Source organism: Sylvia atricapilla, chromosome 13 (assembly GCF_009819655.1).
Source record: "Sylvia atricapilla isolate bSylAtr1 chromosome 13, bSylAtr1.pri, whole genome shotgun sequence".
Taxonomy (NCBI): domain Eukaryota; kingdom Metazoa; phylum Chordata; class Aves; order Passeriformes; family Sylviidae; genus Sylvia; species Sylvia atricapilla.
The window spans coordinates 6,139,625-6,210,412 of record NC_089152.1 but is presented as its reverse complement, the minus strand read 5'-3'; the positions used below and the strand labels follow the sequence as shown (position 1 = coordinate 6,210,412).

Genomic DNA, 70,788 nt, shown 5'->3' with positions numbered 1-70,788 from the left:
TAAAGGAGTTGCAGCTACAGGGGGTGGGAGCAGAATTCCAAGATTCTACTGCCCTGCCACTGGTACCTCAATGCCACACACTGACAGTCAGCTGAGATGAATCACAGCAGTCTGGGTTCAGTGCAGAGTTAGCAGGCACCAATACCTCTTAGCAGGCTGCAGAATCACCTCCCTGTTGCAGGATCAGGGTGTTGGTTCCTCCACAGTGAGCAAACCATGCTCTGCTAGAGCAAGGATTTATGGAAAAGTGTCAGGGAAACGAAGAAAGAGCAGGGAGGCAGAATGAGCTGTTTGCGTCCTTCAAGTGAAGCAGAGGATTGCCTGTGAAGATGAACTTTAATTTAAACCACAGGGAAGAAGAGTGTTAATGCAACACCCACCTCATGCAGCTTTTCCAATAAGGGTTATAATACAACAAAAGCAGCTGAAGAGGCTTTCCTCATAGAATCTTCTAACTCAGTTAGTAAAGCCAGGAAAGCAAAATTCTTCTGGAGATCTTTCATGTCCTTAATTTGCTGAATCCAAACATTTACATGCATCTTCTATAACCACTGCTGTTTAAATAGAGAGCTCTCCTCAAGTGGGAAGGGTGAGTGTGATGTAGTGTTATGGAAGCTATTAGTACATACCAGAAGCCTCAAGAATTCTTCAGCATTTCTATCCAGGATGTGCTAAGATGGCAATACTTGCATGGTGAATGTGTTTTTACTGTGTGTTTTTATGATGTTTTCATTATATGCTTTTATTATGTGGTTATAAGCTGCTAGAATGGAAACAGGAGCTATAAAGTTTGATTGATTGTTATATTCCCATATATAAACGGAGATTATTTTTTTCCACTAGAATCTATGAATGACAGACAAGTTTGATTGAGATGCAAGTCCAAGCATTAAGTCCACTCCTGGAGTAATCAAATCCAGCTCCTCAAATCAAGTCAATGCTGATGGAACCATAGAATATGCTGAGTTGGGAGGAACCCACAGGGATCATCAAAGTCCTGGCCCTGCACAGGATAAGCCAAATGATGCTTCTGAGCCTTCCTCAAGTCATCAGACCCTCAGTTTTCCAGAGCTGGAGAGGTAGCAGGGACACTTGGTGCTCTGTGTGTCCCCACACATCTCCAGGAGCTCAGGCCACCAGGGTTCTGAAATCCCCGAGGCTGTAGCAGGAGCTAAATTCAGAAACCAAAAAGGATGTTGCAGGCTTTTGTTTAAGATCCTATTTCTGATGAGGTTTAATTTAGACAATAGAGTCAAGAGCTCTGAAGTCACACTGTGTTCTCATTTAGGGCTTAATATTTTGTGATGTGCACCGTCTGATGAATGCTACCAAAGACCTCGTGTTCCCCCTGTTCTCTCCATGCAGAGTGAAGCTCCTGCTGTGCTGCTCCAGGTCTCAGTGGGGCCTGCCCTATCCTGGTGGAATCAGGGTCCACTCCAGTGGGAAGTGGAGGAGAACCACTTTGATAACACGGATTTGTGGTGGCCACAGTGATGGGCTCTTCCCCAGGGCTGCAGGAGCTCAGCACCAGGCAGCATCAGGGAGTGCAGAGCAAACCCTTGTGCAGTCCCCTCGTGTGATACTGTACTTTATGAACCTTCCAGAGCAGGCATCTGTCAGGCCAATGAACACTGAAACTGGTTTCAGCTGACACACATTCTGCTTTTTTTCTGCCGTACTGGAGGCCTATTCCCTGCAATGCTGCTTTTGTTGTTCACCTACCCTGGAGACAGCAGCTCACTGTGAAATACCTCTCAGGCACCTCATCCCAGACAGAGCCTTTTCTCTTACAGACCTGAGAGGGCTGTCAGCACCCAAAATTCCCTGCAGAGGCCTTTGAAGTTGCTGGCCAGCCCAAGAGCAAGGCTTGGAGAGGTGTTTGCTGGGAGAGGAAACACCCTGGCTTTCAAGGAAGCAAACCCGAGAATCTCCTTGTCATTTATTTATGGGAAGAAACAAGGGAAATCTTTCATGTTCCTCCGAATAAACCTCTCCCCTGGCTTGACTCAAATAATTCAAAAACCTTGCCAGGATTGGAAGCATTTCCCCATCCTCTGTAGATTTTGTGCTTTGTACTCTTGCTCACTAAATATATGCGGGCACATATACACCACTTACTGCAGCATGCAGGCTCATGATCTTTGCATGGCTTCTTCCCCTCTAGGACTGCCATAAATAAATCACTAGGTCAGGGAGGCTGTTACATGCCTGTAGTCTCTCTCCCCCGCACAGGCTCTTTTTCTCTCTCCTTCCCCCTCCTGCATTTGTACAGAGCACTTCAACCTGCGAGGAGTGTTCCATGCACCCCCCTCCCACGGGGGCTCTGTGCTAGGTGTGATCTGGCAGCAGATCATTCATATTCCTCACCACACAGGACACTAATGATCCCAGATCAGAGCAAAAAAATCACATTTTGGCACAAGCTGCACTCAAGTTTTCCCTCCCAGGGAAGGTGCTCACTGAGCTGACAAATCAGATTCCCACAGAGGCAGGTTTTCGAGCGTGTGGTGCTGCAGGGCCAGGAGCAGGTACTCAAAAATTCACTTTTGGAACCCAGAAGGGAAGTATGATCTTGAAAATACCCTGTCCTGGCTGCTTTGAATGCGATTGGAATGTTTGCAATTCCTTAAGAGTTTTTTTTGGATCAGTGTAGGTGATTTTTCCTTGGTGTTGGCCACCAAAAGGTGAGCTGTAGCCAAGAAGGTCCGTTCTTGCTCCACAGGAGGACCTAACCTGTGGGCCATGCTCCCCCTTCACCTTTCTGGCTAGAGCTGCTCAGGGGAAATCCTTTTGCCCTGCTCTACTCCTTCAAAATTCCCTTTATTTCAAGGCCTAAGCAATTCCCTCGGCAGCTCTGCCCACCACAAAGGACACGAAGGATGAGAAATATTAGTAGAAAAGAGAAGGGAAAAAAGAGCATTTATTATTGATGGGGGGCAGAACGACAGTCACCGTAGTTACAGAAATCAAGTGCCTTTCTAGAGCTGAAATGAGGCTTCACATTAAAGGCCTTTTGCACAGCAGTTTTTTAGCTGTTAGCAAGAGGTGGAGAGAAGAAAAAAGTTACATTCTTAATGTTACCCTTTTAGGTTTTGTCATCTTTGCTAAATGGAACATATTGTCAGATCTCGTGTTTTCCTGGCAGAAAAGTTCTCATTTGCAAAGGACCATGTGTGCATGTGAATTTTTTTTGTTCCTTTTCTTTTTTTGGTTGTTTTAATTGCTGTTGTAACCTGTACATTTTGCAAATATTTCAATCAAAAATTTCCAAAGCACCCTAAGAGGGAGAGGAAAAAGCAAGAGAGCCTTCCTGCAGGTTTTTCTCAGGTATGCTCATCACTAAGGTGATGGATTTTTGAGTGGTTAACAGTGCTGTCTCAGATAGCCCAAAGGAGGGTTATAAAGATTTCCCCTTCTTTATCTATTCCTGTGCTGTCACCTGCAGCCCTCTTTTTTCCACTCTGACTTCTCACAGGTGGGAACCATCTGAAATCTCAAATTATTCTTGCAAGAAACCCCCTCTCACACCTTGCAGTGCCCATACACAGCTTGTTTCTTCATCCTACGTGTGAGATTGTTAATCCAAACTAGGTAGAAATGTACCCCCTCAACATGGCTGTAGAGAGTAATTGGTTTTCTGTCAAGTATAGGACAAGACTAATCAAACCTGTCAGTCTGCAACAGGTCAAAACTAGAGTCAAATATGACCTGTGCTTCAAGGGCCATGAAACGCAGGAATACAGTGCTGGAGGTGCTGCAGAAACAACCTGAAAGAAATGCCAAGTCTTAGCAGCTTTAATTAGAGATAAAAGACAAAATTCAGAACTCGCTGAGGTCTCAGTTTGGCATCTGAACCCTGTATCTGTTTATCAGCCACTCCAAATCTACAATTATAAGTGAGAATTAAATATCAGTTTGGACTTATCTCAGGGGGATGTGTTGTTAAAATTCAATTCATTGCTGTTGCGTGCAAGAAATGTGCATCCTTCACACACACTGAGAACATGGGCATCTTCTGAGTCACTGAAAACACGGCCTTGCTGGGTTAATTATTTCTCTGTGAGGTGGGAAAAAAAGGATGAAACGTGGGTTAGGGTACAAGCAGGGAACAGGGAGCAGTCTTGTGTCATTTCTGTTCTATGACTATCAGCAAAAGGCTTCTTTGTTCCTCTGGTGACCGTGCAAGACAAACACTGTGAGTGCAGGTTTGAAGAAAAGGCTGGGACAGCTCGGGCAGTGGGGAATGCCAGCGCTGGGAGTGACATTTGGGCACTGTCACCTCCTTGGCTGCGGGGCTCCGCACAGGTCCATGGAGATGCAGCAACTATCCACGTTCTTCAGAGCTGGAACACCTTTCTTCTCCTGCCTTCTGCCCTGGGCATCACAGCAGCTTCACAGAATGAGCAAAACACACCCGGGCTCACCACACCCCCCAAAAAGAAGGACCCCCAATATGCGTGTGCAGATCAACACCCGCGCACACACAGCACTGCCACCCAGTGGCTTGCTAACCACAAAAGGGGGGCTGTAAACCTGATTTAGGGTGGGGTTTTCACCCCCAAATGCCATGAGCATGGTGTACAAATTTAATACAAACACACACCCAGCTCTGCCTTCCCGACCTGGAGGTGCCCAGCTTGGCAGGCACACAGGGCAGGGCTGTAGGAGTGAGCAAAGCTGTGCAGCTGCAGGTGGAAATATCAGTTCCTTGGCATCAGGTTCAGGTAACAGGCAATTTGCAATTATCACACATATTCTGCCTTTCCCCTTTTTTTCTCCCTTTTGCGTTTTTTGTGTGTCTGTGGTTAATTGCAAGGGGGAGGACGGCAGACCTTATCTCTCCTGACTAGTGGTGGCAAAACTGAAAAATTGTTTTCATTACCAGGTGGAAGGCTTTTCACATGCAAATTATCGATATCATTGTGAATGTGGCATTTTTATTAATCCAAACCAGCTTATCTGACCAAAAAGAAAAGAAATATCATTCTTGTTTTATATCAAACATTTTGCTCTGACAACAGCGAGTCATATTTGATGAAATATTGCATGGATCACACCATTTTTACAATTTAGTGCAGGAGAGAAGAAATAGAAAGGACTAATGGATGGGGTGGGGTCTGGGGATTTTTTGATGGATTTGGGGTTGGGATTTTTTGGTTTTGATCTTTTTATCTTTAAGACACTTCTCCTAAATGCCAGTCAAGTGATGCAAGTTCACATACGCATTTTAACCTCTTTTCTTCAACATCAAAGAAACTGATCTGGTTTTATAGATGTATTTTTATCTCTCTATTGTGTGCACTTCCCCTTCAGACACTGGGAAAATAAGGTCACGTTCCCTACCGAGTCCATCCTTTTCTATTGATTTTACTTTCTTAAAATCCTAATAGAGCTTGAAATTAATACAGTTTAATTTTCTTCTCCCTTTCTTGAGAACCAACAAAGCTTTCTTATTGCTGCTACACCAGTGTGGCTACAAAGAAGATGACAGACTTGGCATCCTCCTTCCAATGGCAAAAATCCTTGAAAAATGAAATTCAGAAGGGTTTTGGCTCTTTATCTTTGTCCCTTCCTGTGTAGAAGATGTGGAGGAGGGGATGTTTCTCTGCCCATTTCAATAGACCATGAATCACAGAAAGTTATGGATCCCTGTAATGTGGCAAAATTCAGATTCACTGACTTCAGGACAAGTCTAAATGCTTCTGCTTGGGCTGCAACTCAGTGCTCTCTGCTGAAAAAAAAAAAAAAAAAAAAAAAAAAAAAAAAAAAAAAAAAAAACCACCACCAAAAAAAACCTATTCATATTCCCCAGCCTGGGACAAACAGTGTGTCCAGTGTCTGGGAGCTCCTCCAGGAGCCAGGTGAATGCACTGCAGTAATGGACATAGCTACTTCAGGATCCAGCTGGAAAACATTTACCTAAGGGTAGATGAAGCCAGGTGAGAGGACTGGCAGCTCTGGAAGCTGCTGCGTTGTGACCAGCACCCTCCATCCATGAGCAGAGCTGCTGGGGAGGTATTCTCCAATCCCTTGCTCAGTGTGGACATCAGCAAGAGCATTTAGGAGAAGATGAAGGGCATCAAACCTACTGAATCAGCATCTTTCCTTTCTGCCAGTGAACCTACTGGGGAGGAAAAGACACTTCATGGCCCTTAGGAGTCACCTCTCTTTCGTGGGAGGGTTTTGCTGGCAAAAGCACCGAGAGGCAGGGCTGGTGTCGGCAGTGACAAGATGGAACACGACAGCCCTGGGTAACACAGGCTCCTGTGCCCCTTCCTCACATCAGAGCAGTGCTCAGCTGTATAAAACGGGCTGTAAACTTTGCTCATTTTGGCTGACAGGTACGATAAAGGTTATGTGTGCTTTATAGCATTACGAATTTGATGGAGAAATGTCCCCTGAGACCTCTCGCTGCACCAGGTCCTAGCATTTGGCACAGCGTAGCAGGGACCTCATGGGTCATCCTCCCTGCCCCTCCTGTGCTTGTTCAGGAGTCACTACCCACCTCAATGATGCACCTCACAAAGATTAAAAGCATTTTAAATATGTAGTATTTTTGCACTCTCTGTGCCTTTCATACCCACATCTTAAATTCATCACCTCTCTGCCAGTTGTTTGTAAATGTCCCCAGGTGTTTAACTCTTATTCTCTGAATCCTCTGAGCTATTGCTGGTGAGTGTGGTTATTACATATTCCTGATATTTCTCAAAGGCCAAAGGAGAATGTAAAAATGCCATTTCTTTTCTCTTCTCCTTACAAAGCAGAAAATGCAATATTGTTCTGGTGCAGTTACTTTAGCTGCAATGCTAACATTTTATATTTTTTTTAAGTGGACCTTATTGTATTTACTGCAAATGTTCCAGATACAGAATTACTTCCTCAAATTATTAGGAACTAGAAGATATAATCAGCTTTTATTCTGTTTTAGAACATATTACTCTACCACAACAGTCTATTTGCGACAGTTTGCTCTCATCTTCCTGCAACCGATCTTACAAATGAGACATAAAATTGAGGCTGTGGATGCTTATGGACCCAATCCTGAAACATTTATGCACCTGTTTAAGCTGAATCATGTAAAGATTCATGGTGAATGGAATGTGCAGAATGACTAACACTTGAGGAACTATGGCAATTGCTCCAAAGCATTCTGCTGCTCTTCAGGATAAGGAGCAATGCATGAAACTGGTGCATTATCAGGGTGCATTATCTGCTGCCCCTCCAAATCTGGCCAGGATGCTGTAAAGGATGGACTTGGAGTGAATGCAGAGTAAACTGTTCTCTCTGTAGTCAGTATTATTATATTAATTTCCTCTTATCACTGCAGTAAGACTCCTGACCGTGCAGAATTTAGCCCTCAGCAGCGCAATGAGATCTTGAGGTTTTCATCGCAGAATCACACTTGGTGGTGTTATACAGCTTTGTTAATTGATTACAAAATAATTCAGCAAGCTGCGCTGCTCCTGCATCTTCTATCCAGCTTGCTGCCTCCTCACCTCAAACCAGCTGCACTTCAAGGTCCTGGTCTCTGTGTCTAAAGCCGAATCAGCCAAAGAATGACCTTTTATTTTGACCTACATATTTCAGAGGAATAAAGCAACAGATGACACCAAGTAGAGGATTCACAGAGCTCTTTGTGTGAGCCTCTAGCAATGGAGCTCTCCAGTGAAGGGCATCAAGCTTAACTCTCAGCTCACTCTTCAAGGAGGATTTTTTTCCCCCAGTTATTTCAGTTAATAGCAGCATTTCCATTGACTTACACAGGAGCAGAGCCAAATCCCAGCGTGTCTTTTAAGAAAAGCTACTCCTCAGCAGAAGCAGCATCTCAGCAGATAGGATGCCCTTGCCCCTGAGAGTCCTTGTCCAGGCAAACCAACTCCCCACCGTGCATCGAACGACCCCCCCACTTATTCCTCAGCCTCCGTCGAGATTTCTGTTCTTGCACATTGACACTGTGATTGGCAACCGAAACACAAAGATCAGACAAAAGAGGCTGAAACACCACCTGGGATGGAGCTGAAAAAGATGCAGGAGCAGATATCTCCATCTGTATTCTCGAGGATGTGTACGAGGAGAAGCCAGCTGCGGTGTGGTGCTCCCGAATCACAGGGGACTGGCTGGCTGGTGCTCTGCCCCGCTGCATCTCGGGAAGCCCCAATGTCACACCAGCAAGGTCACCTCAAAGCCTCTTTCCTCATCCTCAGGCCAGTCACACTGCTCTGAAACTCCACAACAGGGTGGGCGAAAGGAGTCCAAGATGAATAAAACAGGAGGAGTATGAGGCTTTTCTCAGATTTACACAGAAGGTAAATTATGGGGCTACTTACGCCACCTAAAATCACTTTCTCCCCAGGGTCCTGAATATGCTTTATTATGAAAGCTGTATACTGGAGTGTAAATTTGCCATATATACTACAGTATAATTGTACCAGACTCACCTGTGTTGTATTTTTTACCTATAAATGTAATGGTGATTTGTTTGTCCCCTCTTTCTGCAAGAGTTTCAGAATCCCCAGGAAAGCACATGGGCCATAACACAATCCTTCCACCATTTAATCCAGATAAAGAGAAAAGTCTTGTGCTGAGCGTGCCTTCCCATACATGATGCTGGTGTTAGGCATCCCTGTACATATGGACAGCTTTGTCCTGGTGCAAGGCACCTCGGCAGGAATCACACAACACTGACAGTGTACCACACTGTACTTCTGAATTGATGCAAAAAGCCGTGCACAGAAGGGAAAATGGCAGCTTTCCAAGTGGCCCCAGTTAATAGCTCTGTTTTGCTTAATGGTGCCTCCCATTCAGACTAAAGATGCTGTTTTAAATATGTAAGCAATTAGTATCTCTCGCTCTCAACACATCTGTGCTGCTTCTCTCTGCTGCATTATAAATCTACCGCGTGCCTCTCCAGCTCGGCAGTGCATATATCACCAGATATTCTGATTTTCAGCAACTTTCTGGTCTGAAAGAGTTGTGCTTGGATTTGGCTCTGCCAGGCTGGCCTTGCCTAAACCCTGACACAGCCAGCCTCTCCTCTCCGGGTCTGTCACTGGACTAACAGGTAACAGGGCTATAGGGAAAGCATCTCTTGGTGGGTTTTTTTGGCGGTTCTCTGATCCAGCCAGTACTTTCGTGTTTTTCCCAGCTTTCACACACTTTTTGTGTAGAAACTGCAGTTTTTTCTCTCCACGACAAAACCCAGGGGTGCCTGTAGCCTGCAGGAGGATGTTTGCAGGGGTTGCAATGTGGTTGAGATGCAGCCAAGCATCTCAGAAGCAGAACACCTACCTTGCAGTTTTGTTCTTAAATAAATTCTGCCTGCTCAAACTCCAACGGGATCTGGAGTCATGGCAGGACCAGTGCGGTTACGACGGTCAGTATTTATAGGAGTGTAAGGAATCATTGTTGCTAAAATAGCAGCTGATAGTAATAGAACTGAGTGTGATGCTTTATTCAGCTTTATGGTTTTGGTTTTTTTAACGGAGCGTGTTCCATGCCAAAAAGCTCTGTCACCGCCCGTCCCTCGCAAGGGAGGAGAAGGTACAGCCACCGCACCGCGCGCGGGAGTTCCCCGTTCTGTGATTTTATGACAGTTTTTTGTCCTTTCGGGCAGAAGCCGCCCCGCCTGCGCGGTGCCCAGCCCTCCCCGGCCAGGACCGACCCCGCCGCACCGCGCGGTGGGCGCAGGGGAGGGGACGCCACAGCGGCGAGGAGCGCAGCCCGCTGCCGGGGGCTGGAAGGGGCTGGAAGGGGCTGTCGGGGGCTGGAAGGGGCTCGCAGGGCGCGGCGGCTCCCGGCTCCCCCGGCTCGGCCCCGGGTCGCGGCGCGGCCGCTGCGGGACGCGCGGGCCGCGGGGACGCACCGCAAACTTTAGCGGCGGGGGGCGGCGGGGCCGAGCCCGCCCCGAGCGCCCCCTCCCCGCCCCTCCGCAGCCTCCCCGCGCCGGCGGGGCGGGCCGGGGGCGCCGAGGGGCGGAGCGGCCCCGCCGGGCGGCGGCGGCGGCGGCGGCGCCGAGCCGGGACGCGGCTCCGGGCTCCGCACCCCGCGGAGCGGCGCGGAGCGGCCCAGCCCGGCCCCAGCCCCGGAGCCATGCCGCTGCCGTGCCGGGGCTGGACGCTGGCGCTGCTCACGCTGCTCGTCGGGTTCCTCATCTTCGCCGATATCTCGGAGATCGAGGAGGAGAGCGGGTAAATGCCCCCGTCCCCGCGCGGAGGAAAGGGGCGCGGAGCGGAGCGGTGCCGCGGACCGGGGAGGAGGCGGCGGCGGCGGCGGAGGAGGAGGGGGCGGGCGCCCGGACAGTTTCTTTGTCTCCGGCTCTCCCGGTTTTTGCAGTGCCCAAGTGGGAATGGAGCGCGTTGCGCTCCCGCGCAGCTCCGCGGAGCCGCCGGCAGCCCCGGGCGGGACCGACCCGCCGCCGGGCAGGAACGGGGCAGGACGGGGCACGGGGCCGGGGGACAGCCACGCCGCGCCGGGCAGGGCTGCGGGAACAGGTACCTCTTAGAGACGCGGTGGTACCGGTCCGAATAGGGATGCTGGAGCAGGTACCGGTCCCTTTAGGGATGCTGAGATACCTGTCCGGATAGGGATGCCAGGGCAGGTGCCTCCCCGTTACAGGCACTGAGGTCCCGGTCCGGGTGTGGATGCTGGAGCAGGTACCACTCCCTTCACAGACACTGAGGTACCAGTCCGGGAAGAGATAGCGGAGCTCTCATTAGAGGTGTGGAGGTCCTTTTAGAGAGGCTGAAGTACCAGTCCAGGGATGCTCTATCAGGTACAGGTCTGGGTAAGGATGCTGGAGTGGGTACCAGTCTGATTAGAAGTGTTGGATCAGATCCTGGTCTGAAGAGAGGGGATTTTAGCACGGGCAGTGCTCAGGTGCTGATGGATGGATGGAGCAGGTGCCTAAGTGGGATGTCGGTGTGAGTGGTCTGCTGGACAGGGATGCTGGGGCAAGTTACAGCCCAGGGGGCTTAGGTGCCACTGCTGGTCCAGATGGGTGTGGTGGAGAGGGCACCAGCTGATGGGAGTGATGGATAACTGACCAGTCTGTGGGTGGATAAGGGACCAGTCTGTGGGATAGGAGAGATTGAGCAGAGATCAGTTGGTTTGGGGTGATGGAGCAGAGAGCTTAGCCCACTGGTGTGTCCCTGTGGGATGTGTTAGGGGCTTCATGACCCTTACTGATCACTGTCATGGTCAGTGTTTACCTGCAAGTGCCATCTATGCCAGGGGCTGAAGCAGCCTGTCAGTTTGAGGAGCAACACCCTTCCCATCCTATGAACCCCATCTCTGAGGTCTGCGTGGAAATTCAGGGGATGAGAGGAACAAATGCAGAGAGGAAGGTTTGCATTAACTTGAGGAACTTGCTACAGCAATGTGTAAAACCAAATAATTTTAGTAATGAGGTTTGCACTCGGAGCACCCAAATGACACAAAGGTCTTTCTGTTTGGGACCAGTTAGCTTTGTCCACTGTGTTACACCAAAACAAACACCTTTATGAGATGATAAATGAAATGCAGTGATGTTTGTTTATTGTTTCATTGTTATGTTATGCTGGGTGCCACAGGCAGGAAGTGCTTAAAGGTCAGTAGCCTTGTCCAGAAACATCCAGCACCAGACTGTGGGTTACCAGGGTAGATGAATTGTTGCTCTGCAATGAGCTGGCACTATCTGTATAATAATAAAGGAAATTAAAGTCTTCTGATGCATCCTCCCCATTGGACAGGCTGCTCTGATCCCCTTGCTTTCTTCCCATCTCCTTTTCCAGCTTCTGTTCTTTCTTCTCTCTCCTCTCCTATCTGCTAGATCTACCCACTAGAACTTGCTGTGCCCTTATTGAAAATCTATTCTGTTTTGTTACTGACTTGTCCTGTTTTTCACCCTGGTTCATTAGGGATTCCCAGTATTGTGTCTTTTTTTCTCCTCTCTTTTCTGTACATTGTATGGAAATTGGCTGTTTGCTGGCTGCTTATCTCCAAACCCTGGCATCTGAGTTTGTTGCTGTAGTTCCTCCAAGGAAGTTCTGCCAAGCGGTGCGGCGGCAGGGACGGCAGCAGGGTCAGATGAGTTCTGTAGGAACAGCGAGCTGCTTGTTCCACACAGCATCAGAAATGGTAGTGCAGGAGGGAACTGGCAGAGGAGAGGAGCACCCTGCACCCAGGGGGTGAAGGAGGGTCCTGTGCCCGATGCCTTGTGGTACCAGTGATCACCAAACCTTCACAGATCAGTGCCCACATCATTGTGCTTCCCATCCGGGGATAACCAAAGCAAAGGTGGGACCCTGCTGTATTAATTATATATTATTTAGTCATGAAGTCGAGCAAACTGAACCTTTCTCTTGCTTTGTCCTCTCCCACACACTTTTCCTCATTGTATCTCTGGAGTGTTTTGGGTTTGATGAGCTCTTGCACCCCAAACACAGTAAGGGACCAAACACTGCTCACCTTGCACAGAATCCTGGCACAATGGGCTCTTCATCCCTGTGTACTGCCATGGTGCCAGGAATGGTGAGCCCCATGCTCTGACCTGGCTGAAATACATTGCTGTGGTGACATGGAAAAGCAAAGTGCCTGGTCTGCAGCAGGTCAGAGCATGAATAAAGGGTTTTCAACTGTGGGAGCCACGTAATAGCATTTTTTGTTAACAGGCCCTGTAGGTAAAGTGAACTGTGACAGCAAAAGTGCACAGCAGTGTAGAGAAGAGACCCTTCCAAAGTTTTCCAGGAGCTCTCTGTGTCCAGGAGAGAACAGCTCCTCTCCATGAGAGGTTTGGAAGATGCTGTGTATTTCCACAGCTTTCCCCCACATCAGGAATATTTGGCTGTTGTACTGTGTGGCTCAGCATCCTCCTTCACACCCCCCAGACCACCCTCAGTGGCTTTGGTCAGTGCAGCAGGGGAGGAAGGAGCTGCCCAGCTGTCTCCTGGCATGCTGCTGGCACGGGGGGGGCTGGGGAACATGGGCAGGTGCAACTCTTTTCTTCTTATTCCTTGGCATCGAGACACTCTCTAATTATTGTGAGGAGCAAACAGCTTGCCCACTTTTACACGTACCCTGCCCCCTGCCTGTGATTTGGATTGTCTTTGGAAGAACGTGCCTCGTACGGGTGGGAGTGGGGAGGAACAGATTTCTCTCCAAACACTGACAAATTTCAGAAAAAAAAACCCGCAAAACGTTCGTTAGGTAAAAAGTGAGAGAGAATATAATACTACTGGCAAAAGAACAAAAAACCCAAACCCGTGCTGTTTCTCTGGACAGTAAGTTCCCCGCATCGCAGGTGAAGGGAGGTAGGAGCCAAGGGCAGCTGGAGCTGCTCCGCCTGCCAGAGGCTTCTGAGAAAGATGTTTGTGCCTTAAGCAGTCCCATCTCACTCCTCTAGACATCCTTGTACCACCTCCCGCAGCCAGGAGATGCTGAAACAAAGAGATGTTGGGGCAAGGATGAAAATCCAGCCAGTTTCTCCCTCCTGATGCCGCACCGCCCTTGCTTAGCCCGTTCCTCCCACGCTGCAGCCAGCCCTGTGCGCGGGTTTTCCCCCTGCTACATCCTTGTCACTGTCTGCCCGTGTCACCTGCGGGTGTGGAGCTGCGGGATGGTGATGGGATGCTGGCGGGATGCTGGCAGGGACACGCTCGCCCCTCTCGCCGCCGTGTGCTGCTCCGTGAAGTATTGCTGTGACGAGTGGTCCTGGCACTTTGTTTCCGAACAGCCAGCCGGTTCCGGGCTGCTGAACTTTTCCTGCAGCCCGGTGGCGCCTGTGTTTCCATGCACCGCTCCCGCTCTTTGTTTGGCTGGCAGGGAACAAAAGACACGCTCCCGTCTGTCTTGGGGAGCGCTGATGCCATCGCAGCCATTTCTTATCCGCGCCGGGGTAGGACAGCGGGACGGAGCCGTCCCCGCCGAGGGAAACAAAGGGCTTGGATGGTTATTGCCGGGGATGAGGAAAATTCTGCTCCGCTTTAGGGGGACTGTCTTTGTTACTCTGCGCCTGCTATTGCAGTTCCGCAGGGGTCCGGCTGCGTCCTGATTGTCTGTAGAGGGAGCTGGTGACCCGCTGCCACCAGGTGACTTCTCGAATTATGTCTGAGCCATCTTAGGGAGCACTTGACACTTGGTAATGGGTTGGTCTTAATATGAGTCAACCTTTTCCGTGCTAGCCCGGACCACATGCCTTTCCATCCTGATTACAAGGGGAATGATATTCTGCTCGCTGTAAGTGACGAATACGAGTCACTGATATCGCTGGCCTGCCTGCCGGGGAGCTTGTCACTAAATTGCCACTTTTTTTTTTCCCTCGTGTGCCCTTTTCTAACGCCTGCCTTTCAAAGGCTCGGGAAGAGAGATGTTTTTTGTGTCCTTTATGGAGGCTGCTGCGCTTGCTGTGAGCGGTCTGTAGTGGGCTGTAGTGGTAACACTTCTTGTCAGGGTTAGTCCATGGGGTATAAACATCCTGCTTCCATCTTCCAGGCTGTGATTTACTGCACCTTGCCCTGAGTTAGTCTAAGACTTGCTCTCCAGCAGAAAGTTTCGCTGGAGAAAGTGCTGCATTCTACCAGCAAGCGCCTTTGTGCGCTCACACGGTGGGGTGTGCACAAGCCAACAATTATCCAGGTTGGGCTGGAGGAGGAATAGCTCCCGGCAGGACACGAGCCCACAGACATCCTGGAAGTATTCATGTAAATGGAGCCAAAGGAGACCTTTGTACTCCTTGGGTATGGCAGGGCTCTAATAAAAGCTCCGTGACACATCTGGCTGGAAAATAAAAGCAGTGTTGGAGCACTGAATTGAGTAAGAAAATACTCGGGGTAGGCTTTGATTGCAGCTCTTCTGACAAAAACCTGAGTGCGAGCAGCCGGTTTCAGGTTGGCTGCAGAGCTCCCTCTCCTCCCCATGAAACACTCCGTCACCTCCTGCAGCCCTGCAGGGGCAGGGTGGGCTGCCACAAAAACATCTCCAAAGCCCCGGGCTCCTGCCTGGAGCAGGCTGGGGGAGATGAATGCCCACAGCTTGGTTCCTTAAGCTGAGCTCTGGGGAGTGGTAGGAGCAGTGGGACCGGCAGGGAGGGCTGGGAGCAGCAGGGGGGAAAGCACTCCAGACCCCCAAGAGAGCCAGTGGAACAAAAAAAGAAAAGCCAGTGCTTCGGGATTTCCAATACATCTGTTGAAAAGTTACTCCACAGTTCAGTATTGGTTGTCAGCAGCTTGCAAGACCCTCAAGGAGGAAATTTCTGACCTTGCTGGTGAGGAGAGCTGTGGTAGGAGGCTGCAAATCACCAGCCAGCCTTTCTGGAATCTAGTATTGCTATAGCCAGGCCAGTTCATGCAAACAGAGCAATAAAGACAATAAAGCAGTTCCCAGCAGGGCTTCACATTCCCTTTTTGCCTAGGTGGGCTTTTTGTGTCTCGTCTCCAACCCTGCAAGTGCACAATTCCAGTCGGGAATGCCAAGGGAACCTCTCTGCCCCAGCAGAGAACAAGGAGTTGCGAGTGTTGGCTCATTTAGCGAAGCCTTGTTGAGCAGCTAACGGGGAGTTCAGAGATTCAGCCTCAGCAGTGCCGTGCCTGCTCCTCTGGGACCAGGGCCAGCAGTGACACAGCACATCCTGCCGCTGCCACCACCCCTCCCAGCCTCTCCCAGGCATCACCAGCCCCCCCAGCCTTCCCCAGGGGATGAACTCAAGGGGTGGGTTTTCTCTCTCATGGCAAATGGGCTTTTGGTCTTCCAGGAAAAACATTTAACAGAGGTGCCTCTTTCTTTCTTTGGGCTTTCAGGCTGTTCTAATGTTACACAAGAGGAAATGGCCTCAACTAGCACCAGAGGAGGTTTGGATTGGGTAGCAGGAAAAGTTCTTCACTGAGAGGTCTGACAAATATTGGCCCAGGCTGCCCAGGAAAGTGGTGGAGTCATGATCCCTGGAGGTATTTAAAAGATATTTAGAAGTGACTATTGGGAATATGGTTTCATGCTGGACTTGGCAGTCTTGGGTTGACTGTTGGACTCAGTGATCTTAAAGGATATTTTTAAACTATATGATTCTGTGATTCTGTAGGTATTTTGCTTTTTCATCCTCGAGAATAGCACTACTTAAATAGATCAGGCACAGTTGCTGTAAAAACCAAAGTTGTTCCAAACCAGACTTCTTCCAATTGCCTCCCACATTTGTTTTCCCTGGGCCTGGGTCATCGTCAGCAGCAAGAAATAAGCCCAAAGTAGAAAATTAGACAATAATAATTATTTTGCCGTTTCTCTGGCTTCCATCCCCAGTTGCCCCAGGAAACAAGGAAGTTCCCTGGCAAAGTAAATTCACTGGAAGTGTAGAGATTCAGGTGTCATTCAGCAAACACCACTGCAGAGCAGACAGGTGTTGGCTTCTCAGTCACTTGCAGTGCAATAGAAAAAGAAAGAAAAAGGAAAAGGAAACAAGGAGAGTATCTTTACAGCTCCTTCTCCTTCACATTTCTGCTGTAAATCCTTGTCTTGGCTGGCAGCAGCCGTGATGGTGGTGGTGGCCTTGGGAGATGCATCTTCACCAACTGCAGCAGAATTGGCTCCGACTGGGAAGTGAAAGGACTGATCCAAGGAAATGGGCACTGCTGAAACCTTCCAGAGCAGTGACAGTGCTGTGGGGTGAGAGCTCTTTCCAAACTTAAGCCCTCTTTGTGTAGGTAGCAGATGTTATTTTGAGGATGCTCATACAGAAGAACTGCCCCAGGAGGATGTCTCTGCCCAGGAGAGGTCCTCAACATCTGCATCAGCAGTGGAAGAAGAAACCACATGAGACCTTCAGTATTCCAGTATGCTGCACAGAGCACTGGGAAAAGAGATGAGGGGGGTGTAGGAGGATGAGCCCAAGGGCCCACAGCCCCATATGATAATGTTTTGTGCTGCAGGAGCCACTGGGATTTCTGGCTTCTGGGACACAGATGCTCAGGGTGACAGGTTCTGCTGCAAGCCTGATGCTCTGCTGTTTGTGCTCCCTGAGAGCTCTGCTCTGTTAGCAGAAAAAATTATCTCAGGATAAATGAATAGTGTAGACATGTCTTGTAAGCAGTGAGGGTTTTGTCTCAGCTACTTTCTAGATCTTCCCTGCACTCTTGGAGTTTTTACCTTCTCCCTTCCAGAAGGGAAAGAAGAGAAAGAAAATAAATTACACAAATACATACAAAATGCACACACTGCCCAGTCCCAAGCCCTTCACTGGATCCTTTTTGCCTGCTTCAATGTCTGTTTCTTTGCTGGCTATTTCATTAACACAGCCCCAGAGAAAGAGCTGATGCCAGGAGAGTTTTAAAGATGAAGGAGGGAATAAGGTCCTGCCAGTACACAGGATGGGGAAAGGGGATGTGTGTGAGTATTTTGTCTTTAGAGCAGTGATAGAACAAGAGCATCTTGAGGTGATTGAGTCAGGCCATGCTGACATTATGGCAAATGCACGTGGATGTGATTTGTCTCCACAGGTGTGAGAGACACTTTTCTGGCTCAGGAAAAGCTCCTGCTGGGCTGGGCCCAGAGCTCAAGGCAGGGACAGGGATTTGGTCACCCCAGTCAGAGTGATCCCCAGCAGTGTCCTGGTGACAGGCTGCCACGGGCATCTCTCCCATTGGCCTCGTGTCCATTTGTTGTGAGAGCTGTTCCTGCTGATTTGTCATGGGTTTTGTCTCGTAAGTGTTTCAGACTAATTGGCATGTTCCTTATTAAGCAGTAGACGTCTGTTTTGCAAACCCATGTGTCTTCATTCCCTCGTGTCCTCAGCAGACACTGGCAGTGGTTACACGCCGTGACTCGCAGCCAGACAGAGATGTCAGGGTCACACCCTGCTCACATTTACTCAGGAGCTGATGTGAAGCCACTGTCACTGTCACTTGGCAGGCAGGGATGCTGAGCACCCCTGACCTTCCCATCCTCTTGTGGTCCCTGGGAAGGAGGCTGCAGGATGGGTGATGTTGTGGAGGTGGGATTGGGGTGTGGGGAGAGGTGACCAAATCAACGAGAGCCTTTGCATGGGGCTGCATTTCCCATGACAAGTGCCATGAGCAACAGGAGGCCGTTGGCTGGTGCCTCACTGGTGCTTGCTGGAAGATGCTGTTCTGCCAGCCTGGCTGCCCCTCATGTAGCAGACCTGCACTCGACCCCAGCTGGACCAGGTTGTTTCTGAAAGCCATAATAGGGGCACACTTTAAATGCGATTGTGTGACTTGACAGAATTGAGCTTGGAACACTAAAAGTAGCACCTGATATTTAGGAAGTTTTTGACACTTGGGCTGCCAAGCTGTGACAATATAATCAAGTGAGATTTTTTTAAACACACTGAAGTGCGATTTCGAACATCCCATCAAGATGTATTGCAGGATCTTCTGTGCTAGCAGACAGCTGCTTTAGAAATGTCTTCCCAATTAATCCCTTGCTTGCCTGGGGAATGCGGGTGCCACAGCTACCACCCAGCAAGCACCAGTTCTCTTCACCACAGTCTCCTCCACATCCCAAGATGAGAGAGCCTCCAAAACAACTGGTGAAATGTCACAGGAATGGCCTGCAAGGGTCTGATGTCCCAGCTTCCCCCCGTGTTTAATGAAATGGGATGCAGGAAGGCGAGATGGTGCTGGAGCCTGGAGGAGCAGCGTTCCTGGAGGGGGAGCAGTGCCAGGAGAGTGCACAATGGACTGTTTGAGTGCAGGATCTCAAGGTTCAGAAATGCATCTCTGATCCCATCACTTCTCATCTAGCTTTGGCTTTTGTTTCTGATATGCAAATTGATTTACACGTGGGGCTAACCAGCCTTTACTCTTCGAATTTGTCTCTCCTGGGACAGCAGAGCATTTGATGGATGTGGGTGGATTTTGACCTAAACTCCACAGCAACCACTTGAGTGTCTAGTCAGAAGTCCACAAGGGGACTTACCAATGAAAGTGTCCTTTTTCCACATTTTCAGCCGCACTCTGATGGAAAACCAGGACAAAATCTCCAAGGAATCCAGGTCGAATTCTGGGCTCAGTTTCTTCTCACTTTTGGGCTCCTGGGCCACCTTTGCCTGTCCACCCTGCAGGGTAGGGCTGGACAGGTTGGCATTTGGAAGCCAATTATTTCTCTTTCATAGACAACTTGGAAATGTGACAGTTTTTCCCCAAAAGCCCTGGAGTGCCTTTGCTGTCCTGCTGCTCTCAACAACCTAAAATTCAACCCCTGAATTTCAGTAAAGGGGAAGGAAGTGTTGAAGCCTATGTACTGATCCACATTTCACAGCACTGTGAGCATCAGTAGGAGCAAATCTCTAAAGTTAGGGAGGAGGAGGGCCATCTATATCCTTCATTTCCAGTGGCTGGGCAGTGTATCCTTTCCCCCAGAGGTGTTAGTTACGGTGACTGAGTCTCTGGCCACAACACAGAAACCTGCAGAGGGGCTGTGAACATCAACTCCAAGTCCTCTTCACACTTGGCTGTCTCAGGGAAAGCCCCTGGGTTGGGAGGACAGTGATTGTGGGTGGGTGGTCTCTAGCCAGGCCTGGCATCATGCTCATGTGCTCTTCAGATAGAAAATAGCAGTTCTGATCATGAGGAAAACATCAGAACAGTCCTTAAAAAGCAAATTAAATATAGGTGGTGATTTATTATTTTTTTAAAATAGATACAGGCTGCCTTAATGGGCACAGTCTGCAGCCATCTCAGGAGACTGTTGGCTGCCTCTGCTTTTGGGGCCAGTGAAACCTTTGCAAATCAATTCCCGTGGTCCTCTGGGCCCTCCCACCCAGCAAGAGCCATACCCACTATCAGCAAGTAAAGAGCAGCATTTTCAAGAGGACAGGTCTGCTAGAAGCTCACAGTGCCTGCTCCTGGCTCGTAGAATTCATTTTTTGGTGTTAAGGGCCAAGCCACTTCACCCCCAGTGTCCCAGCTGTAAAACAAGGATCATAAAATGCACCTAACATAAAAGCAGGTTGTGAAAACCTAATTAGTAGGTGTTAGTCTTTTGAACCCCTCAGGTAAAAATTGTGGCACTCTGAACTCCCTTCCTGGGGAATTCAGGTGGATAAATTCAGCCTAATAATCCCTCAAGAGACTATTATCCAACTTTTATATGGAGGAGGGAGAAGAGGAGGACTTGGGTTGCCCAAGGTCAGGAAGAGGCAGAGGTTTTGTTCCGGCAGGAATGAGCTTCACAAATGTGGTTAAATGCAGGAGGGTCGGGACGAGATGATCTCTAAAGTCCTTTTCAACCCAAATCATTCTGTGAGCTGTGAAATGGGTGGTTGGATATGGCTGAAATTTCCAGTTAGTTCCTCTTTCTCATGCCCATGTGTATCCCCTGCCACAGATGCTGGGGGGAAGCACGACTTGGAGGCAGGCATTGTAAAATACTCAGAGAAAACACGTTTTCCAGTTTGTGAGCCTGGGAATGTGGACATGTGAGATCTGCTCGTAGAGATCTGCTCACCCAACGAGGCTCTGTGACCTACTTGTTCAGTCAAAGCAGCTTTGATTCCACGTATGGAAGTGGCTCGAAGCGAGACCAAACTCACCTAGCAACAATTAAGAGAAGCATTTTAGAAGAGGGAAACGATGAAAAGGGAAGCAAAAACCCTAAACAGGCCCATTCACAGGGGGTGAATGGAAGAGTCTTTGCATACCTGATTTGTCCCAAATTATTCATCCAAGAAAATTTGGGCCTGAACCATAAGACAATTTTTCTTTTACATCCTTTGGTAATATGAATAAGTGTCACTTTATATCTGAGCACAGAACATTTTGACCTATATAATATTTTAGATCGTGGCAATGCAGCCTGAAAATCTCAGGGAAAATGAGAAAAGATGGCATAAGTCAGTAAGATGGCATTAGCACATATAGATGCAACTTATCACTGGAAAACATCCCAACAGAAGCCCAAAGAAAAATGTTTTGTAAATAATAGGATTAGGAAGCAGGTTGGCACATTGTGGAGCTGGCTATACAATGAAACTGATAACAACTAGATTAATAAGGCAATTCAGTCCAAACACAGTGTAGCACTAGAAAGCTTTTCAAAATCGATGCTATCTGTGCTATTTTAATCGAGGTTGGTCTTTGCCTTTTGAAGCAAAGAGATTTGAAACTCCAGGTCAGGAAAGTACAATAAAATGCACTGGGGTTTTTTTTGTTTGTTGGATTTTATTTTTTTTTTTTAACATGTGCTTCTTAATTAGTGTCCTCCATTTCTAAATGGTTTCTTCTTCCCAGGTGGGGGAAGTGAAGGCATACAGGGGTACTGCCTTGCCTGTGTTGGCAGTGGAGTATGGCAGACCTTGGGAAATACTGTGCTTGGCTCATTGCTGGTGTTTTGAGCAGCTGGTGTTTTCTGGCTGGGAGCTGAGGAGGATGGCTGGGCAGGGCAACACACCCCAAGGCATCCTACAGCACACCTTGCATCTCACTGTGCAAAGGGAGATTGTAGGGAAAACGTCCTGAAGTTGTAGTGTGGCACACAAAGCACCAAAGGACTGACAGTTTGGAGCATTTTAAGATCCACTAAACCAGCTCAGACATTCAGCCAAGTATCATTTCTCAGCTTTGTCTTGGAGGGAGAAACCAAGCCTGCCACAGTGTCTTTGCATCTCAGGTGTCCACAGGAGCATGGTGTCTGCTGCTGGCCAGCAGAGCAGTGATCCCAGTGCCATGGGAAGATGGTTAGCAGAGACTTGCTCTCCTCCACCAGTTTGCTGCACTCTCCATGTTCATTTATGACAGCAGAGCCCTTAGTGCCTCTCTCTGCATTGTGATATTTTTGCTTTACACAGTGTGTGAGGGGAGAAAAGTAACCCCTGACACTGTCCTTGAGCGGGGTCTCAGCTGGCAGCCAGTCCCCTTCCCCACCAAGCTGCACACAGGCAGCTGGGAGAGGTGCTCTCAACTTGTCTTCCCCACATCCAGCATCTCCAGCCCCAACACCTGCCTTAATTCCAGGAGGAGGAAACACACAGACCTGTCGCTGGAGGCATGTAAAGCCAGACTGGATAAAATGCATTTGAATAATACGTTGTGATGCTCTGAATCCTTCCTGCTGTAGCCACAAAACATGGATGAGGTAGGAGCTAACACCTAGGGAATAGTCTTCTCTACTTCCTAATTTATCTTTTTTTCCTTTCACATGTGAACCAGCATGTATTCAGGGAAAAAAGAAAAAACACCACATTTCTTTCTGTAAGCTTTGTGTGTCCTACAGCAAGTGTGAAGGAGTGTGAATCCCATTTGGAAGGCTCCTTCAGAGCAGACGTCTCTGAGCAGGTGTGTGGTTTGCACACTAATCCAGTCTGCTCCCACCCCCACTGTGAACCCCATTAATGTGCAGCCTTGTTAAATGCCAGTAGGCTCCAGGAATGAGCCAGTCCTGCTGTTCCCTTGATGCACCAAAAAATGAAATAGCTCACAGGCTCTCAGGTCTGTCAAAGGACAGAGGAGAGCGCCAGAGCAGGAATCACTCTGACTTGGCCATGGATGGTGTCTGGCAGGAGGGAGGAGAGGGAAAACCATCGTGGCATTTCCAAGGGTTTGATGTTACGTGGTGCTGAGGGCTGTGCTCAGCCTAATGAGGGGATTTATGTTGCATCCCGCAGGTCTGAAAATCCTTTTTAATGGCACCAAACACGCTCACACACACTTCTTTTTTCTCTTTCATTTTTGTCTAATGCATTTGGGATTTTTTTCAGAACTGGTAGAAATACATTCTCCTGAGATACATTTTCATTAAGGTATATATTTCTGGGTAGCAATATTTCTGCTGGAAGAGAATTTGGTTCTCTTTATGAGTGTGCTCATTGGGATATCTGTGCAATGGGAACAATAAAACAGAGCTGTGAGTACATGGTGGTTAAAATGTGTCTGAATGGGAGTCCAGCTCCCTTGAGCATCACAAGGTGGGTGAGTTGTTCTTTGTGACCCCCTTGAAAACAGCAAGCTAAATCAAGAAGGAGCTCTGCAGCCAGCTAGATGCAGACCAATACTTGTATGTATTTAAGTGAGGATTCACAGCTTGTGTGAATGGTTTGGTTTTCTGAAGGGGCTTGGTCCAATCTGTTCTTCAGTATAGCATCACAGAGGTGCTGGAAACTTTGGCTGTTCATTCCCACAGGTCTTGGTCAGACTGGTCTGGCATCTGTCCTTGTGTGGTGGTGTCAGGCCATGGGAGTGATACTGCTGTCACTTCAGGTCTGAGCTCCAACGTGGGAATGAACTGTGGTGAGCTGGCCTTGTAGCTTCAGCCAAGTTACACCAAAGGTGGGGAGAAGAGGCTTGAACATACTCACAGGGTTGGAGTGAGCTGGATTGGAGCTCTGGGTCTGGCCTTGGTCCCTGGGAGCTGGGAGAAGGTACACTATGAGGTCTCCACAAGTCATTCAATCTGCATAAAATGAGATCTTGGATGTTCACAGCTAAAAGCCCCGGTGAAGACAGTGGTGGGAACCCTGTCCAGATCATTCAGTCCCTACTTTGAAAAGGACAGGGAAAGTCCATTGGCAGCCTGGAGATGGAGGGGAGCTCCTCTGTGCACTGCTAACACCTGGCTCACAAAGAGAAGTGGAGATGTATTTAATGCAGCTGTAGGGCGCGCACGGCTGTGGCAGCAAGAGCAGGTGTCTGTGATGGCTGGTTAGATCACACAGATATTATTAATTGGGGTGGCCTGGGCCGTTCTTTGCTGGAATGGTTCCACAGGCACAGCAGGGCAGCGGTGACAAGGGATGAAAAGCCCCTCAGAGGCATCAGGACATCTCCCTTCTGGATGGGGTGGGACGCAGGCGACCTCGCTCGGAGCCCTTCAGAGCAGGAGCTCTTCACTGTTGAACAATGCTTGGCAGAAAGGAGCTGGATTTATAAATAATGCATTTCCTTTGTCTTGTAGGAGTTCTGGAGGCAGAGGTACAATCAGATCAGCTGTGAACAGCTTACATAGCAAATCTAATAGGTTTGTAAATTAGATTTTGTGTTCATTTGTTTTTGCTGTAAGGCAGCTATTAATCTGCTTCTCCTCTTTGCTGGATAGTGCTGTTCTTATTTAGCAAATGTATCTGTTCCTTTTCACTTCTGCTTTGCATTTTCTTAATCATTTCTCCCCCTCCTTTTCCCAGCTTAGTGCAATAATCATTTGCAAATAACCAAGGATCTGGAAGTTGCAGTGATTGAGAGAATGAGAAAGAGTTACTTATTGTGAAAATAAGTCAGTGATAGAGTTGCTATTTTCCATAGTTTTAAGCGCTATTAGAGGAGAGATCACTGTGTTTGGGATCAGAACTCCAGTTTTATTGCAGTGCACTCCAGTAACATCCTTCCGTGGCAGAGTCATTCCCTGGCATCCCAGCCCCATTCAGTGTCTCTCTGTGTTATTTTTACAATGATTCCCTGTCAGCCCAGCATTGCCAAGTGGCACATTTGAAAAGCTCAGTGCCAGCATGGAAGGAAGAGTGATATCATTCTGTGATGATGTCACCACCTGTGACCAAAACACAGAAAATGGACAAAACCAAAAAAGCCCAGAGTTATTCCCATGATGGCTTTACCCTACTTCCAAAATTATGATTTTTGACACCTTCAAGGTAAGCTTTCCAAGACATGAGTGATGCAGCAAAATGCAAGAAGCAAACAAATCCAACAGACTGGCAGCCTCTGGAGAGGTGCTGTACACACACACATCAGGACACTGGCAGCCAGCATTTATAAACACATTTCCTTGCTTTTTTGAAACATTATACAGTGTGAGCCACAGTGTGTCCTGGGGAGCTCTTTCCCTAGGCTGGAGATACGTTCCCTGGAGCTGGGTGTTCATCCATGAGCCTGGGCCACCACCTCTGCCCTGTCTCTCACTCTGCTCCCTCCTTGGGGTTTACATGCTTTATATAAATGCATTTATTTACAAAGCATTTCCCAGCTGGAAAAAGCCCTTTGCAGTGGAGAGGGAGATTCCCTTTAGCTGATAGTGAGTGTTTGGGCTGTGTATTTTTCAGAGTGCTCTGAAGTGTGAAGGCTTTTTTGGGTCTGCAGATACACACGAAGCTTTTTGATAAGATGCTTGGCTTTTCTTTTTGGAGGGCAGCTGGCTGGAACAAAATATTTGGAGGCTCCTTCAATTCATGCAGTTTGATTTAAATGTCACAGAAGTGCTTGGGCTGATTTGCTTCTTTGAGCAGGGATTAAATGCTGGGGTCTCTGAGTGATCTCCAGCATCTGTCTGCTGCTCATTTCTTGGTCTGGAAGAGGTGATATGGGTGCTGAAATACTTGTGCTCAATTCTAGGCAGGGAAAAAGTTTCCAGTGAGCCAGCCAGCCCCTCTTTAGTACAGGATGCTCACAGCCCAATCTCACAAGCAGCACCCAGCAGCTCAGCTGAATTAATTTCTCCATTGGGTGAAGAGAGGGTTGCTCCTCTCTGGCAAGGATTGTAATCTTCTCCAGGAGCTGAGCTGGCTCCACTTTGGGATGTTCATGCATGATCACGAGGCAACAGGGCAGGTTAGAAAAACCCCCTTGGCTAGGAAATTTCTTAGTGAATTTTGGGGGCTTTGGGGTGTCTTGTCTGCAAGTGCTCATCTGCCAGCCTGTCACTGTGTGGTTTTTTGTGCATGCCTTCCTGCAGCTCAGTGTGTGACAGTGTGTTGTCTGTGGAGCTGTGCCTGGCTGTCAGTCTGTGTTCGTGGAAGCGAGTGAGTATTTAAGGATCTCTGTCTGTCTGCTTGAGTGTAGCAGAATACGAACAGGCTTTCACTTCTTGTTTAGCTAATAACTACAATTTTGCTTTTCTGATGAAGTTTGAATTCCAGCAGCCAGGGCTGAAGACGGTGATTAGAAGTGCCATTGGGATGCTAACAGATTCTGTCTCCCTCTCCCCGAATTTCTTTTCTCCAGAGCTGAAGTAGTAATAAATGACTCCTCGTCTCCAGCTGTTGTTGACAGAAGTAATGAAAGCATTAAGCACAACATTAAACCAGCCTCATCCAAATGGAGACACAACCAGACACTCTCTTTGAAGATCAGGTACTGGTAATTACCTATAGGACAAGAGACAGATTTGGTCCTCTCCAGTGCAAGCTGGCAAATTGCCTCCGTGTATCATCTAAAGAAGTCAAGGAAGAAATAAAAAGACTTATCTCCTGCTGAGCTAGGCTTCATATCTGTAAGCAATCGTTTGGAAATGAATTCCCAGCTGAGCCAGCTGGCCTGGCAACGACAAAACAAGGAGCACTTGAGCCCCTGTTTTTCAGGCCAAGTGGAATTTGTGTGTGCAGGTGACGGGTCACAGAGGGAAGGAGACCTTATCTGGGTGACCTCAGGGCCCCTCACTGATGGTGGGCTGACTGTGGCAGCCTGCCCCGGGCAGGGATGAGTGGAGAGGGAGCAGGCATTGAGATGGAAATATCCTTTTGTAAGCTGTGCCTGGAGAGCACGGTCAGATGGACTGGCCAGAGGGTGAGGGCAGCCAGGAGGCAAGAGCTCATCTTACATCTGACCCAGGTTCTCTCTGTACCCCACCTGAGAGAGCTGTATTTTCTTCCCTGTGCTCAGGAAACAGATCTTGAAGTTCCTGGATGCGGAGAAGGACATTTCAGTGCTGAAGGGGACGCTGAAGCCGGGGGACATCATCCACTACGTGTTTGACAGGGACAGCACCATGAACGTCTCCCAGAACCTGTACGAGCTGCTGCCCCGCACCTCTCCCCTCAAGGGCAAGCAGTTCCCCACCTGTGCCATCGTGGGCAACTCGGGGGTGCTGCTCAGCAGTGGCTGTGGCCCCGAGATCGACGCTCACAGCTTCGTCATAAGGTAGGGGTAGGGCTGTTCCCTGCAGCACAGTGCCCCAGGGGGGCTGGAATCCTGGGCTGGAATCCTGGGCAGCACAGCCTCACAGCCCCACGTGCACACAGGGTTCACCAGTGCAAATGTCCTGCTGAAAATCCTTCTGCTCACCTCCATGTGCTGTCCACGTGCTCTTGCAAGTGCACCTTGTTTTCTCTTCTCATGGTGCACCATTAACCAACCCCCAGCCTCCTCCTCTTCTCTCAGGTTTGTCCTCTTGCAAACAAACTCCATTCTGGGCTCTCACAAACCTGATTCTTCCGCAAATCACTTCTACCCTTGAGTGCAGGGTGCACCACACGATACCCTGGCACCACACTTGTGCATGCCCAGGTCTGACACTCCCCTGTGTCCCCTCTGTCCCCAGTGCTGTTGTCCCTGCAGCTGCACTGCCCCAGGAACATGGGGCAGCACATCCTGAGCCCTGCTGGGACACACCAAATTCACTACTGGAGGTGTCTGAAGTGGAGAGGAGGAGCTCCTGCCCTCCCAGCCCGAAGCCCCTGTTAGTTGAGAGGCTGTGCAATCCACAGATGATTTATGTACATGCAGACATTTGTTTTCTGGTGAGTCTATTATGAGGACAGCCCAATCCATCAGCAGCTCACAGAGGCGGTGCTGGCGTGACGTGGGAATGAGGATAATGTCACCTCTGTCCCCCACTCAAATCCTGCTGCTTTGGCTGCTGGCAGCTCCAGCCTGTCCACAGGGGATAGAGCATTATCCTTAACTGGATCACGAGCGAGCAGAGGGAAAAAACTGCTTATTGTGGCTCTGGCAAAGTTTAGTGAGAGGCATTTGTGTCAGGCAGCGAAATGGCAGGAGAAAAGCTTTTCTGGATGTCAGGATGGGGATTTTGAGCAACTTCTCCCCAGCCATGTGCTGGTGCAGGTCTGGCACAGACACAGTTCCCACTGTAGGTTGTCTGAGCCACTGCTGGAATCTGCATCTTACTGAGGAAGGTTTGCTCCATCCAGGCAGCCTTTTTAACAGGGTTGGCAGTGACCAGTGATTGGGTCTGTGTCCAGGATACAGGTCCAATGTTTATTTTTACTGAGTTCACTCCTGTGATGGGTCAGTCGAAGGGTCCCCATGCCAGTAGCTGGATTTTCTTTGCACCATTCCCTTAGTTTCCCCATCTGTAAGTAGGGGAAACAGTAATAATGGCTGATTATCAAGGCAGATGGTTAGGATGCAATTCCTGCTCGTTAAATACTGTAACTTCTCTGTCAAACACCACAGCAGAGCACTCTGTGCAAACACATGGGTACCCTCTGGTTTTTAGGATGCTGGGGGAGCATCTCTCTGCATCCTCCCATCAGACACACATTACCCCCCTCAAGGAGCTGCTGTAACAAGGGGGATTTGTTGGCAGTTTGTCCCACAGCCCTCAGCCCTCATGCTGGTGTGACACAGGAGCTCGAGGTACGTGGCCCATACCCCACGTGTACAATCTGAGAGGAGGCAGCAATGAAAACTACAGAAAAAGGTGTTTTTTGAGGGTCACAGCCTCCAGACAGCTGGGCCCTGTGGAGACCATGTCCTGGCATTCCCTGTCCTGCTGGTGTCAGTATCACCACTGGTGCCACCAGGTCTGCTGTTCAACGGGAGGAGAAAAGGCCTTTGGGATAATGTTACTCCAGCAGAGCTGCAATTAAGAGGCAAGTGCTTTCCTTCAGTGGAAAAGGCTGTTTTGTCCAATGTCTCCCATGGGAGCAGAGACTGGAATTTGTTGCTGATGTTATTTTTGAGTGGCACCAGAAGACCACCACAGCTGTGGCTGACATGAGCCTTGTCCCAGAGGGACATGTGCACATGCCATCATGCTGAGGGATGGTGCCCTGAGATGGAGATGCTCATCTGTTGCAATAGGGCACAAAATAAAGATGCTTGACTCCAGTCGGAAGGCAGCAGAAATTAGAAAGCTTTATTTACAATTCATTCAGCATTTTTATAACTTGCTGTGCTAAGAAGGCACATTATTGGTCCATAGGACTGACACCTCTCCCCTTGGCTAGGTAACAGAAATACGAAACAACACCTGTTGTTGTGGGAAAGGAATATTGTTTACATAAGGTTGTTTCGGGAAAAAAGCAAACTGTTGAAAAGTTTCTCTTGGGAAGAACTAGCAATTCTCAGGCTCGGAAAACACCTACATTCATCATCCCTAATTTATTGCAGAGGGTCATTCTCTCTCCTCTTCCTCCCAAAAGTGAGGGTAAGTGAGCACACTGTCACCAGCTCTGACTTTAGACATCGCACCCCTCTCATGCCTGTCCCTGCCCTCTCTCAGTCCATTGAACAGGGCTGTTGGGTGTTTCCCTTTGCAGGTGCAACCTGGCCCCTGTCCAGGAGTACTCTCAGGACGTGGGCATGAAGACAGACCTGGTGACCATGAACCCCTCGGTGATCCAGCGCGCCTTCGAGGACCTGGTGAACGAGACCTGGAGGGAGAAGCTGCTGCAGCGCCTGCACAGCCTCAACGGCAGCATCCTCTGGATCCCAGCCTTCATGGCCAAGGGGGGCAAGGAGCGAGTGGAGTGGGTGAACGAGCTCATCCTGAAGCACCACATCAACGTCAGGACTGCCTACCCCTCGCTGCGCCTGCTGCACGCTGTCCGAGGGTGAGAGCCTCCCTGGTGTGCTCCCAGCCAGCTCTTCCTGAGTGGAGGGTGATCCACGGGTCTGTGCTGGAGGAAAACAGCTCAAGTTGTTTCCTTCTGCAGGCCACGGGGATGGGGTGGTGCATGGTCCCTAGGTAAGGACTGGAGACTGCCCTGTGAACTCCTTGCTGTGCTCTTGAGGAGTGTTGGCAACATCCAAAGCTCCAGTGCTTTCCTGGGGTGTCACCGTAACTCCCAAGCCTGTGGTTGAGGCTTTCCTTGGAGAAATGTATGTGCACTGAGCTAGCAATGGGATTTATCACCTTGAGTTTCAGTGAAACATAAAGTCTGACACAGCTCCTCCAGTCAGGGTGAGCCTGGGTGGGAGTGACGTGGTCTGGTCCTGCTGGTCAGATTAACAGGGCCAGGTGGTGGTGACTGGGTTCACTCTGAGGGAAGAAAATGGGGATTATTCCTTATTCTGTTCTCTGCTTGCATCTTCAGGTGTACAGGAGACACAGGTGTGGTGGGGATGAGGAGGTTAGGAAAAAATAAAGAGCCCCAGCGGTGAGATTTTCATGTAAATGACTTGGGAATGGGGTAGGCTCTTGCTTTTGTGAATTATTTCTCTAGAAAGATCATGAGTCCTTAGGCATTTAGGGAGTTCAGGCAGACAGTGACTTTTGCTGGAGATGACTTATGGCAGCAGTTGTCCTCTGATCCTGACTAGAGCCCGTTAATCTCACAGGATGGGAATTTCATTGTGTAGCTGGTGCTCCCAATTCTAAGCCTCAGCATTAATGTTCCTTGATTTCTTTGAGCACTTTTCCTGCACACCTCTGAGTCTGAGGTCTGCAGGTCAGTCGGTCCCAGCTCAGGTTGTGTGTCAGGGCTGGGGGTGGGTAGGGGACATGTTTTGGGGTCATTTCTGCCAAGAGCAAGCCCAAGGAGAGGCTCCAGGGCAGCTTGGGGGCACTGGGAGGAGTGGAGTGGTGCCATGGTGCCTCAGGCAGCAGTAATGGGCAAGTACCACATCTGCCCCAAGTGCCTGTGTTAGAGGCTTCCCTGAGCTAGAGAGGCATCTCACAGAAAACACTGGCTTTGAGGTAAGGAAAGGGAAGGAAATGATACCACAACTCACTGAAGGGGAAGACAGGAAGAAAAAAAAAATCCCACAACCCAAATTCAGAGCTATTTCTAGCTGTAATTGACTTACTTTCATCTGTCAAAATAGAATTAAGCTCCTGTAATAAGCCCTCTAAATCAACAGGCTGCTAATCCTGTGCTGGCAACCATTCCCAGTGCCAGAAACTTCCCATAGGAAGCTTTACAGAGGAGTTGGCAAGGGTTAGGCATTGCTTTCCTATGGGAGAGGAGGATGCCTCCACAAGCTCAGCTGCTGGGCTTATCTTCCAGCTCACAGCATCTTCCTGGCCTTTGTGTGCCACAGCCCTGTGGCCCAGCTGGGCTGGCTGGCACACTGGTTGTCACTGTGGAGCTCCAGCAGAGCAGTGTTGGAGCCACCACGTGTGGCAGGCAGGACCTGCCTGGCTGGAGGAGATGCAGGGATTTTGGGAGAGGCCCAGGGGTTCAGTGCTGTCACAGAGCAGTGCACCCACTCTCCCCCTTGGGCTTTCCTTTTACTCATGTTCTGGTGTAACCATGGACTTCACTGGGGTCTTGTGTGAGGAACGTGGGTTTGGGCTTCTCAAAACCTCCTGGGGCTCAGAGGGATGCAGCCAGTCAGAGCAGCAAGCAGCTGAAGTGAGCTGGGGCTGTTGGGGGTGAATATGGCACCAGCACGTGGCTGATGCTGATAGACCCCAAGGTCCTGGTTGGAAATACAGCCAAGACCTCATTCCTGTCCCCTGGACTGGTCACTGTGCTGGGGGCAATGGAGAAGGGGGCTCTGGCAGCACAGAGGCAGCACTAATTCAATTATAACCACAGAGGCCAGTGCTAATCCTCATCAGGGATTGCCCTCTAAGCCAAAGGAGCTGCTGCCTGACCTGCCCTCCTGCTCTCACACTTATCAGCAGGAAAACAAGGATGCTGCTGATAAGCAATTAATCTAATGAAAACTGCAACCCCCTCAGAAAGGCAGAACTGATGGGAGCACTTCAACAGTGACCCATTGTGTTGTGGACTGGCCCAGGAGCTCACAGAGGGGTCACCCAGGGCTTTGGGGCAAAGGGCTGTGCAGTTCTGGGGGAAGGCTGGAGTCACTGTTAACCCTTTCCTTGGTGCAGCCTCCTCAGGTTTGGACTTGGGTGGATTTGAGAGTGATTCAGGCAGAACTGAATTAACTGGGCACAGCTGAGAGATGTGGCTGATGCTCTTGGTGTTGTGTAGGAAGTCTCTCAGGTACTAATAGGGCTGTCTTGACCATCTGCTCAGGATAATTGATCTGATGTGGTTTGGGGTGAAGAAGTCCTTCCTCAGGTCAAACTGACCAGAATCACCAGGAGTTTACTTACTCTAATATCTTCTGTGTTACTTCTGTGTTTATTCATTCCAATTCCTGTGATCATGCCATATTTTTGCTAATGAGGGGTGTGGCATCCAACAACATCCTCTGTCTCTCCAGCTCTCTCTGTGCTCGTTCATAGCACTATGCTTTTGTTGGACAGATCTGAGATTTGTGAAACAAACACCTTTTGTGGCATGTGGTGTGCAGCAGAGAATGAATAATCCACAAAGCCCCACAGCACATCCCTCTGTGCTGCAGTGGGCTGCTCTTCAGAGAGGTCCCATCTTCTCCCTTCTGGGATAAAACTACCTTTTATCATCTACCCTGAGTTGATTTGGAAGTCACAAAGAAATGAGAAATGGGGGAAGATTTTCAGCCAAGGCACCCCTTTATTTTTTTTTTCCCAAGGAATAGCACTTTCTACAAAGGCTGACATCTCAGTCAACTTCAATTTGGCCACAAAAGCGTTGCCTTTTCTTTCTCCACTACCAGCAAAACACATTTGTGAGCCCTTGACTTCTCCTTGAACCACAGTATTTATTGTCTTGCTCTGCTTTCCCTTAAACCAAAATACATTTCAATGGCAATTGAGCGTTTTTCCTATAATTTTCAGTGCATTTTGGGGCATTTGTAGAGGGTGCATTGCTGAGATAAGTAAAAAGCATTTAGTTTTGTTGTCCTTAACAGCATCCTTTGAGACATCACCTTTGTAGCCGTGAGGGTGCTTTAAATGTTTGCTGATAGCTTTTTGTGCTGTTGATTCCGGGTAATCGGTGCAGTAGGACGGAGGTTTTTCTCACACCAGGAGGGGACAGAGCCTGCAGCATTCCGGTGGAGGAGCTCAGAAGGAAGCCAGGTCACCGCCAGGGTTGAAGAGGGGGAAGTTTGGTGGCAGGGAACCAGCTCCCGGGGACGGTGCTGTGTGTTCCAGGCTGTGTGTGTGCCTTGCTTCGCAGCAGTTCCATAAAATATCCCCTGAGAAATGCCTTTGGCGAGCCCCATGCTCCTCGCCTGGCTGGGGAGCGAGCAAACCCCTTGTAAGTTGCCTGTTAGCTTCTCCAAAAAGCCTTGTAATCCCCATTGCCAAGCAGCTTTTGTTAGAGAAATAACATGAAATGCAGGAAGAGAGGGAAAATAATTGTGTCTGGAGGTTTGTCTGTCACTCCTTGCAGCGAATTCAGGGGCACGTTTCACTTTGTCTAATCTGGTCTAGCATTTCTCACTCTGTCCATCACAAGGGTCTCTTGGCAGTAACCAATTCCAGTCCCATAAGATTTTGTTAAGGGCTTCTTGAGAGAAAAAAAAGAAAATGAAAAATCAATAAAGCTTGCGGCTCCTTGGCTTGGTCTCCCATTAGGTTTAACATCCAAATAGCTGTGACAGTTGGCGTGTGCTCTCCAGGACAGGGGGCCACAGGCACTCACAACTGCAGCCTGACAGGCCACGAGGGGCATTCACCTTGGCCTTGGCTGTCTGCCTGGGTCCTCACACCCAAACAGGGCCTGAGCCTTGAGGTTTCAGGGCACGGTGCCTTTCCCATCCATCAGTCACACTTGGGAGCCCTCCTGGTGGAAACCCACACCTGCCTCCTCCTCTCCTCGTGTCCCCTCTGTGCACATCCATTCCAACAGCCTTTGCCTCACTTGCAGCCACACAGGACACGTGTGCAGGTCGTTCTCCTGACCTGTTGCTTTGACTGCACTCTCTTGCATCCTTCCACAGCCTCTGCTTTTCTCTAACACATCAAACCTAAGCTCCTGCTTTTCCCTTTCACAGCCCTCCCAGATCAGCTTTTCTCACCCTCTGTCTCAAGACTGGTTTTACTTTGGGCCAGCTTCACCCGCTTGTGGGTTTTCTGAACCAGCTACTTCATGCTTCTTCCCTTATGGAGGTTCATGCTTACAGGAGCTCCTGTGAAATACCTGCCCTGGGGTCTTGTGTCTTAAAGCTCTTCCCATAAACATTAAACAAATGGTTTAAGGACTGTGGTCCTGCACTCAGGTGAGGGAAAAAGCTGTCCAAAGGGTGTAGGGAAAGAAAACATCCAGTCACAAGGATTGTGAGTGGGATGTGAGGGGGAACTGTGAACACCCCATAAAGCCATGTGTGGGTTAGATCAGTGGATATCCTGCCAAAAAAGTCCTTGTGTGAGCTATTGTCCTCACCTCTTCTGCACTTGAGGGACATTGAACCCGAGCTGTGGAGTGTCTGCACTGGGGGCCCAGGAGAGTTAATTTGTTCCTGTTATCTGGAAGATTTAGTCTTTTTTTTTTTTTTTTTTTTTTTCAAAATAAGTGAAGGGGCATAGAAAGGAAAGATGAAAGAAATAAGGTTATTCTCAATTATTTTCCTATTTTGTCTGTTTGGAAATGCTTTAACTTGAGGGTGTTGAGTACTATATGTGTTTGAAAAGGCATCACAGAGCTCGAGATCTGGAGGAGAAGAGAGTTTGTTATCTGTGGCTCAGAGTTGATTTGCTTGTACCAAATCACCAAAACCAGAACCAGGCTATACGGTCTGGATCCAGTCTGGACAAGGAGGTTGGATTTGGTGTTTGGCCTTTGCCCAGCCTGTGGATAAACCAGATGCAGCTTTTGGAGTCAGTGTTAGCACCTGGATGGGGACATGCCCATCCCTGCTTGTCCAGCACAGCTCTCATCACTGTACTCTTGGCTGTTCTGGTGGAAGTGATAGAGGAGACTCAATATCTGGACAAAAAAGGGCTGGAAGAAGCTGAATGGGGGAATATCAGTTGCTCTCTGGGCTCCAGCACGTCATCTCCATCCACCCAGCACTGGGGTGTATTCTGTCCCCTGCCAGCACCAGCAGGTCCTGTCCCCACCTGCACCAACGTCAGTCATGGCACTCACTCTGGTTATCTGTGGCTGGTTTCTCCTGGGTATTACTGGAGCAGGATGTGTGTGGCAGACTGATAATACACTGCTGCCAGTCAAGGACTAGCACCTCCACAACAGCTTGTGTTTATATCACACTTCTATGAATTAGCTCTTTTATAAAAGAGTCTGAAATTGCATTATTTCAGCTATTCTGATTTGTATCATGAAATAATGCAGCTGATACTGCTGAAATTTGATTTCTTCATTGACCTGTGTCTTTTATTCATTTCATCAGGGCAATGGATTTTCTGTTAATTTTATCCTGTGGTTTAACCCTTATCTGGAGGGTACAAGTTATTTTAGGTTTTTCTCAGGCATATCAGGAGGTGGTTGGTAAGCAGAGAGCAGGACCCTGCCCTCTCTAGCAGTCCTTGAATGCTGCCTGCAGGGAGGAGTTTTGCACCCTAGCATTCCAGCCCAAACCCAGGCTCTTCTCCGCGAATTCAGTGATGCTGGGGGAGGATGAGCAGTGTGCTCAGTGGGGCACGTGCTTCAGGTGTGCAGTGGGGAGGCTGCCACCTCCCCTGGCTCAGGTGGCAGCTGTGGCTTCCTAAGGGCAGCTTCAGAGTGATGCCTCCTGAAGGGAGGGAATCCTGAAGGATTTCCACTGGGCTTTAAGGTCCCAACACAGCAGTTGTTTCCCTGTGGCTGCAGAGCACAAGAGGCATGCACTGATGGTCAGGCACCTGGCAGCAGTTCTCCTTAGCAGCCTTCTAATCATCTCCAGTTGAGGATTAGGAGATGAGGAGCAAGCAGAACCACCTCCCAGCTGTAGGATGAGACTCTCTGAGCTGCCCTTCTTAAGTCTCAGTTCAAGAAGGTGTTAGGTTCGTGTCCAGGCTGCCTCCTTACAAAAGATGGCCTTGAAGATCTGATTGGCATTTTCCATCTGTCACTATCAAGATCTGAAACCAGAGCTGTCTCAGGCAATTTTTCCCTGACAGCATCATGGTTCCTGTTCTGAGCCACATCCTGCTCAGGCTCCTGCCTATCTTGGGAGCTGCATGCACGCCTGAGGGTTTATTTACAGACACAGCACCACCTTCTGAAGGAGGTCCTCACTGGGAGAGCAGCTCTGAGAACAGAGGGATTGGGTTTCAGGACTGCTCTTTGCTCTTCCCTTTTAATTGCTGTCTCCTTCCATAAAATGTTGCAGTTAATAGTTATGGTGATTGGTGTAGCCAATTCGAAAAATAATTACTGCCTGCTTCGAGATTATCTTTCCTCCTAATTAAAATCCTGGACCTCGCATATTAAAGGTGCGCTGTTGACACAGCATCCCATGTGTGCCCAGACAACCTCATTTGGATTTACAGAATTAATTAGGTTTTATTTCCATCCCCAGCTGTTCTCTCCTGCCCCAGGGTTGTGGCTGCTGTCTCAGCTGGACAGTGGTGGGAGAGATAAGAGGAAGGTCTTGCATAGCTCTGCCACTCCCATCACAAACCAGTCATTAAAAAGTATTTCCCAGACCTCACCAGAGGATTTCCCACCTTCACTGTCCAGGAAACAAATTGCAGGAGCTGTGGCGTGGCCTGTTTTATGGATTGGGCATTATGTGTTGTGTTATGTCATCCATGTGGGTGGTTTGGGACAGCATCATCCCCTCTCAAAGCTGTGTTGAGAATTTGTAATGCTGCATGAGTGAGGCTTTTGCAATACCCTGCCTGCAACAAAGGGAAATACAGAAGAGCCAGGTTTTGATTTTCATTATTACAAAAATGAATTGTCGGTGTTCCCTACCCCAGTATTATCAAGTGAGTGCTCACTAGCTGCATTTGGTGAGGTGGATACACTGGAATGGCTGTTCTTGGGTGGTGGCTTGTGCACACTTGTTGGAATTGGTGAGGTTTTTCTGTGTGTGCTGGGTTGCAGAGGACAGCATGTGCTTCAGTGTCTGACCCAGGTCATTTTTCCCATTGTTAATACGCAGGAAACTGGTGGTCACATGAAAGGTCCGTGCCTCTGTGCGAGAATTACTTCATCTTGCTGCCACGGTCCTTGGATGTTCATAAGGGTATTTATTTACAGCCTCCCAACAAAACACAGAAGTTAGTATTTTGGCAGGGCAAAAGGTCACCAGTATTTTTCTGTGCACTCCAGCTGGTAAACCGATAGAAAGGAGAGTTTTAAAGCTAAAGCAGCTGCAGGACAAACCCAGACAGTTGTCCTCCCCCAAAGCCAGCTGGTTAATATGGCTTGACAGTTCTTCCCAGGTGGCTTCCCTGCTGCAGGAGGATACCCTAATTCACAGCGTTAAATGGTTGTGATAATCTCCCATTTCCCTGTGCACACAGGGGGTCTAATGTGCTTACCCATAAACTCATCAAGGAGGCTGCTTTACGGCTACCTGTGGGAGCAGTGGCACTGCAGCGAGCTCTGCTGGGTCCCCACAGCACAGCCCTACGGCTGGGCAAGCACAGAAAATGCTGTGCCACTGAGGTACTGCTTTCCCCCCAGTTTCTTGCTCCTTTTTCCTGCTGGATGCCAGCATGAGCCAGGCAAAGACCTCCTTCCCAAAACATCATATTTGTCCTTTGCTAAAGCCCCCTTGGACAGCCCTGGATGTAGCACCCAAAAAAACTGTCCCTGTGCCCTTCCTGCACATGCCAAGGCGGTCACTCTGCTTCCAGAATTTGATTCACCAGAAAAGTCAATTTTTTCCTCTTATCTGGCTGGGAACAAGCAAGCACGTTTTGTGCCTTGGTTGCTAAATTTTAATGGCTTTCATGAAAAGCTAATTTGCAGGATTAAGGCTCAGCTCTCCCAAGGGTTCCTGCTGTCTGAGCACCAGACCCTCAGGAGCCCAGCAGAAAGTGCAAATGAGGAGCAAGACACTTCCTGGGGCTCCACTGCCACTGCAGGACCTGGCTCAGGAGCCCAGACATCTGGTGGGAGCACAGAAACGCCACGTGCTCTGTCTTGCTTTCTCGTGCCTTTTATCCAAGGTGCTGCCAGTCACTCACCTGAGCTCAGCCCCTTCGAAATATCTGTTAAAAATAATCCAAGGGCTCAGACAGGCTTCAGCACAGTGGGATGTGCTGCGTGCACCAACCCTGCCTGCTCTGGGGCAGTGCTGGCACCAGACACGCTGGGGGAGGAGGGAGTGTGCCTGATGGGGATATCTTCTACCTCCCCAAACCTTTTGCTTTCTGATTTTGCTCTTCTGACAGTGTTTTCCTGCTGAGTGAACCAGATAAGTTGCCTTTGCAATAAATCTGGGACTGTAGAAACATCTTCTTCTGGGATGTTGATGCTGCAATAACTTTTATCAGCAGCCCAAAATACCACGGCTGATACCATTTCTGCTGTTGTATCACTACATCCCCACATCCTTCCCCTGTTCTTTTTGCCATCCCTCATGAGAACTAACGTCCTTCCCAGCCACGAGCACAGCTGACCTCCATATCTCACATTTTCTATTGCAATGTGCCATATTGTGTGTCTGATGGACTCGTGCTGCCCAGTGTTGTGATGGATCTTGGTCCAGGATCACAGCAGCAGTCGCTGGGTGTAATGGGAACTCAGCAGTGCATTTTAGCTCTTTCAGCCTGGTGACCCTTTGTTCCAAGGCAGATGTTTTTCCAGCCCTGTGGTGTTTGCTGTCAGAGTAAAATCTTCATTCATCAATGAAAGTCATCAGCGTGTGTTTGACTGTGTCTGCTTCGAGGGGTTGTTGGAGTCTACTTGACATGTGGATGCTTTGGTCTGTGGTATTGATCTCCAGGGTTGATTGGAAGATAATTGTAGGCTGAAGTACCGAAGGCCACTGTTGCAAGCAATTTGTTTTTCATAAAGGATTGTCGAGGCATGAGATGCTTCAGTGCCATGGCAACAAGTGTGATGTAACTAGCAGAAAGCAGGGGGGTGCAGTCCCTAGAGAGGCTTTTCCTTGGCATGGAGAGCTCTGCTAGTCAGAATCCTCTCACTTTGAATCGCCAATGCATCTCAGTCAGAGGCTGGAGAGAGAAAACGTGCAGGACACGGGCTTGGCTGAGTGTAGGAGTTCACCCCACACCCAAGCAGATATCTCCATATAGGGAAGGGTTTCAGATTCACCCCCAAAGCTTTTAAGGAAAGAACACTAGAATTTTCTTTGCTCTCCTGACAGTAATTGGCTCAGTGCAAGACAAAACCACTGATAGGTCTGTTTGCCTGTTCCTCAAAAAAGTAGCTGTTCTCTGTTGGGCTGTTTGCAAAAAACCCCACCTGAACCATCCAATACTTAAGGGAGAGCACGAGGCTTCTCAGTGCACTCTCGAGGTGTTGTAGCAAGTGTATGGGACCTGCCCCTATACTGTGCTCACCTTTGTTCTTTGTTTTTTGTATTATTTTCTTCTTTAATTAACACCTTTTTTCTTTTTCAAGACATACTTGACCATGCCATCTCGCTATTGATTTAAGCCATTTTCTGTGAGGTGCTGGACACCTGAGAGATTCAGTAGGGTAATCTGGGTGAGTAACAGGCTGAATAACTGTCCCTTTGCAGGTACTGGCTGACCAACAAGGTGCACATCAAGCGACCCACCACCGGCCTCCTCATGTACACCCTGGCCACCCGCTTCTGCAACCAGATCTATCTCTACGGCTTCTGGCCCTTTCCCCTGGACCAGAACCAGAACCCGGTCAAGTACCACTACTACGACAGCCTCAAGTACGGCTACACCTCGCAGGCCAGCCCTCACACCATGCCCTTGGAGTTCAAAGCCTTAAAGACGCTGCACCAGCAAGGAGCCTTGAAGCTGACTGTGGGGGAGTGCGATGGGGCCACGTAGGGTGGTTCCCCGGCCACGTTCCTGCACAGCCACAGGAGGAAGGAAGGGGAGGGGGCAGAAAGGTGCCTGGTGGGGTTGGTCGTCTTTGTTAACGCGCAGGACAGCGACACAAACATATCTACGTGGTACCTTATATATATTGACCTGAGTATTATAACTGTTCGGTGTTCACCAAGGGAGGGGCAAGGAGAGGTGCAGGAGCATCTCGCAAGACTGGCCTGGGCGAGACCCCCTTTGCCTTTGTGGGGCTTGCCGGACTCGGAGGGTGTTTCGCCTTACATCTGGAAGGTGTGGAGGTGGCCTTGGTTTTTGAGGGTATGTTAGGTGATGGGTAAACGTGAGCCATTTGTCGTGACTGGTCCGAGGTTGGTAGTTAGTTTGTTTGGCCAAGGGCGCCGGCAGCGAGGCGCGTCCTTGGCCCCGTGCTCGTGGCGGGGAGGGGAAGGGGCAGGGAGCGGGGTGGGCAGGGCAGGGAAGGTTTGTTGGCGGCTCTCACAGCCCAGGGTCCTGTGGCACCGAGCAGGGAGCAGTGCCCAGATCCATCCAGACACGGGCTGCCAGGCTGGGCGCAGCCTTCGCAGCAGGGGAAGCCTCTGGGGCTGCAGGAGGTCTCCAGGAGGTGGCAGGGAGCAGAGCTGAGCTGATGCCAGTGACACTCAGACATGTGAAGGCCTCCAGAGAATGAGAGCATCCAGGGGATGGTGAAGAGGATGCTGAATGTGTTTCTTTTCCTTTTCTTTCCTTTGCTGGAAAGTGGCAGGAAGGAGCTTTGCTGCCTCAAACCAGCACCATTAGCATTGAGTAGTCTCACTGTGTCACAAAGACACTCAACATCTGTCAGGGCTCGTGAAAACCGTAAGTACATCCAGCACTAATTCCTCTAATTCCCAACTGTTACCTGCTCTAAGCAGCCTGCCTTCTTTCCCCCCCTGCAAAAACTGCTGAAATATGGGTGATAGGCCTAGACTCAGCCAAGCAGAAAGAACACAGGACTTCAAGGGACTTTTTCAAGTCTAAATAATTTATTTTCAGTTTCTCCTCGAAGAACCAGCACACAGTGCTGAATTCCTGGAGTCCCACTCTGCCAGTCCTTTCAAGCCCTAATTAGCTCTCACTCCCAACAGTTAAATAGGATGTCAGATGGATCTTGATGGGATGCTTGCCTAGTGATGAACATCATAGAAATAATCTTTTCTCTTTTTATTTTTTTTTCTGCCAGACAGAACCCAAAATATAAAGAATTTTTTATAACCACATTTGCTTTTCTCTGATTTTTGGGGATTTTGAACGAAGCAACTAGATTGATCTGATGATTCTGTTTCATTTTCTGCCTCTGTAGCCTATTCTGTTTGTCTCCTAATTAGCACTCAGTGCCAGAATTCAGGTGAATCCAGGGTTCAGCGAGGGCTGTTTGGGTTTAATTTGTGGGAGAGTAAATAACACTGCACAGGCAGACCTCAGGCATGCACTTCAGTGCTGCCATGGCTGGGTACCATCACCTTTGGGCCTCCTCCTGCTGCTGCTGTGTTTTTTAAGTTAAAAAGTGTACAGTTTGGGGCTGAAATACTTGACATTGTCTCTTTAAAAGCTGAGTGCTTCAAGTGGTAAAAAGAAGAGCTCACTTTCATGTTTTGGGCCGTAGAAGCTACTGTACCCATAGGAGCCTCCAGCCTGCTAATTAGTGTCAGATGAAGATGGCTAAGATTAAGGTGTAAGAAACATTATAGTGGATAAATGTGGGCTAATCTGCCACTGAGGGGATGTTTCTTTCCAGCACCAGAAAATTATTTCTTTCATGCCTTTTTTTTAAACCTGTTTTTTAAGCTTTTTTTGTATTATTTTTACTTGACTTTACTTTCACAATAAAGCTAAACCTGGCTGTGAACCTCGGCTTAAGATGAGACAGAAAGAGACAGAGAGTAAAACTGCAGGGTGGAAGTAATCTGCAATCCCAGGGAGCTTCCCACGATTCAGGAGTGGTTCTTAAAGCCAGATAATTCCCAGGTTTGTCCCAGCACGGGGAAGGGACAGAGCAGGGCTGAAGCTGCAGGGACTGCTAAAGCCAACTGTTGTATCGAGGGGCCTGGGCCATGGTACTGATTGCTGTTAGCAAACCTTCTTTTTAAATAAAAATAGAGGAAATGAAATAAATGTGCAGGGGGTTTTATTTTTATTCTGCATTTTCATCGAATAAAAGGATGAGAGGGGAGGCAAGACCATGAAGTGCCCTGGGATTAAATGGGGAGACCCTGGAACCCCTTTTGCTGGTGAAGGAGAGGGGAAGGCTGGGCTTGCCTGCCCACGTGGGCTGGATGGCAGTGCTGTGCCAGGGAGACATCCAAAGCCATCAGGATGTTCTCACTGTGCCTGCAGAGATTATTGAGCTGAAGCTACAGCAGCACAACAGGGCTGTGCTGGGGGGTGGAAAGGAGATGGGAGAAGGGATTTTTTTTCTTTTCTTTTTTTTTCTGGTGCCCTTGAAGCAGCTGCTGCATCAAAGCACAGGCAAGTTTTAAGCAAATTATTCAGGGGGATGAAATTGCTGGTGATGTTTCTATTCCCAGAATGGGTCCTGTTCCACCCCCGTTGTAAAAATGCATTAAACCATGAGCAAGACCCTGCAGCTATTGAAATCCCTGGCTGAGCTCCCATTTCACCTTGCTGTCATGCAGGCTGGTCTCTGCTGTGTTTATATGCACAAAAAAACAACTAATAATTTCCCCTTGCTTTAGTGTTTTTGTGTCAAGCCCTCTGGTCTGGTTCTCTGGGCAGCTCCTCAGGTTGGAAACATAATTTATCATCTCAGTTTCCAGCAAATACCTAGGACCTGGCTCCACCAAGCCCCAGCGAGCCATAAAGCCCTTGTGCTGTCCATGAGCAGCCGGAGCAGAGATTCAGATTCACCTCCTGCAGCAGTGCCTGGGGTGGGTGGATGATATTTGGGCTATTTTGGGGCAGCCAGCAGCCATGGAGCAGCTGCCAGATGCTGTGGGGACCCGGGGCTGCACCAGGCTGCTGCTTGATGGATTTCTTCATGCCCAATTAAGGCTCTTCTGTCATCAAGAGCGAAACAAAAGAGAGTATTGAGGCTGCTTAGGCAGAGATGCAGGTGCAGTGTTGCACCGTGGATGTGGTTAACTGCCCTGAATGGCAGCAGCAGCTCCCCTCGCTCTGCCCTGCTCCATCCCACCACTCCCTCCAGCAGGAGGCTGGTCCAAACTGGAGCTGCTGGTGGCTCTGGGATGGGGAGCTCTCTCCCATGGCTTAGGCACGTTTGTGCCAAAAGGCCTCTGGGTGGTATGAAGCTACCTAAACTTGAAAAATAAGAGGCCAACTTGAGTCTCCAAGTGGCTAAGCCCAGAGTTTGGGGCTGTTTCCCAACGTGGCAATGCTCTAAAGGGTACTTCTGGCCAGTGCTCTCCTCACCCTGTGCCTCTGGGGCATTTTCTGTGTCCAACAGCTTTGGGGATAAGGGCTGTGTGTTTCCTGCTCTCCACACCACAGTGAGAAGCTCAGGTGTCTTTTCATTTTATCCACGGTTTGCTGGGTTACATCCCAGCCTTGGAGTCTGCCCCAGCTTTGGCATATATATATATATAAATATATGTATATAGTGCCATGGCTCTTGCTCTCCTGGGGGAGATCATGCCCATGTCTGGCCCTGACACCAAGAACATCTCCTCTGGTCAAACTGCAGAGTGCACAGGCTCCACTGCCAATATCCTTTATAATTAATACCTGCACTGCCTTGTTTAAAGCTGGTTTGGTTTGAGGTGGTTTTGTGTTGCAGCAGCTCATCTGAACTGCAGCACAGAATCCCCTGGCTGCTTCCCACATTACCCAGGCAGGGCTGCCCAAGCCACCACTTCCAGCCTCACAGGACAGGGGTTTTGCCCTTTCCCTCTTCTCCCACAGCCAGGACTTGCTGCAGGTCAATAACCAACACTTTGCTTCAGTCACAGCCCAGATAATTAGTGAGAAAAGTGCAAATAGTCACAGTGATTCAAATCACCTTTACATTTTGTTTCCAAGCTGCCTGAGGTGTTTTTTTAGTCCTATGAGAAAAACTGATATATTTTTTTGAGCCACCAATCTCGCAAACCAGAAAGACACAATATTTTGTATTCAAGGTGTAATGAAAGTTGTCTTCATTTTTACATTGCATTTTGGATATTTATTAAGAATAACACTGAGCATTTTAGACAGTCTCGAATAATAAAAATTATTTCCGTTGGTCGCAAAACAAATGCATTTTTAATTTTGTGCAAAATGGTCTCAAAAAGGTTGCACCATCTACAAATCATGACATAGATACTGGGTTTTTTATCCACCACTCCTTTTCAAAATTTAAACAATCCAATTTCATGCTAGAGAGGCTTGAAACTGGAGATTAAAGCTTAAAGCTTTGAGAGACACACAGGGGACGGCAGGGAAGTGGTTTGGTTTCCCTCCAGGGTGCCCCACAATGTCAGGAGGTAAAACCAGGCACATAACCACGGTCTCTAATGTAATGCTTTGTCAAACCATATGTTTTTCAGCTCTTTTGGTCTTTTGGTTCCTTTAAGTTTTAGGTTTCTCACATTTATGAATGGTTTATTGGCATGTCTTTTCATCTCTGTGTGTTACTCTATCACCCTCAGCACCAGACAGCAGAATTTCATTTTGGGGTCCACCTTTTAACCACATCAAATGCTTTCTAGCCTTCCTCTTCTTTACTACTACTTAATCTTATTTCTCTCTGTGAAAACAACTGAGCACCACAGAGCTGGCAAATCTTGCCTGCAACTCCAGTAGTGCTCATGTGCAAGTTCTGCATCAGAAGATTCTTCATCATCCATCAGAGTCATCTTCTCCCTGTGAATACCACCAGCAGCAGGGAATGGACTCCATGTCTTACTTGTGCCCTCTAGGTGTTTGCACATCACCCACACAGGCAAGGAAATGACTGAGAAAGGCCATGGACAGAGCCCTGAATGATAATCAAAAAACCCATCATCCACCCAAGAGGATGGACTTCTCTCCCAGTATTAGCAACATCAAGGCATTCAGCAATAAGCTCCTTTTCCAGCTGGAATAACTCCTGTTTGATGAACTCCTGTTCATCAAAACTAACCCAATGCCAGAGCAAAGCCATCACAGGCTGGTTCTCTTCACAGCCCAGCTGGAGGCAGATGGATTTGGCTGCTTAACATCAACTCCAAACAAATCTACCTGTGCCCCTACAAGAACCAGGATCAGCACTCGCTGGCCCTTCCTACTGTGACACCCTCAAGAGCTTGTGCATAAGCTGAGAACAAATGTGAAGTAACAACATGGATGGGAATATCTCCTGCTTGGTTAATGAAGGAATCTTCAGCCATCTCCAACCCCCTAAAGCAGGCAGAGGCAGGAGGAGCACAGACCCCAGGCATGGTCAAGATGTCATACTAAAGGAAATACCAAACTCCTTGAAGGCTGCACAGTGCAGGCACTGAATTTACTGCTTTCATGCTCAAAATAGAAGTGAGCAGTATCTGTTGATTGTATCCAGGAGAAAAGCACCGAGTTTGAGCATGGATTAGGAAAAAACACTGTCCTTGAACGCCAAAGAGCAGCTGGGACCGTTGTCCCCTCTGAAAGTGCCCGGCCAGAACAAACCCACAGCTCTGCTGGAGGAACACTGCCAGCAATAAAACTTAAGTCCCTCTGTGCTGAGATGGTGGCAGGCCATCTGACACTAATCCTGTGCCTCCAGCAAACAAAGCCTCCCAGGCACTGTGAAATATCCTCAGCTGTTTGCTGGCTTGGTTGCCTGGAGAAGCTGCCCCGTGGAGGACTGATGAGCACTCCGTGTTCTCACACGACCCAGGCAGCAAAGGTTAAAGCACATTAGAGCAGCGTAATGAGGTTTTTAACCACTGCTCTGGAAAGCCTCACACACTGCTTTCTAGAAAATGTTGCAATTTAGGCTTCAGCAGGAACCACAGAGCAAGGAAAATGTTATGCTTGGACCATCAGTCTTGTAGTGTCTTGCTGCAGCGCTTCCAGACGAACTTGCTTAACTCTGGCTTGTGTCTGGAAACAACTTTGGGTTGGGGAGAGCTGGGAAGAGGAGCAGAGGCATGCTCTATTCCTGGACTGCATATTAGTGTTCCATATGGGTGCAGAGCCAAAGCATATGGACCTCCATCTGTTAGGCAGGCCTGCCCTGGCCCCATGGATGGTTTATAATGCGCATAGATTCATCCAGATTTGGGAATCCTCCAAAGCAAGACGAGAGCCAATGACTCAAATATTGTGCAAAGCCATTGAAACTAATGGCACTAAACAACAATCATTTGTCTCTCGTTTGATTTTCCTTGCTGTAAAATAATGAATTAGTTACGGGGGTGGGTGAGTATTGTGCTGTGGATGGAAGCTTTGAAGGAAACATGGTTAAAAGAAAACAAAACAAGAATCATCCTAGTAATTCTGTATCAGCTTCCTCCCATGTATTATTCCCCAGAAAGTAAGCTGTGTCCTTCAACTTCAATAACATGGCATTTATGCTCCATCTGTGATCAGATTTAAAGATGTTTGCAGGCATAATTCAGGCGACTTTCAATGACAAATTCAAGGAAGCTGGAGAAAGAACTCTTGAAGTTCTTCCACTACTGAAACAACTCTAGGGAAAATGAACTTTGCTCCTACAAGCTCTTTATTAACCACAAGCTCCAGACTTGGATGTTTTCTTTTGTTTTAAAACAAATAATTAGCCCCAAAAGACTCCAAGTCTGAGCAAGCTGTGCTGTTTCTTGCACTGAGAAGCCAGCGTGTGGTGGGACTTGTCCTGACCTTGCTGAAATCTAGAGGCACTTGTAGCCCAGCAGCACCACGACTTCATCCACTGCTTCAGGTCACATTTCTGCTTTGAAAGATGGGCCTCAGAGGCTGAATTTTCAGGCACCATGCTGGAAACATTTCTGCTGAATTTTCCTGCAGAACTGTGTGGGACACATGATTAAAGCCATGGGATGACCGCCAAGGAGATGGCCTATTGTGGCAGCCCCTGGGAGAGCTCATAGCAGAAAAAAACCCCCTCTCTCCACTAAATTAATTAATTGCCATGCATGTTAGCTCTGGGGTTTGGGGAAATTACCGTGGCCTGATTTCCTTCAGCACTTTTATTCCTGGCTGGAGACCAGGGGAGTTGTTGAGGTTGCTGACTTAAGACACCATAACAAATGGCTGGAAATGACTGGGCAGGCGTTGTGATTTGTAACCTGTGCGTTTCACCTGCCTTGAGCAAAGGTTTCATGGCACCTTTTCTCAGGATTTTATGGAAGGGGCAGATTTACAAGCATGCCAGCCTCCCTCTGGGCTTCCCAGGAGAGACCAGGAGGGCACAAATTTCTTGGCCGAAAACCATCTGAGAAGCCAGGCAGCTCTGAACATTCTGTGGTTTATTTTTGGAAGAAGCAATTTTGGTAATTGCATGCGTTAAATGAAAGGCAATTAGGGATGGAGGGAAGGTGTTGCATGTGTGTTGGAATAGGAGCCAGTTCCAAGGCAAAGGGCCTGTTAAAAACATGGACTCCTGAATGTCCCACAGGCCAAAGGGGGCAGGGAGGTGCTGGAGGGGTGTGTGAGTATTTATGGGTGTTTAATGTGAAACAGGGCACGGAAACACTCACATCTGTGATGTGTCTTTTATGGTCTTCCCACGGCTTTAATTAAAAACGCAGTAAAAGCACGACGAGAGGAAAGCAGGATGTTTTAACAATCAGCTGTTATAAATTGTTTTGTAGGGAGGGAAAGAAAATCAAAGAACAATTGTTCGTGTAAGGGAGTTCGGGACACTGAGTTCACATGGAGAAATAAACCCTCTGGAAAAGGTTTTCCTGTCAGGAAGCACGTGCTGCACAGACCATGAGGTGCAGGGAGGCTTCCATGCTGCTGTGGGGATCTGCCAAATGGTAGATCTGTCTGCCAGGAACATGGTACATGCCAGAGGATTGGGAGCAGGATCACATGCCAGGAAGTGGGATGAGGAAGATGTTGGATTTGAGCTGGGATGATCTTTGGATGGCTCAGAGGAGTTTCAGCTGTAACTTCTGAGATGACAGAGCACGATGCATTTTGTACTTGGTGACAGGCACACCAAAATCATTCTGTGCAGCACCTATTGCCTCTGACAGAGGTGACAGCAGGGAAACACTGGAACAGGATGGAAGGGAGCTATTGAGGCCTGGAGAGGTGGCTGCAGGCCATGCAAGCATCATCTCTGGCTCTTTTTAAGGGATTATGAGGGTTTAGGCTTGTCCATGGCCTTGGATAGGATCAGGGGTTTGCTGCCTACTGCTAGGGTACCAAATCCATCTGGAGATGAATGCATCTTCAGCTGGTCCTCTTCCTTGTGTCTCTGTGTTCACGTTCTCAGTGGAGAAGAAGCCACCACAACACTCCTGGGCTTTTTCTCCATCTCTTCCATGACCTTGATGCCTTTAGACTGTTTTCTCCATGTGGGTTACTTTTTTTTGCAAGAAGAGAACTACCCATGGCCCCAGATGGTCTTCACTGCTCCCACGGAAACATTCTGGATGGGTTTTCTCTCTGCCTTCCAGACAAATTCAATGAAAGTCCTCAACAGCCATGGCTCCCAGCAGCCCCCAAGGACCATGGGTCCCTGAGCTTGTAGTTTAAATGGAGATTAGCTTCTAAAATTTAATGAGGATCTCAGTGAAAACAGCATCCCAAGGATAAAACAACAACCAAAAAAAAAAAGGAAGCCCATTGAATACCCATCCAATTAAGGCTTCCAACTGATCCTCATTAAACACCCGTTCCTGACATTTGACAGAGCGGTTTAGATTAGAGCAGTGAAAAATCCCCTTGAAAAGGCAGATTGACATTTTGCAGAGGAGTGTTTTCATAGTAATACTAATGGCTTCAAACCCCCAGCTTATAACCTAACGTGGAATAAAAAAAAAACCAAAACCAAAACAACCCATTTGGCTCGGTGAAGGGGTAAGGAACAGCCAGGCTGGCTGGCAGGGAAACTCCTGGTGACCAAACTCCTGGCTGTAATGAATGCAGAAAACCCCTGGCCTTGGCTCTCCATGTGTAGGGTCCTCAAAAGGCAGCATTTAATAAGATACAGAAGCTGGGTTTTTTGGCTGAGCTGAATATGAAATCGCCATGGCAACCTTTCTTCCAAGGTGATCTGAGTCAGGTAGCAACAGCAGGGATGAGTTAAAGGTCATCCCTGCAGAGGAAGATGGGCACTGATAAAGCACTTTAACAAGTCCCAGGGGAGGTGGCATTTAAAAGTCACTCAAAGGATTCAGCCAGATTCGTGAAGGGAGAGAAATCCAAGAGCAGCAGTGATTGGAAAGCTCCTGGCTGAGAAGGCAGCAGCACCAGCAGTGCTCAGAGGTCACTCCCATGAGGGCACTGGACTCATGAAATGTGTGTCCAGCCTCAGGTCTCCAGGACCTGGAGAAGGGCTTGTTTAGCAGCTGGGTAGGAACTGGGGAAAGCCTTTGCAAGAAAAGCTCCTGTTCTGGAGGGAAAGCAATAATTCTGTATAAGGAACGAGACCTCACCCTCCAGCAGAAAAATAATAATTTCAAAAATCATCTAAGACTAATTGCAAACTGATTTTCACCAGGACTTATGCTTCCAAAATGCCTGAGGTTCTTTGAGAAGCATCCCCTCCCACCTCAGACGAAAGGCTCAGTGTGATTTGTGACAATGAGCCAATGCCATTATCCTCACTCCAGAGAGAAGGAAAACAGAGGCATGGAGAGGGGTGCTGTCATCTCCGTAGCCAAATCCAGGCACTTTAAAATGCAGCTTGGAGTCCAGAGATAGCAGCTGCTCTGTACTTTGGCCAAGTGCTGGCACACAACATTTTGGGCATTACAAGGCTGGGGTGGCTTGGTTTGAGTGACCCAACACAGATCAGGCAGCAAGGTAGTGGCAGGGAATGCTTTTAAAGTAATACCTGAGGGAGTCTTCCTGTATGCCATCTATTTTTAATTTGACTATGTTTTTTGTCTGCTTATGAGGGTCTCTTTTCAGGTTTTCCCCCTGTAACCATGAGGGCTAGAAACTCACAGCTTTTGTTGCATTAATGAAAGCTGAGCATCCCAAATAATCTCAGGTTTAACATCTGTGACTTCAAAAACCCCACAAATAGCAGACCCTGCAAAACAAAACTAGTTCAGGCTCACAGCACTCCTTTCCCTCATTCTTAAAAAGCTCAGCTTTTACCTGGAGCTCACTTCCCACTCTCACCCATGTCTTTCTTCCATCTCCTGCACGGCTGCAGCTCCTGGGTCAGGACTTTCCTGGGCCAGGGGGTAAGCCTGATGGCTGGGAGAGAAACCAGAGGTTCAAGAGATCTAAAGAGCTTGTTCTTGCTGCTGGTGGGAGCAGAGACCCTGACAGCCAGAGCCTCCCTCAGCAGTTTTAGGCAAAACCCAAATGGAAACTTCTGCCCCATCCTGCCCTGTGGTCTCTGGGATGGATGCTCACATGGCAAACTCTGCTTCACACATCACACCACTGGATCTGTCCACATCAACGTGGATTTCCTTGCAGGAAAAACATCTCCCGAGCTTTGTTTTGGAAGGAGAAGACAAGGAAAAAGTGAATCTGAAGTGGGGCCCAAAGAAAGGGTACTGTGGACTGTGGCCTGCAGAACACGTGGAAGCCCCAGCCCTGCCCAGATGCCAGGAGTTGGCTGGCTCCTGCTGGAATTTCTGCTTCTCTGCCCAAAGCCACGTGCTGGCTGCTGGCCGCAGCCCCTGGCTGCCCATCTGAACACAGAGTTACACAAGTGCTTTGTGCCCTTCCTCTGCTCATTGAAATTGGGACAGAATGAGCCATTCTGCTCTGCTCACGAGGAGGGTCACTCTGCACCTTGCTCAGCCTCTGGAGTTGCCATTGACTTGTCATCAGAGCTGCTCTGATTTGAGCTAATGACTGGGGAACTCGTTGCTGATTACAGGGCACTGCCAGCCTCTGGCTGCCAGCACACAAAAATCCAACTGCCCCCGCAAATCCTGGTAGGATAATATTTTATAGCATTGCCAAAATGGACTTCAGCGTTTATTTTGACAGCTGTAGTTTTAATTATTTATTATTAGGTTTTACAGTGTGCTGATAAAAGAACCACGAGGCATTTAGTAAAGGAAAAAAGAAAAAAAAGAAAAAAAAAGAAAAAAAAAAAAAAAAAAAAAAAAAAAAAAAAAAAAAGGGAAATAAAAGCCCTGTAGACCTTATCTCAGGGCTGTGATAAACCAAAGGGGGAAAATGGGAAAGGCTGTGCCAAAGTACTAAGGCTGGGAATCTTCTACAGATCACAAGGAAAAGCTATGTCTCTTTGGACACCTCAGTAATTATCATAAAGCTGAATGAGTAGTCAGTTCAAAACTTTGAGACAGGGCACAAATTTGCAATTTTTTAAAGCACAGGCTTGTTGCAGGAGGCAGGGGACCTGTGAGCAGGAAAATCTTTGTGCTCCAACCCTTTGACAATTTAATCCCATCCCACCCACCAGGCAGAAGAGCATTTCCACTGCAGTGTCTCAGCATTTGCCCTTTTGGGGAACAGAGACAAAAGCCACACATTTCAAAGATGAGAAAGTGACACAAATGCACAAAAGGGAGGAGGAATTTGGACTTACTAAAAAGGTTCCAGCCTGTCCAACATCCACCCAGATGTTGAAGAAAAGCCCCACTGGCATCACAGTTTGGCTCAAGCATGCCCTGGGTTCTCCTCTCCTTCTCTGTGGGGCTGTGGGGTCCACAAGACAGCTCACAGATTGGATGAACATGCCTGAAATGTGCAGGTTGGGTCACCCTGATTTTTTTCCCAGTCAAGAACATCTGCAAAAATCATATAATCATGTGCAAAAATTATAAAAAATCTCATGGAAAACTTCAGGCACGCAGAACTGAAAATTTCATCAGAAGTATATTTAACGGGAATTATTTCCCCAGTGGCTCTGGGCAGCCCTTAAAATGTGTGAACTTGAGGACATAATTTAGTATCTGCTGCAGCTCTTGATTTTCCAAAGGGAGAGAGAAACAGTAGCCCACCTTGTTAAAGCTCTTGGAGACAGATTGCTGGAGAACATTAAATAAAAGCTCCCTGTTACCGTTGTACAAGGGAGTATTTGAAGTCCTGCCATTCTCCTGCGAGGCTGAATTTGCACCAAAACTGGTGCTTGATGAATGTGAGCCCGTGGCAAAGGCTGTCCCAGAGACACTGCAATCACTGCTTCAAGTGTTAGTCTGAGGGGACACATCACTTCAGAGGTGATTTTAAAGGGGACCATGAAATGAGCTGAGACTTAACACCTGCACATCAAGAGGAGATAGATGTAAAAAATAAATGGGTTTCTCAGGCAGGGGGTCAGGCTAACCAGCTGCAGGTTCTGTTTGGTTGGGTGTGTTTCAGCAACCGGACTCGGTTTTTTTTTCTTGCCCGTGTCAAAAATAAAAGCAAGTTTAGGATGTCTGGAACTTTGAGATGGGATTCAGGGACATCCTTACTCACGGCCTTCTGCTTTTCCCACACGAAGAGCAGGATGTGGGCTGTGCCATCCCCACACTGAGCACAGCAGCCACTCCACGGCCACCAAACTTCACTAACTGGCTGAGCCACCCCTGACCAGGCATCCCTGCCCTGCTGCCCTCCATCTTCCACGGTCATTCCCATCAGCCTGAAGTCCCACCAGGTCGTTTCCATGGCCATATCAAATTGATACAAATGACTGCAGAATATGCAGGGCAGAAGAGACTCGGCTCGGCTCTTGGCAGAGCGTGCTGCAAAGAGGATTAGCAGCTGTGGGGGATGATTATTATCATTAATGATGTCAGAAGGGAGGCAAGCAGAGAATTCAGTATTTAGTATTTTGACAGAAGCCACAGGGTCCGGATTTGCAGTCAAATTCTACAAAATGTTCCGCACCAAAGGCTTAAAAAACAAGTTAAATGTTTCTTATGCTAATAATTCTTCAGTTAACGTCAAGGCAGGTGAACAGGGGATCTAGCACTTGATCCCCTGCTAAGGCTTTGGCAATTGCAAGTGCTGGAAAGCCTGATGAGACTACACAGGTTGCACAGAAGTAGCAGCTCAAGCTGCTGGGGACTCAGAAAGGGCTGCTAATTGCCCAAATCTGCCAGAACACTGTTTGTGCCCTGGCTCCTGACCTCCACACAGCCTGAAATCCAGCGTGCTCCGGCTCTCCAGCATCAAACACACCCCAGGAGGATGCATTTGGAGCAGACAGGATAGCTCTGGCTCTCATGTGATGCCCTTACAACCTGAACACACCTCTTCAGAAGACTCTGATCCTCCTCTGAGCCTCATATGCCTTCAAAGAGTGTTTTTTTTTTCTGCAGCACCAGCTCCTGAGTATGAGTCCATGCTCATTTTTCACTTCCAAACCCCAAACTGGAAGACCTTGCAGGTGGTAGGGTGTGCAGAGAAGTGTGTAAATAGCTGCCCACTGAGACACTCAAGTTAATTAGGAGACAACATTGCATAAAACAAAATAAAGGACTAATGAATAAACAAAATAAGCCTCATTTGAGATCATTTCAAAGCCTTTCAAGCCAGCGTTTTGACTTTCGGATGCTTGAGGAGTGCCTGAGGAGTGGCAGAAGCAGCAGCAGGGCAGAACATGGGCCTGGAAGAAACAGGTGGGAAGGAAACACAGAGCTGTGATTCAGAGAGAGAAGCAGGACTCAGCATTTCATGCTCCCTGGGGAGAGATCCTGGTTCACTTCTTTGTTGTGATAAAGACAACCAGCTTGGCCTAGGGCAAGACTTTTAACTTTTCCCACAGTAGTGAGCCTTGGTTGTTGCTGAAGGGATGAGATGGGCAACTCCCACCACCACCACCCTGGGTTCACACACAGTGCTGGCTTACAAACTGTGATGCTTTCAAACCAGCCCAGAGCACCTCAGTTTTTCCTAGAACAGCCATCTCCCTCCTGTCCTGGACCTCTGGGGCTGCTTTCCCCCGTGGCAGGGTAGCAGCAGGACACTCTGGGCTTTGATGACTGAGGCGTTCTTTATTCTGCAGTTTCAAACCTGGGAAATGTAGGTGGCTGATCTTCAGCATGACCTACATTCACAGCTCCAAATGAGCCCCTTTTGCCAATGCTGATGCTTTCTAGCCTCAAGTTGAATCTGGAATACACACATGAGTGCCCTGCTTTGCCTGGGTGTCCAAGGAGGGAAGTTCTGACCGTGCCCAAGCAGATGCTGCCCAGCCCATGCATGTCCTGCACACATGGCTGCAGAGAGGCCCTGCCTGAGCCAGCAGCAAACCCAGGTCTCTGGAAAAGCAGCTCCTCACTCAGCACTAGCTGAGAAGGATGAAGGACAAAAGGAATTTTAGCATTCCTTTTGTCTTTCTAGTGTGTTGGATGGGGCTGGCAGGAGCAGAGGAAAGTGCACCCACACACGGCACCCCTGGCAGAGCTGTGGGCAGGCAGCAGCTCCAGCAATGATTGTGGAACCCCAGAATCCCAGGATGGTTTGGGTTGGAAAGCACCTGAAAGATCATCTTGTTCCAACCCCCCTGCCATGGGCAGGGACACATTCCACTAGACCAGGTTGCTCAGAGCCCCATGCAACCTGCCTTGAACACTTTCAGGGATGGGACAACCCTGTGCCAGGGTCTCAGCAGCCTCACAATAAATAATTTGTTCCTAATATCTCATCTATTGCTCTCCTCTTAATGTTTAAAACTGTTCCCCCTTGTCCTATCACTATCTGCTTCTGTAAAAGGTCAGTCTCTCTCTTTTTTTTTTTTTTTTTATAAGCCCTTGTTAGGAATGAAAAGTCACAATGAAGTTTCCATGGAGCCTTCTCTTCTCCAAACTGAACAACCCCAGCTCTCTCAGCCTGTATATCACCTCTGTGCACCCAAAAATGTCCTGCCTTGGTTGCCACTGGCAGCACTCCTACTGTTGTCTTCACTGGAGGCAAGTTCTTCACTCCAGCTTTCTTCTTCCTTCACATAGGTGATGGAAAAAAAAACCTGTCAGGTGCTTTTTGTGCATAAGGGAATTCTTCATATGCTTCATCTGTCTTTTAAGAAAGTGCCACTTTCACTGATCCTTTCAGACCTCGTCACCATCCATCACATCACCTCTACACCTAGGATTCCCAGAAAATATGAGTCATACTGACTGGATTTTGTGCACAGGGAGAAAGGAAAAGATCTCACATGCCTGTTACTTTCTCTAAGTTTGGGAGGATATTTTAAATGGTCCCAGATTATTATTAGCAATTCTCTTTCACGAGCTAAAGATGAAAGACAAATCTGAAGGAGGAGGAATGGCATGAGAAAAGAGGGAAAGAAGAAGAAGAAGCATCATCCTTGTATGCTCTGGAGACAAGGCATGGAAAAAAACCCATAATTCCTGGTGCCTACATGCCCTGGGGAAGGCTTGTGATAGCTCACAGCAGGCACCCAGGTCACCTAGCTGTGCTTGGTGGCCTTTCAGTGACACAAAAATATCCAAAAGGGCAAGGATGTTCACCCAGGGAATGTCTCCAAATCCTGGATCGGTTGGCATCAAGGACACAGCACAGCTTGAATAGCTGTGGGAGCAGAAATAGCCCAAATTATCCCCTGAACTGGTTTGTTTCAAGACTGAGTTGCTTTGGACAAATCACTATCGATGCTCCTCTTCTCTTCCTGCCTCCCACAGCTTTCTGAGCTGCCCAGGGAGAGCCATATCTGGCACTGGTTTCATGCTGTTGTTGGCTGCTGGAGAACAGGTCAGGCACCCAGGCTTGGTTCAAGACCAGCACACTTGGTGCAGCACTGATCCCAAACCTGAGGGTCTGGCACAGCCTCCCAGAGCCTTCCCAGAACCACACACCACTCCTGCCCTTCCCCAGCTCTTCCATCATGTCCTGTGCATGTTTGCATCCCATACATCACGCACCGGTGTAGGTCATTGCTAAGACCATGCCTCAGCAAACTGTGAGAGCTCAGCTTGGCCTCTTGCCTTATGTGCAAGAGGATTTTCTCACCTCCCATGGCTCCAGGCTGCTGCCACATTGAGTTCTTCCTTCTCAGCGAGTCCCCACTCCCCAGCAAATGCCAGGAAATCTCCTGGCAGCAGCAATGGCAAATGCCCTGTGACAGGGTGAACATTGTGGGCTGCAGCCTGCCTCGGGCAGGAGAAGAGGGTGAGGTGTGACAAACTCCAGCATCTCACCTGAATATCTTCAGTGCAACCACCCATCCACCACCCACTGCCACTGAGACCTCTCCTGGGTGTGTCTCCTCTCTGTGCACAGGAGTGAAAGGAAAATCAGTTTGGTTTGTACACACAAGGCACTGAATTCTTGCAAGCACTGGGGGAAGCTCCACATTTGTGTTAGTGGCAGGAGGAGCGGGGTCCATCCTTCTGGCTTTTTACTGCTGGGTGGGCAAAGTCAAAAAACAAGAACAACATGTCCATGTACTGAGAACAAAGCAAGGGCTTGTTGGCTGAGAGCTGGCAGCACAGGAAATCCACCCTTGTGTCATCTCAGCAGAGCCACAGCTGAACCAGCTGCATTTTTGGCAGGAATCCTTCCTCCGTCCTTCACCCATGGTCAGTATGTGCTGCACCAAAGCCTAATGCAGGCTGAATGACACCAAGCTGTGACATCCCCTGTGTGCTTGGAGGTGCCACACCACATTTCCAAACCCCCAGTGATGAGAGGCAGCCAGTGGAGTGTGCTGGGGAGAGAGCTGGAGCTATTGAGGCAGATGATTTAATGTATTGGCTGTGTTACACACACATCACCAGGGGCTGAGCTGACCTCCACAACAGCAGGAACAGATTCTTCCCCCAGTGCTGCAACCCAGCTTGTTTCACCTTCTACCTCTACCCCAACAAGGCTTCTAAGCCAGCAGAATTAGCTCTGCTCAATAAAACGTAGCTCCAAACAAGGGCTCTTGGTCTCTGACCTGGCAGTTCATGGTTTTTTGGGAGGGTCACAGACATGGTGTACAAAAGCTCAGTGTAGCCCGTAAACCAGTGACTAACCCTACACCTCCTGAACACTCAATATTTGTGAGCTCCATAAATGTTTCCTCTGTTTGCACACATTTTTATTAGCCCTTAATAGGCTGAAATGAAGTATTTTCAGGTCCTGCACAAAGACAAAATGCCAAAGGAAGCCTAAAATTGCACGTTCCTCATGTCCTTCCTCAGATTTCACCTTTTTAGACAGCACATCAAAACAGGAACATAACAGAGCTGCTATTACTGCTAATGCTTTTCACATTATTTGAGGTGCAGGGAACAATTAGATGGCATTAATGACATGTTGCTACACTCAGATCTGCCAAACTGCAGCTCCATTCACCTTCTCCCCTCAACTTCTGTTCTTCCCCACCTGCTCCCCATCAGAAGGCGAGGCACAGCCGGTCTGCTCTGCTTCCTCTGAAAATCCTATCAAAGAAAACTCCAATGGCTCCGAGTTCCTTTCAGAAAAATAAAATAAAACGAGCAGAGGAAACATCGCCTTTCCGAGGCTTTTTGCCCCAGAGCAGCAGCAGCACCTTGATGCCTCTGGCATGGAGCAAACTGCACAGAAGCCCCGTGACAGGAGCAGACCCACCTTGTGCCCGGCTGCCTGCTCTGCTGATGGAGAGCCTGGCAGGTCTCCTCAGTTTTCTCCTTCCCAGCTTTTATGAGCCAGACTCATTAATCACCTCTCCCTTACCAAGAGAGACCTCACTGCACGCCCTGCTTGCCAGCTTTGGAGCAAAGAGAGACAGATGCACTTCAGGCTTTTGACCCGAGGCGGTGGGAGCTGTAGGTTCTGCAGCCCTCTGTGCACAGTGCTGATGGCCCAGCCGACTTGTGAAGCCCTGGTTAAGGGATGGAGCTCTGAGAGGTCTTTCCTGTGGCTCAGGCTGCCCAGGTTGGCACAAGCTGCAAGCCCAGCCTGGTGGAAAGCCAGCCAGCCATGCGGCCATTCCAAGCCCAGCCACACGGTTAAACGGCTGAATAACCCTGCCCTGGCACTGGGGAAGGAAGTGTCATTCATTTTATAGCTGGAAGGAGCCAGGAGAAAGCATCTTCTAGGGGTAAGAAAAGCACACAGCACCACTGAAGCTGCTGGAGGATTTTGGATTGTGAAGTTCTGGACACAGGGGTTCCAGAAATCACATGTTTCTCCAGAAGCACAGCCGTGGTGCCACGGGCCAAGCACTGGGACAGCCTCAGCATCCTTGCACTTAAAGGGATGTGATTTGGTGAATCTGAATAACCAGGAAACCTTCAGCCCAATGCTATGCCTTCACACAAGCTGCCAGCTCTGTTTGGATCTGCAGCCTTGTGCCTTTTTCACCAAGCTTCCTCCTCCACCTGGGCCTCATGGATAGTGACTGGGGGGTGAGGACAGCTTCAGAAAGGACAGCACCTGGCAGGTGTTTGGTCACTTGATGGGACTGGAGGGAGGAAGGGTCAGGACCAGAAAAGGACAAAGGGCACAAGTAGAGCAATCACTGCAAGTGGTACAAGGTGGTTGGGAAGTATTTTGTTAGCTACAAGCTCATGGAGACCAGCAGAGCTCCACACCTGACCAGAGAGATCTCCAGGGCCTTCCTAGAGCTTGGAAATTAGGAAAAGTAGCTCAGGGGATTTGTTCTGAGTATACAGAAAGTGTTTTGGTTTTAAGTGAAATAATTCTGGTATCAGAAACTACATTTGTACATGTGCTTCTCTGGTCCTTGCACCCCTCTCTGAGTGGTTTGATATTGCTCAGGGTGGAGAGGGGTACCTGAGACATCCAGATTTGAGACTGGAAATGGGTGAGGGATCTGTGACTTCAGCAGTAGTGAGGTGATTGGTCACCTGTGCCTGATCTTCAGGCTTGAACCCACCAAGGTGGACATCAGGACTCCTCAAAATCCTGAAGCTTAAAGTGCCTGGAGGTGGCATAGCCAAGGCCAGCAACGTCAGCTTGGGCAGGGAGCACTGGGTGTATTGAGCCTGGGCTTTTCCATCACTGAAGGGTTGTGCTGTGTTCTTGTGGGTTTAGAGCAGGAATTGATACATCTTGAGTGCTGTGTTCTGCATTTGACATCTCTGTGTGCGTGTATTCATCCTCGCAGAGGCTCCTGCCTGTTTGCTCTCACACTAATGAGATATTCTCACTCATTTCTTTGTTATGCCAGCTCTAATTTCTAGCTCTTTGACACGAGCAACCATTTTTCTCTAAAAGGCTGAGATCACATGGCAGGATTATAAATTTACTCCTGAAATGCACCATTAATAAATAATAAAGTGTTTATAAATATGCAAAATAGATTATTAGTCAATTCTATAAAATCTTGGCTACAGGAGCATAAAAGTGTGCCCTGCAGCTTGTATATCTATTATAAAAAAAGAGGAAGGAAGTAAAAAGAAATTCAGATTCCCTTTTTAACTTCCAAGCAGTAAATGCTGAATAACTTATTTCTGATAGTGATTATGTTAAAAGCAAATCATTTGTTTCCTTGAACAGCCATGAACAATGCACTGCAAATATGTGATTTTGAAAACATTACATACGAGCAGAGGGACACAGTATGTCCTTCATTTGAACAGCTCATTAAATAGAAGCTCTTCAGGAAGAGCCTTGCCCTGTCTCTGAGCACCCTGAGCAGGACCATTCTTTTATTTAAGCTTAGCAAGGTTCAGGACTGCTAAGAGCACCTAAATATTCCTGCTTCTTAACTACAGGAGCTCAGATTGGAACCTTGACTCATGGAATCACAGAGTGGTTTGGATTGGAAGGAACCTTAAAGATCATCCAATTCTGTGTGTTTGCCCATTGAGTCAGACCTGGGAATTGCAGTTCCTGAGGATCTCAGCATTGCTCTGGATAACCCCTGTCTTTCTAGCAAGACCCATCCTCATCAGCAGGTTGTTGCAGCAATGTTTTGCCTTGTTAGTCCAAAAGAAAGAGATTTATTTCTCCTTTGCCACAGCTTTATCCAGCAGGGTGTTGTTAATCTGTACCGCAGGTAAGGAACAGTGGTTGGAGTCAGGAAATTGGGAATTTGGTGGCAGAGATACCACGGGAAGCTGGATGCCAAAAGGGTCAGGAGAGGAAGAAGGGCAGGGACCACTGCATTCCCTGCTGAGCTCTGACAGCATTGCTGCACCATCAGCAAGAGGAACTGCTCTGACCCAAAAAAAAGTTATACACAGTAAAGGGAATGGGAGACATTGCCTAAACAGACTGGGATTTTTGGGTTTTTTTTTTCTGTTTGCCTAAGAATCATCTCAGTGCCACTGGGATCTGTTCTGTATGAGTCCTTTTGCAAGGAGATGGAGAGAACCAGGTGATCTCAGTGTCCAAAAGGCACTGAGACAACTCTGCTGACAGCCGGGCAAAAATGAAGTGGGGAAATGTCAAACGTTCTTGACCTGAGCTTAAACCTTTATGAATTGAGGGCAGTGGGAGAGAGATGAGTCTTTAAAGAAGAGCTTCTCTTCAGATAAATATGTTTGTATCAAGGCACAGACAGCCTGGAAATCCATGGAGGGGAAACAGCTGGGGGAGGCAAAGGATTTGGAAGTGATGCTTCAAGGAATTGATGACAAAGTGGTTTTTTTTGCTCAGCAGCAGTGCAATGGTTATTCTGGGCTGGCATCAGAGCTGATGAGGACCAGCCACATGAACACAGGCCTTTTCAACAGACTTGTTCCCTGGCAAGAAATGCACATCTGAAACTCACTGAGGATCCACTGTGAGCAGAGCCAGTAAGTCTGGAGGGGAGGCTGGCCTCTGTGATCCCATAGCCCAGAGAGATGGATCTCTTTCCAATCTGGATATAAGAGGGAGTTGTACCGCAGTTATTTCACTGGCATTTAGACTTGGCAGAGGATTCCCCAAGGATGTTCTGTGCTGCTCAGCACAGGTCAGAGAAGATGTTTAAACTGGCTCATCTGGCTTTTGGAATTGGTAAAGGTCCTGGGCAGATATCTGGTGCTAGACTGTTGATAGGACAGAATAACAACATGTACATTGAATTAAATTATCTAGAAAGAGCCACTGCAAGAAGCTCAGAGGAATCAGGATGAGCTTTAAGTAGATGATGTGTTACCCTTCACAGAAAAACCTTAAAATAAATTGCCCTGACTGAGGTAGTGCAGTAGGTCATCTAATCCTTATCCCTCCTCATCCTTCAAACCAGCAGTCCCCCATCTGCACACGACAGAGCTGAAACCCTGCCCAGGGAATCTGAGTCCTTGTTTCACACTCAGTGGGTTTCTCCATCCCTGGGCAGGATGGACTGGGCAGAGACAGGCAGCAACCAGGATGTGTTCTCAAGCCAAGGCTGGCAGCCTTTGAAGGCTGGCAATTAGGATTGTAACATCTTCCAAAGACAGAGATTAAACATGCTGGTTGAAGCTTTGAGGCAGCTCCTCAGGACCTGCCTTCTCCTTCCTTGTCCATATACAGCCTAAGTGGGTTCTCCCCATGGAGCTGGAGGGAGCTGGGCTCCCCTGTGCTGCTGGTCCCCCAAGGTGGAGGCAAGTGAGGGAACAAGGGGGCTGGAGACACCAGCATGAGGGGAGAGCAAAGCCTAGAAACCAGCTTTATGCCTCCCTAGCCATCAAAAACTGCATCCGGATTTGTAACACCCTTTGCTTCTTAGCTTTAAAAGCAATGGCCACGCCTTCCATGCTGCTTCCTTGAGCTGAAGAGTTGTTTTCCATGAATTAGAAGTACTGTTTTGAAATATATTTGGCTCATTTAACATGCTGTGAGTAAACGGCCACAGAAGAAGTGAGCCAACCTGGAGTGGGTGTCTGTTTGAAACCAGAGCTGGAAGAGTTTCTGGCCTCTTCAAAAGTGGTAATTGCCAGCTGATAGGGAGATTAACTATCCTCAATGTTTTTGTGCAGCCTAGTTACAGACTACTCGGTCTTAAGCAATTAGAGCTGTTCCTGTTTCATACTCTTAATAGAGCTTGTTGTCAGGCATGATTCCAATCATCTCAGTGTTCAGCTCCCATCTCTGATAGCATTTGCCACACGTCGCTGACAATTTTGCAGTTATCAGTATCGAGGCATCCAAAGATCACTGACACTGAGACACAAGGAAGACACCACCCCCCTGCCTTTTCCAGAGATATAAATGTGAATTAGCTCTGTTCACTTAACCTCACTCCTGCACACAGACTTGCTAATAAGAGCAGCAGCTTGTACGAGGGTGGTAACAGCCACCCACGGGAGAGGGAAGCTGTGTTGTACTCTGGTCCATGCAGAACTCTTCTAGATACTGCAGAAACATCCCCTTAATGGGATCCGTTTAGGGAAAAGAATGTATTAAGACTTTCTTGAGAAAATCTTTGTTGCAGCTTTGGGCTTCCCCGTGTCAAAATTCAGAAAGGGTTAAGCCAAGCCTTTCCCTTTCCTCACACAGCCTTGGCTGCAATCACCTTCATCAAACTCAGCCCTTCAGCTCTTACTTAGGTAAGGATTTCCACAGGTCATTTGCTCATCTTCCACTCGGGACTCCAGCAGGAAGGTAAGTACACCAGCCACTGCAGCCTGTGCCTTTTGTTCTGTCACATCTCACTCTTGCAGTCTGTGCTAAGAGCAGCCTGTCCTGCTAAGCCAGAGTTAGGCTAGGGTTTACCTTGGGGGGGTCTTACAGCTTCCTACACAAACCAGCTTAGCTGCTGAAACAGCTGGCTCAAGGCTGACAGCATCTTTGGGGGTATTTTGATTGAGCTTCACTTTGCTGCCAGGACATAATTCAAAAGGCAGAGGCGGGACAGCAGCTGCCTCTTGTCTGCAGCACTGAATTACTCCTAGACTGTTCCTGATGAGATGAAGACATCAAGGCAGAGAAATCATGTGGTACATTGCAGAGGAGAGAGGGAGAGCTAATCCATGCACAGGGTGCTGGACCAGTCTGTCCTGTAGCTGCTCCAGAGCCCAGGAGTGTCTGCTCTCCATATCCAGGAGTAAAGATCCTCTGAGAACTGCCAAAAGTGTGAACAAGCAGCCTCAGACTGCCCTGATCCTTATCTCCAGTGCTTTAGCATCTTGTCATGCACTGAAAGCAACCAGGCAAAATTGCTTCAGAGATGGGTTAACTTCATCCAGCAAGTCTGGAGGGGAAGGAAGTCTGCTGAACAGCTGTGGTGTGACCTGGCCACCCCAGGTTGGGGACAGGCCTTGGCAGAGGGGTGCTCAGAGTCTGGGACAATGGGGCATCAGCTTGTGGGCTCTGAGGTACCAAACACAGTCCAAAGGCACTGAGATCCCTTCCCTGTTGCAGAGGGTTTTGCCTTTTGATCCCAGAAGTAAGCCCAGCTTCCTGATAGTTGATGGGGACCTTGTGCAATTAAAAATATTCCTCTACCATGCTGCTAAAACAGTTTTCTCCCTTGTCAGGCTCTGATTCAGAGTCACAGGACAAAGGGACTTGCAACCCTCTAATAATGGAGCACAGAGGTGCTGTGACATCCACCTCACTCCAAAAAGCAACACCCCTTTCCTATTTCTGCCTTAAACATAACGCACAGCACAGGGATTTCAAGAACATGTTTAATGATGGCAGTTTCTACTGAAAAACATGAAGTCCATTCCAACGCAACCGATTTTTCCTGGAAAAGAAGCTTTGGTCACAATGACAAATTCTTTAAACAAAAAACTTCAAAGCAATTGCACAAAACTGAACACATGGTCCTGATACCTCCTCACACACAAACTGCAGCAGCAGAAACTCATCTAACAAGGAAAAATCTTCAACAAAAACCACAGCCCATCACCCTGTAGAGATTATACCATGTACATGGAATTAGAGGGAACAGTTACAAACAAAGTGTTTGAGTTAATTAGTGTCTATGTGTTCAAGCTTCATTAGTGCCTGTAGACTGGTACAAGTAAGTTTGGCCTTAAGATAAACACCAGGGGATCACCAAGTCAGTGTGCTAAACAAGTGTTTGCAGTCATCTCTGCAGCTTCCAGGGAACAAAAGGGGGGGAAAATGCAAATCCGAAGTTATCTGTGTACTTAGTTCTGCAGGTAAGCATGGCACACTGATTTCTGGCTTCTCAAGTGTAATCTCCAGGGACAGGGCTGAGGCTGGAGTAAAGCAGCTGCAATTCTGTGCAGGGTTTTCCCTCCACAAACAGAAAGGGAAAAGCCTCTGACTCACATACTCTGCTTGCCTCAGCCAGGAGTCGGTGGATTCTGCAAGCAGTAACTGAGCTACAGGCAGACAGCTGTAATAACATTTCTGTTTTCATTTTCTGTAACAAAAAAATATGCCTTTTAAAATGCTCTTGAACAAAGCAAGTTTGACTACGCAACACAAAATAGCAGCAGATACTAAGACACATTACAGTATCAATCAGATTAAATCTGCAGTGTAAGATAGACAGAACATTAAAGGTAAAAAACTCATGTAGTGGTTAATGACTATTTCTTCTCTGATAAACTCCTAGAACTACCTGAACCAAACAGTTCAAATTATTAAAGCTATGTTTTAAACTGATTTCTACAATTAAAAAAATACTCATATATATATACTATTAGATGAGTCACGTCAAGTGCTCTTAAAATCTTAACTAAATATAGCTATAGAATATTTAACCAGACATTTTAAATCACATACAGCAAGTTTTGTAGAGGTAAACATTGCCTCACATTTGCAACAGCAACTGAGTATCAGACAGAGCATTCAGACTATTTCCATTATTTTCATGACTGTGAGCAACTGGTCAGGTTGACCTTTTACTTCCATGCAAGCAGCTGTGGCCTCCCTAAAAGTAAGCACTTTTTAGCTTATGGCACACAGTTTGGGACTTCTCCATGGAGCCAGGAAATCCCAGCTGCTGTTGAGCACCTCCATCATCAACATCTTAAATATCTGGTCCCTGTCCACCATTGAGATTTGGCCACGTTGTGAAAATAGTGGGATTTTTTTTTGGTTTTTTTTAAGCTGCAAACAAGGGGAGCAAAAGGCCTTTGCCAGCCTAACTCAGCAAGCGACCTGAAGCTGCAGGGAAAACTGATTTAGGAATTGACTTGCCCTTAGAACGGAGAAGTGCCCTTCATGCATCTTTTCGTCTCATCCCTCTCTTACATAACTTAGTCTTGCCTTTCTTTTGTGAAAAGAGATGGTTTCACTCCCTGTCCCCCACTCTGAGTGCCTGATGCTCAGTTTAATGAGCGTGGCAGAAGAGTGGGCATGAACACGTTGCCATGGTGCCTGCACAGACAGGGCAGCCACCTCATCCTGTCCCCTCCTTCCAGAAAAGCCAACAGAAGCTTTTAACCTCCCTCTCTCCTCTCAGCATTGCCACTTCTCTGACTTCAAAAGACCTTGGTCTGCCCAAGAAGTTTAATTCCCAGTCTTCTAAGTCTTGCAGCCCTGAAGAAATTCAGCATTTCCTTCTGGAGCATCCAGCCTAGAGCCTGAAACCTGTTTTACCGAGCTGGAGAAAGAGCTCCAGACCTCACCTCAACCTGCAGCACTGTTCCACTCTCTGCTCCCTGTGGTTTCTCTCAGCAAGAACATCCTGCCCAGCCCATCCTCACTTCACAGCAGGCATGTCAAATATTGCTTGGTAACAGTGGCACAGAATGACTCAAGCTATTCCATGAATGAAAATAACAGAGCATTTTATATTGCCTTGATGACTAATATTAACACAACAATCTGTTTTGGGATTTTTCCATCCAGGCTGAGTTGGCTGTCTGCAAAGCCTTTGCTGAGTCATGGCTCGGGAAAGCAAGCTGGGGTATGGCAGCTGCTGGGATGAATGCACAAGGCTGCTGGAAAGGAAAAAAAAAATCCCCTTCACCCCCTTTTACTCACTGAAGGGCCAAGGGGAACCACACAGAACTGGCGCAGGTCCTGGTATGACAAAGCAGTTTGGTTTCTCAACAAGCCTCAAATCTCAATAGGGCTTTAAAAAATAAAAGATAACAGTCCCAAAAGTGGCAGCCTGCTGCAAGGCTGGTGTTTTGCCAGAAACTGCAGTCTCCTTGAGGGATTGTAACTGAAAGGCTTGGAGAGGGTCAAGCAAACAGTGGGACAATCCTAAAACAATTGGAAAATATGTGTTCCCCAAGAAAAGCAAGGTTCCAGCCAGCTCAAAAACCCAAAATAGAAGGTGTTAAGGAGTGCAGTAAACAGTAAAGTCTGAACTTCATCTGTGGTTACTCCAAAGGAAAACCACAGAGCAAAGAAACAAACCCAGTTAGGTTTGCCCTTTCTACCGCTGGCCTGGAATGCCTGGATGCCTGTGGTCTCCCCAACCCGACCTTTCCAGATGCAGCAATCTAATTCCCACAGTGTCATCCCACAGCTCTGACCTCTGCAGCACAAAGCACAGCAGGGAACAACGACTAAAAATGTGTCCTTGAGTTAAGTGAGCTTTGTCAAGCAGGTAGTAAGAGAAAACTTCCAGTTTGACAGAGGATAAGATCACTTACATGAAGCTTCCATGAAAAATAAGACATGTTCTCTCTGCAATCCAATCACTCTACATGAGGACTTACTTTGCTTAGAAAAAGGTAATGAATTGTAGACAAGTTACAGTCAGCACAGGACAGTACAAAACACTGGTTTTACTCCCAGTGGAAGGGCAGAAAATTACAAAAATATATCTTCTTTAATCCAAGATTGCTGTAGTTTAGAGCATGCCTGATTCTTTCTATTTCCCTGTGGTCTCACTGAAGTTGATCTGATCAGAGCTCCTTGGGACAATGAGAGTGCCATCATGAAAACTTAGTGCAATTGTTGTTTAAAAAAAAAAATCAGTAGCAAGTAAAGAAATTTTCCTACATGAGTCAACCTCCCAACCCCTTCCCACCCAAAACTCTACACCAAACATAGTGTGGCATTTCAGCATGGCTTACATTTTTACTATCTTAAGCCCTAAGTCACCTCTGTAAGGCCCAAAAATACTTCTTGATTTTTTTTTAAACACATGATCCGTTTAACAATGACCGAAGTTTAACAGTGACTGAAGTGTTGAATTAGGATTTTAGAAAATAAGTCCTTGGGGCAGCTCATTTTAATCTTCCTTGTCTTCCTCCTTCTGCACAACTTATTTAGATGGTAAGGAGCTGCACCTTGTGATGCTTTGGTGACACTGCAGTCCTCCTGAAGTGAGAGAGCCCAGACTGCAAAGAGGAACTCTGGTCATTCCAACGCAGGAGTCGGGACACCAGGGAACCAAATGGTGCTGTTTTAGTCAGAAGATCCACAGCCTGCTGTACAAACAGCACCTCGAGGAGGTGAGGTGAGGCCTGGTTTGGTTGTAACACTGCAGAGATGAAAGCCTCCCCTTTCACAGTTATGGGTTCAGCAGGTCCCTCGACAGCAGAATGACGTCTTGCAGGGCGCCGACGCTCCATGGAGCTGCTTTACCTGGAAAGCAGAAGAATTAGCACAGCTGGAGATCTGCAATTAAAATTACTCATAGGCAGAGATGAGACCCCACGTGTGAAGTGGGAAAAAAAAAATCCCAGTGGCCACAAAGGAAAAGGCAGCATCATTCACTGGGACTACCACTAATTCTAGCAGTTTGTGTATGTGGTGGCAGTGATGGGATGTTAGTGCCATGCCAGGAGAAGAGATACCACGGGAAGACAAAAGCAGAGTTAGATAAGAGAAAGGCCAGATGCTGGAAGATCCTGTGGTCAGTCACTGTGTGGAGCAGAGAAGGGAATGTGCACAGGGAGGCACATGAAACCACATTCTGCACCTCAGAGCTTTTACACACCGGTGCACTCCTCACCCATCAACACAGATGGACCATCCTCCTTGCTATAGGTGCCCCTCCAGACACCCTACTGCTTTAACTGCTTCAGGGTCCAAAAAAAAAATATTAACAGGAATTGTTACACTCCAGGAGAGCAGTGAGAGCCCTCCCATAGGACTGCAAGAGCAGCTGAACACGGTGTGCTCTGCAACAACTGCCACAGTAGCATCAGAAAAGAACTGGCCTTCAAAACCCAGCAAAAATTGCTTTTTTACTATCTCTTTTTCTCCCCTGCTGTGGGCATATGAGAAATCCTTAACAGCAGTGCCAAAGCTTTGGCAATTTGTTGCATTTATAGTGAGCTGCTGCCTATGTTGGTGATTTGCACCCCCTTCAGATGAGAATAAATGATACCCCTCCATGTACACACAACTTGTCACTGCTGCCTGCTGGGGAAAAAAAAAATAAGCTGCTATAAACCCCTACAATTCACCTGGCATCATCCAGAATTGCCTACAGCTTTCACTGGAAAAAAAATCCATTAGAGCTCCCTTGAGAGTGAACACCTCTCAGTAACAAACAGAACAATTCCATGCTCCATTCAGACCTGCACATGCAGTCAGGATCTGGAAAGGATCCCAGAAAAGGCACCAAGAGTGTAACCCATATTTTACAGAGACTCCCAAGACTCGAGTATATCACAGACTGAGCCCTGCAAGTGTGCTGAAGATGGTTCTCTACAGCTCAGTGCTATCAGTGCCTGAAAAAGGGATGAATCCAGAATCCAGCCCTTACATGTGGTGTATCTTTCCTCTGAAACATCCTGCAAGCTCTTGAAAGCCCTTTAGACTCACAACGGTTGAATAAATAATCCTGTCCTCTTCTCTCAGCCTGCCACTGCTCCTTACACATAAATCTTTCTCCTTTCAAGAGCACTTTGGTAGACGCATTCCTGAACTGCTTCTGCGTTGTGCTGGTGCTGCTGCTGTTAGAGGAAAAATGACGATCCACAGGGAAAACAAACTGAGGAATTTCACTCAGCCAACAGGAAGGACAGAGGCTTCCATCTGCCCCAAGAAAAACTTCCTATCAGTGTTTATTTAGGAGCCTGACATCAGGACTAGCATTTAAATTCCAGGTTCTTTGCCCAGCTCTGGGCTGTCACATGGCACATATCGCCCTGGACAGTTGTGAAATTCCCCCAGCTGGACTCAGCAAGTGAAGCAAGAGCAGAACTCACTGCCTCCAACAGCTTAAAGTCAGCAGGGAGAGGAGTCACTGCTGATATCCCAGATTACTGAAGTGCTTTCAAAGCCTTTCATGTGCAAGGCACCACAGAATTTATTCAGAACTTGTTTTCAGTTTCCTATTGAAGCTGACAAGAAATCCCCCAATGAGCCTCGCTGGAGTTAATAAGCTTAACAAGCTAACAATTTTATTTACCTATTCAGAAACTGGTTCTTTTAGCAGCTGTTTTAATCTCTTTTCTCTTATTACACAAAACAAGCAGAGTGCTCTGTGGTGGGGGATGGACACGAGTTTGTTGAGGACATTTGTCTGTAACCTACCTTTATTCACTGCTCTCTACTCAAGTATCCCTGAGTGCCAAATGCCTGATGAATCAATGGCTTAGCTCCATCACAGAGATCACAGAACCCCTGCAAATTCCCCTCGCCTTCCTCAAAGGAAGTGCTAAAAGAGCAAAGAGGAGAGGGAAATCTTCAAATCAAACTCTATTTGTGGGATGAGAAAAAGCACATATGGAAGATGGGATTTAGCTTTCCACTAACTCGTTTTTGAAGACGTGCAGTAAACCCCATCATAAAACTTGAAAAAACATCTGACATCTGGGAAATGACCAATATAGTTCATATGGTCCAGGAATCAACTGGACAAGAATGCTTTTCGACCTTCAGCACAGATTGAATTGGTGATCAAGAAACAAAAACTTCTTCCATTGCTCAGTGTGCTTTCTTTGTGTAGCTCTATAACAATTTCAGAACAATTCCAAAACTTTTTATCCAAATGCCTCCCTCAACACCAGAGCAAATATACATGCAGAAACACACATATTAAAACAGTGGTTTCCATGAAGCTTTTTAAGGAGGTATCAATGTCCAAGTGATCTGGCACTTTTACTCTGTGGCAATCTCTGTTTTATACTTTCTACCTCTTTTCACACAGAAATTGTGCCTGCAGAATTAGAGGCCATTGACAGAACTGCTTCCCTGCTACTGGAATAAGGTTGCAAAATGGAGATGTGATCCAGCACACATTCCACAGAGGCAGCAGTGGGTGGCTTTTACATCCACAGAAAGGACTGTGTTTGGGTAAGATTTTGAAGCGGTCTCATTAGTCTGCCTTACTGGAGGAAGGTGGTTATTTCTTGTTGCTCCACTGCCCAAGGAAATCCAGGGAGGGGAACTACTGAGAGCCAAAAACCTTAAAGCCTCCTGAAAAAAGAATGGAGAAAAATAGCAACGACCTTCATCCAACAGCCCAATTTACACTGTCTGCTGTTCTTTGATGCCTCATGTAAGACTGGAAACAAATCCGCACAAGGACAAAGCTTTAAAGGAAAGAAAATTAACTGCACGAGAACCAATTGGAGAGGTAAATGTCGCTTCTCCCCTGTTGCTGCTCCACACCAACTGCCTTTTAATTAGAGAGCTGTTTGCATTACATGGGGTGAGAGCACAGAATCTCAATTACTCCCCCAAATACAGATGCAAGTGCAAGCACGGATCTTTCAGCAATGGGAGGGATCTCAAGTAAATCAGCTCAGAGCCTTCCACACCATGAACACCAGCTTGGGGAGGAGGGGAGGACTGGGGCAGATACCCCAAGAGAAGATCTGTTAGAAGTTTGTTCCCTGACTCTCTGTTGTCAAGTCTGAGCTGCGCTTTCTGCAGCTCTTTCCCTCTCTTCCCATCTGAACACAAGCACCTATGAAAAAAGTCTTGACTAGTTTAATGGGGCTGTCAGTGGTCAAACCCGGCAAATGCAATTTGCAAAGGAGTCTCTACTGGTGACAGGATTTGTAAACTGCTTGGGATATACTCTCCGAGCTGCAAAAAGGAACCAGAAAGCTTGACACCTTCTACACCAAATATATCCTCAAAGAAGCTTTCCAAAATCAGCGCTGCTAAGGGGCTTGTCTGTAACATGATCTTCCCCTCCAAAGTGAGTAGCTCTGTTTGAGCTAAACAAAAGTATGCCTGCAACACCAAGGACTGCAGAAAATGTGCAATTTAATAGCTGTTGCACTGTGGCAGAAAGGAGGAATTCCCACAGCTGAAAAGAGGACTGGCTGGCCAAGAACAGGGACCCAAGATGAGCTGATACCTTCAGTCACAGTGGCAGAATTCCTGCTCCAGGGAAGTAACGTCAGATAACACGAACACAGCTCTCAAGAGACAAATGGTCTCCAGCAAGCTCTCTTTGTTCATCCACTATTTCACTATTAGACATCTTGTCCTGAAGCACAATGATTGAGATTCTTCTGTTCT

General features: G+C 48.0%; 2 protein-coding genes across 2 annotated transcripts in view; one reads left to right on the top strand and one right to left on the bottom strand.

Moving 5' to 3' along the window:
* Positions 1-10,080: 10,080 nt before the first annotated feature.
* Positions 10,081-39,991, top strand: ST8SIA2 (ST8 alpha-N-acetyl-neuraminide alpha-2,8-sialyltransferase 2). Its single transcript, XM_066328030.1, has 6 exons — positions 10,081-10,187; positions 23,869-23,931; positions 25,866-25,994; positions 26,523-26,780; positions 29,144-29,437; positions 39,273-39,991. The coding sequence occupies exons 1-6, from the start codon at positions 10,090-10,092 to the stop codon at positions 39,556-39,558; spliced, it is 1,128 nt and encodes a 375-aa protein (XP_066184127.1). The 5' UTR covers positions 10,081-10,089; the 3' UTR covers positions 39,559-39,991.
* A 23,098-nt stretch (positions 39,992-63,089) lies between these two features.
* The window catches only part of FAM174B (family with sequence similarity 174 member B), a 16,411-nt gene continuing 8,712 nt past the window's right edge, over positions 63,090-70,788 (bottom strand). Inside the window, exon 3 of the mRNA XM_066328286.1 lies at positions 63,090-66,945. Coding sequence (XP_066184383.1) covers positions 66,942-66,945 — 4 coding nt within the window. The 3' untranslated portion in view covers positions 63,090-66,941. The remainder of the gene's footprint in view (positions 66,946-70,788) is intronic.

Coding starts and splice junctions, on each gene's coding strand:
- ST8SIA2 (XM_066328030.1), top strand. CDS start 10,090: ATGCCGCTGCCGTGCCGGGGCTGGACGCTGGCGCTGCTCACGCTGCTC. Junction 10,188..23,868: donor GAGATCGAGGAGGAGAGCGG/GTAAATGCCCCC, acceptor TTTGTCTTGTAG/GAGTTCTGGAGGCAGAGGTA. Junction 29,438..39,272: donor CTGCTGCACGCTGTCCGAGG/GTGAGAGCCTCC, acceptor GTCCCTTTGCAG/GTACTGGCTGACCAACAAGG.